Genomic DNA, 72,089 nt, shown 5'->3' with positions numbered 1-72,089 from the left:
GCGGGAATACTCCCGCCCAAATGAGCCAGTCCGTATGCTTCTGGAAGATCTTTTGTACTATACCTGCCAAGGTATGGACAAAATAGACAAGATCTGACTAAAGCAGCCCATGAACCAATCACAGGGTGACAGCTCACCGACAACAGTACGAGGAGGAGCATGCTCTAGTACTGTTTGTCACTATTAGCCGCTGCCTACTCACCAACCCTTGTCGTGGCACGCACATAGCCTGGAGTTGGTGGAAAGGGAACAGTACACAGCCGGCCTTGTCACTATCAGCCGCTGCCTACCCACCAACCAGCATGGCACGTGCGTAGCCCATAGTTGGTAGAACAAAAATATTATACAGCTGGCTGTACCTGCTTGGAAACCTACCTTCGGCTATAAATACTCCAACACCTTGGAACGGTATGATCATCTTGTATCTTACCTTCATTAGCTATTTCTCTCAATATACACTTATATTCAGAGCAATCTAGTCTGATTCTCACGCCGGAGGGTGGTCACAAGGAGGAACCCCCCCTTCTCAGTGACAAGCTCACGGTGTCTGTTTTGCAGGTCATCTGAAGAACATCCTTCTTTGCCGGACCTAACCCTCGTGGGAAACATTACTTAACCCCCAGATTATCCATAATCTGCCCGGGGTCACTTAGTGTTTCTTCATATATGTATTTTAACTTTGAATTCTTTAAGTAGCTAGAACTAGGTTGTTTCGGTTTTACAATCCATAGTTATTTACTCTAGTTATGACTACATTTAATATTCATGGGTGTGTGTGAGTATTATTTTTGTTTGGTTGTTTTACAAAATGAGCACTTGTTTATTTGTGTATTACATGCCTGGGTAAATATATACCGATATAGACATAGATGCACTTAGACAAAATTTTACGAGACAATTCTTTTAAAATAAGAATACACATGGTTGAACATAAATATACTATTTTTTTTATTCAATCTCGTAAACGAATACATAATATACAAATTTTATGTATTATTATCTCTTTTGTTTAATACCTTTCTTGTATTAAATATTTTTATCACCAATGTTCATATTCGTTGTATATATCCGAAAATTCGTGTAAAATAAATTACGTAGATATAATGTATCGTGCACGTGTGGGCTTATGCTAGGCTCTTTTGTAATTAAAGCAAACCGTATTTAATCTAAAGAGAATTAATGTAAAGAAATCAGGTTAAATATTCATACGAAAGATTACTAGTTTAACGGCGTGTCACATTCACCCCTTGTTAATAGAATTTCGTCCCGAAATTCAATTGGGGTTATATATTGAATCGAGTTATTAGGATGACCTTTGAAAAGACGAGTCATTAAAACATTTTTGTAAGGTCCTACACGTTTATTAGAAACTAGGTTATTAACCCGTGTACGACACGGGTGAAAATATAGAAATCTTCAAGAGAAACATATATAATTTCAGACGGCAACATAATTTTTAATTGCAATTCATATTTATATGAAAACAATTATAAATTTGATTATATTGATGAAGCAATTAAATTTCCACAGTTTAACTTTCCTTAAATTGGTTGAGTTTTTTTTTTAGTTCATATATAGTTGTTTGGTGTATGGGCTAGCCCAATTTTTGTTGTATTAGGTTAAATGTCCTGTGTTTAAGAGTCAAAAATGACAAGGAAAGCAAACAATCATAAAAGACATTTGTTTATTGTAATGATATCAAAGCAAACCAAAACACAAAATTCCAACAAAAACTCTAAACCTATGACCACAAACAAATCAAAAGGAAAATCAGCAAAAAATGTCTAAGAAACAAAAAAAAAAACACACTCAAAACATAAATTTAAAACAATTATTGTCTTGAAAGCATCCCTTTGTTATCATCCTTTAGAAAACAGTTAAAAACGATCACTTCCCAAGCTTTGGGGTAATAAGAATAACCCCTTCATCACCATCAAACTTGTCCTTTCCGTCTTCACTATTGCTTTTTGTAGCCGACATACTATTTAAGGATCAACATCATACGCATCAACTGACTTTTGTTTGAGCTTTGCGTCTTTAATAGGCGCGAATTCAATTCAACCTTTTCGTTAGTCAATGGAACATCCACAGAAACATCTTGAGAAATGAAAATAGGAGTGACCTAGTTACAAGCAGGAGTTAGAGAATCCTATAAATAAGATAACAAAGAACATATAATTAATAAATATATAAATTAATATCATACACATTAAAAGTTGTATATTAAAAAAGAATTCAATTAATGAGTAATTTAATGTTTGTAAAAGTAAAACAATTAATGAGTCAAAGATGGAAATGCATGATGTATATTTTGATTTTATTTTTGAATTATTTTATTAATAAAAAATTCTATAATTACTTGTTATTTTTGGAATATAGTGAATTAACCAATAAGAATAAGATAAAATGAATTTTTTTAATAGATATATAGATGGTTTGTGGCATTTATTTGTCATAAATGACTGTCAGAAGGAGTTTTGATGTTCGTTAGGCTGAGGGGTGTGGAGCGCGAGAGGGGGCGCGTGAGCCCTTCCGCTCGCGCCCCGGGGCGCGAGCACCACATCACCGAGGCACGAGAGGGGCGCGAGAGGGGCGCGAGCACGCAGACCAAGGCAGGCGCAAGGGGGATCACGGCTGAAAATGGGCGTAAAGTGGCTTGGGAATGCGTGCATAGCCGTTGGGGCTTTAATAAATAGAGTCGTTGGCTCTTTAAGTTTATTAAAAAAAAATTTTTTTTCCTCTATATAAACCAATATCAACCCAATATCACATACCACACCCAAAATCACATAAAATACTTACCACAACCTCAAAAAAACCCAAAATCACCCCATCTTCCAAACCTTTTTTTAAAAACATGGCTGGAAATTGGTACCCAAACCTAGATTCAGATTACAGTTACGACGATTTATGGTCGGCACCGGACCAACCGATGTTTTATTCGGGGTCGCAACAATCATCCGGCTTTCAACCATCCAACATACAACCGTCTCCTAACTTTGTTGTTCCGGAGACACAAGAACCAGAAGGTGAAGCTGCGGGACAAAGAAGACGCGTCCACCGGAAAAAACAAGTTGCAACGGACGGGTCGGGTTCGGCTTCGACTGGAAGGACGAAACGGAAAACCACTCCGTGGTCATCGGATGAGAAGGAAGCCCTGTGTCGGGCTTGGATAGTCATTTCTGAGGATCGGCGTTGCGGTAATTGTTTTAACGTCTTCACCGCCGAGGAGGCGGCCATTGGGAAGGGACGCCAGGGGGGAAAAACCGGCTGAAGGGGAAGCCGTAAACATCACCGATCTTGTTGAATCCCTCAATAAATTCAACAAAACCATGGAGGCGGTCTCTAATGACAAAAAGGAAAAAAAAAAGAATGAGAGATTTGGACTTCCTTACAAGAGACTTCAGTAACCTAAATCCGGTCGACCAAATGCTGATGGAAAAACAAAAGGAACGTATCCAGAAGAGGTTGATCGAAGAAGACCAAGCCGAAGAATAAGAATAATGTTTTTTTTAGTACTTTAATTTTTTTTTTAGATATTAATGTGTTTTTTTAATTAATGTGTGTTTTTTTAAATAATTTATGAGTTTTTTTGATAATACATTTTTTAATACATTTATAAAAAAATAAAAAAAAAACCGCTCGCGCCCCCTCTCGCGCCCCTCCACACCAGGGCCCGGGGCGCGAGCACCACTACCAACACCCATCTTATCAAGTTTCTCTCTCTGCCACACGTCACAATATTATTGGCTGGAGCCCCCACTCGCGCCCCCTCTCGCGCCCCCCCACACCCCTCAGCCTTACAAAATCATAAAACAATACTTTGTTAAATGCGGGCTTGTCGTATTTCAAAGTTCTGTGAACGAGATTTATGTAAACAAAGAACTAATCATGAACTGTGGTAAAATCTAAAATAGTCTTATGATTTGGACAAGGAAAGATAGATTGTATGGGAATAAAGTCATATTAAAACTTTCAAAAGCGTACGATAATATATTTATTTCAACACTCAAACATAATATCAACTACAGTATAATTATTTTCAAATAATTATATAATCTCAATTTAGAAAATAAATTCATAAAATTCATGTATGCATTACCCAATATACATGTCACTAGATTTTATCACCCGTATTACGGTGGTTGTTTTACATTATTCGTTTTTAATATTTATATATGCATATTTGGATTTTAATTTTATTTATTGTAAGAAAGTTAATAATTAATATACTTCAGGTTTGATGATGAAATAGTTTCACAAATAAATGATATGTTATAATCCGGTTTAAAAGCTATCCGGGTTTGGTGATACCCATTACTCGTTTATTTTCTTTATTATAAAATTATTTCTTAATTATAGATAATATCTTTTTTAAAATAAAATAGGATATTAATTTTTAGTATATTTCTATTTTATATGATTTTCATATCAAATATTTGATGAGATTATTTTTTAATATAATGAGATGTTATAACCCGTTTAAGAGCTATCTGGGTTTTGTGAGACCTTTACCTGTGAATTCGGGTCAAATGCGTGAGAAGCCTTCATTTATAAATAAAGTAATTTGATGGCTTGAGAGAATGGTTATTTTATATTTTTCGTTTTTTAATATTTATTTTTTGGATTTTAATTTTCTTTATTGTAATAAAGTTAATAATATACTTAGGGTTCAAAGATAAAAGGGTTTCATAAATAAATAATATGTTATATAACTCGTTTAAAAGCTATCTGGATTTGGTGACCCATCACCCGCTTATGTTTTTTACTATAAAATTGTTTATTAATTATAAATAATATCTTTTTCTTTTTAAATTGGATATTAAATTTTAGTATATTCCTATTTTGTAGGATTTTCATATCAAATAATTGGTAAGATTAATTTTTAATTTAATGAGATGTTCTAACTCGTTTAAGAGCTATATGGTTTTGGTAAGATCCATACCCATTAATATGGGTTAAATCAATAAGAGACCTCCATTTAAAAATCAAGAAAAGAAATCTGGTGGCTTCCATAAAAGAGGGGAGCGACCACATTGTGACACGTATGATTTTTGGGTTTTCGTTTATATATATTACTAGTTTTAGAGCCCGTGTCACACACGGGATAATTCAAATTATAAATTATAAGTAAAACAAATATTTACATAGCGTATATAAAAAAATGTATTACATGTATACTTGTATCTATACAATTTGTACATAAATTAATTTTTTTATATCACAAAATGAATTTTTTAAATAAACTTAATAAAAAAACTGCCCATAGCAAAATCGTACCCGAGAATGCTTCTTTCTATTGAAAAATTCATTATCGGTGTCATATATGTATAATTGAAAAACATTTGGTTATGAACCAATTTTAAAAATAAGACTTCTCATACGATAGTAGTTCTAACCACTCAGCCTAAATACAAAAGAGGCGTTACCTTTATTGATATATTTATCAATTTACCACCCATCAAAGGAAAGTAGGATATTAAATTGTAGCAATAGATGTTCTTCAAGAACTATGTTTTTCTGAGCTACACCATAAAAAAGATTTTGATAAGTTTCAGATGGTTTCTTGACTTTGTCATAATGATAACATAAAAAATAACATGTTAGCCCATTCAATTTTGTGAATATTTTGTTTCATTTGAGCATAGTTTTGAATGAGATGCCTCCCATACAACGTTCTGATCACCATTGATAAGCATGGGGGTGGCATGTCGAAAGTGTTCGCAATGTTTTCTTAAATTTTAATAGTTGAGGGAAAAATAGTCAATTTGCCAAATCCTGAACCTTTTGATTATTTCAAAAAAATGCTCTTAAAAATAAATTTGAAACCCAAATCATGTTTAATATTCTAACTTTCATACTTTTGACATTTTAAAGTCAACACTTTGAACCCACATCAAATTTGACGATAAATCTATTTTGCATTCTCAAACTTTTAAAAATACTCAAAATTTTTATTTTTGACCCGTAACAAATTTTGACCTAAATGTAGTAAACTTGTACAAAACAATCAATTTACCAACTTTTGACCCATAAAATCAAATTTAACTTACACAAAAAACCCGAAACAATTTTCATTTGAGAAACATGATTTGTTGTTAATTTTTGGAATTCACCAAGTATTTTGAAATATATAGTAAAATAATATGTTAATATTTATATTTATAAAAATATATAGATATTATATAAATATAGTGTAAAAGGAAAGTGAATAATTAATTATTTATTACATATATTAGGGTATATTAGTTTTGGAGGGAAAAAATTATAAGAAGTAACCAAAACATGACAAGTGTCCCCATTTATTTTACTTTATTAGAATAGGTAGATAGATGTTTTTGAAAAAGATAGTTATTGTGGAAACTCATAAATATTTTCAACAACTTCAAAATAGCTTGTAAGTGTTATAAAAAAATTATTTTTATAAATATGGTGTGAGATTTTTGAAAATCCATGTTAAAAGAACGACACTTAGGTGGTTTTGAATAATTTGATTTGGGATTTTTTTTTCTAATCCAAAAATGGTGTAGGATGCAGATTTTTACAAAAAAAAAATCGAGAAATTAGGTGCGTTTTTTTTTTTTTTTCATGAGTGTAATCACGAAGTTTGGTTTAGGAAATTATTTGTACTAATATAATTGAAAAAAAAATAAAAATATAAATGGTTGTTAGGAAGGAATTAACTATATTCTAACTCATATAGTGTAGGCCGAAGGAAAAAAAAAATAACACGATTGTATTGAGGTGGTCTGATAACTAATAGAAATCCAATGAGGGCATATACACTAGCCACTAGGATGGTTAGAAATATAATAAGGTTATGCCAAAAATATGGGCAATGATTATAAGTAGTTACTACCACACTTCCAAGAAGTGTAGGTAATTAGTTTAGTTTGAGGGGGCACAATCCCATTAAGGAGAGGCGTGAGACACCTTTCGTTGTGGTACAACATGCAACTTGATTAGCGTATACATGTTAATTCACTCCAAATCCAATAGGATTACTATTTGCAAGAACAATATAATAGGTAGATGAAAAAAATGACGATGTCACCAAATGACTCAAGTTAAACAGAAAGCAAATCAATCAATATTGATATGAGTTCTGAATGAAGGATTTTAAGGTCGTTACCATATTGGGATGAGGTAGAATACCACATTTGTCTAAGTATTATCTTAGGTACTGAGACCTAAAAGCTAATGAGTCATCTTAACAGAGTACTCCTACGGCTTTGTTACGGATGGTATCGTGTTTTGACATGTTAAGCCAACTGAGTGAAACGGCAGGTCGATGAATCATAAGGTGTGGTTCTGGCTACCCTTGATGTTCGCTATGTTATAGAGATTGATTTTTAAGTGACTAACTGATGAATTAGGATTGTATTAAACTTGGCTCGAATCATTGAGTTTACTAGGACTCTCATGCATCGCCTATTATGATTGTATTGCGTGTGCACCCGCAATGATAATCAGCCCTGGATGCTCATCTCAGTATCGTCTCAGTTCAAGCTTTGAAAACGTATTACGACTAAGGACAATTAGGACTTTAGCAAATAATCTTTGGCTTGACTGTAATCTTAACCGATTTAGATGGACGAGAGGGTCCAGTCTGAATTCCCATTCTTGAATCCGCTTACCTTGGAGGTATGATGAGGTTGCTAATTCACTCACGATATACTCAGGTATAAGTTCCACTGCTTGCTGGAATCAGAAATGCACGGTTCGAGTGGATGACGAGGATGATATTCTAATCACAACAATCACGCAGACAAATATGTGTCAAGAAATGCCTATATGAATGAAAACGTTTTAGCGAGTCCAATGTGGAAACTAGCTCAAGTTCCCTTGTTTCATCTCTAAATAAACCTAGTGCTGAGTGAGCATCTACAACCTTCTATCTAACTATCTTTACGCATATATATATATATATATATATGATATATAAAGATTAATTGCTTATGTTAAATGATCACCCAAATAATAGATCTAGATAATTCATGATTAGCGGGAAACAATCATGCCAATAGACTTATTTTTTTTGAAAAACTTGATACTAGTTATAAAACTTACAAGCTGTTGTTGATAAGATATATAAATACATGTATGTTGTTGAACGAGTAGAAAATATATTTAAAATGTGGGGATTTTAGTGCAAGTAAAAAGAAATGTTATGGAACTTATTTTGATTACTTTAGATAGTAAATACTTGAATTAATATTTCTAAAAATATACTTTTACATGTTAAAATTATATTATTTTACATGGATACAAGTCAAATTTAAAAGGTGTTCTTTAAAGTAGACAAAATAATTGAATTTATTTATTTATCAAAGACTACATATGTTTGGTAAGAAATAATTATTCATCTATAAAACCGAGACATTTTTCATACAAGATAATCACAATATGTTGTATCGCTTATACTATATTTCAAGAAAACATATCACCAACGGATCGTAAAGGTCAAACGTTTGTAACATAAAACACATTTCAAAGAATCAAACTAGTTGGGTGAACGACTTGCATAAACCAACTTACATATTGAAAATATTCAGTTAAACTTAAGGTGTCATTACACATTATAGGAGACGAGTGGGTCGACGTACAAATTTGGGCTTTTCTTAAACTAGGATTCTATCTCAGTGCATTACAGGTGAGTCTCACGGCCCCATTTTTATTGTTTTATAATTCTTTTGGGGGGAAACATACTAGTCCTAATTATCTAGCAATATGAAAACAAGGCTCGATCGTACGTGTTCTATTTGAGAATAACAAACTAGTTCTATTTTATATGATAATGCGAAAACAAGACTCTATTTTATGTGTCCATGAGGTGTTTGGTTCAAGAGCTCGAAAAGTCCCCTGTCTAAGTATAACCATTAGCTATGAATTTAGCCGTGGATATATCGTATAGTACTATTGGGTTGACACCCCCTATCATGGTTAGTCGCACTAACCACCGATCTGGAGGATCAAATGATAGCAATATCGTCCAAATTGTAACCCGCCTAGCGAGAAGTGGGGCAAGGATCTCAGGTCAAGGTTTGGTTATAGTCTCATGGAGTTACATAGTATTCGTATTCCCTGCAGGTCTACAGTTATTTTATTTTTGCTTGTTTTGGTTATCATAGGCTCATATAAATATTATCAATGTTTTCGAAGGAAAACGGTCGACTATTATGAATATATACATTTATGTACTATCAATGTTTTCGAAGGAAAACGGTCAAATAAAACGAATATATACATTTATACATCATCAATGTTTTTGAGAAAAACTGTCAAATATTATGAATATATACATTTATATATTATCAATGTTTTAAGGAAAAACGGTCGAATATTTTAAATAATTTACAAATCACTATAATTTTTGTGTAAAGCTATGAAACATTTCGAACTAATCATATAGTTTTTGAGGATAGCTATGAAACATTATAAAACACAAATACATATAACTGCTTTCAAAAGCAACTATTACACTTATTTCACTACAAAAAAGATTAATATTCGAGACTAAAAAGTTAGTCTCTAATACTCTTTAATCAGTACCTAATGGTTATCAGGGACTGATTTGCCAGTCCCCTGTTAGTAACAGATACCTAGTCCTAGATAGTGGTTTTAGTAACTAAAAATCAGTCCTCATTGCATGAAACCAACAAGGACTAACATTTAGTCTCCGATACATAAAAATTCAGTCCTAAATTTCTCACGTGGTACGATGCCATTTCAGTCCCTAATACTTTATTTTGTAACTAAAAGTTAGTGGTAGATACCATGATTTTTCAGTCTCTGTAGGCTTTCATTAGAGTGAAAAACAGTACTTTAAACCGTTTATATTTGTCCCTAACACGTTCCATAATGCTCACGATTAGTTTCTGATTCAGTCTTTAATAAGATGTTCTCAAAGACTATAAATTAGTCCTTGATACCGCATCATGTTAGTCATTGATATGTTCTTTTTACATACAAAAGATCTTAAACACCATGTTATTTTATACACGATAATTACTCAATCCAAAAAGTATACATATATAAATATGCAAAAAAAAGTTATTCCGATATAATGCAATATTATCCTTTGGTGCTTACAAATACAACCATCGACTTTTTTCTCCGGTTTTCATTCAATAAACAAAATCTCTCCAACCCAGCACGTAGTCTTTTGCCCTTTATATTTGTTGCTTCCCTTAATTACCTGGACATAGTTATGTTTTAAGTTTTTGTAGCTCTGCAAAATGCAAATACTATATTCATTAGAATAAATAAAGGCATATAAATAAACAATTAATACTGATTCTTCTGGGGCCACCCATTTTTAACTATCTATATCCATTTTCGTCTACCATTTAGCAAAATAATGCCCAGGGCCTTCACGTTTGCAATACCAACGATACCAACGTCTGATGTTAAAAAATAAAAAATCATGAAGTTGATACTATGAAAATATTACAATAAAATTATTAAAAAACAAAATCAAGATAAATTTTTATTGAATCGCCTATTTATTAGAATAAAAACCAAGAAATTTATAAACCTAACCCAATATATAATTTATAAAATTAGAAATTCAAGTAAACAGGAAGTGTTAACCCAAACTAAAACACAAATGCTATGAGAGGCTACGGTGGTGACAGAGGTAGTGCGATGGTGGCTGATACGATGCGATGGTTCGTAAGGGTGTAAAGGTTTCACTCGAGCAGATGAATCATGGAGGTTCGCAAGGGTGTAGTGGAGGAATTTTAGGGTTGAGAAAATAAAACTGAAAATTTGGGGGAACTGGGGAAGGGGAATTAGGGGTCGGGAAATAGTGGGGGGGGGATAATTTCTATTGACTTTTCAACTAATCCAAATAAGTTGTATATAAAAAAAAAACTTATATATACATAATGTATATAACATGAAGATGTATAAAAAATATATAAATTGTTTTTTAACTCTTACAAACTTCATACTAGAAGATGATGGACAAAAATAGATCAAGCATATCTTAAAGAGACTGTATTATCTCATATTATGTCAAAATATTAGATTGGGTTGTAGCAAGTCGTTGTATATCAAACGGGTCAATAATAGTTCATACATATTTTAATAACTCTAACTGACCATCAATGATCCAAATTGAACATTATTAGCCCCAACTAACAAGATTTTCTAGAATAATTTTCAACATCCAATATTTTTTAAAAAATAGCCGAATTTGCGTCAATAATTGAAGATTAAAGATTAGTCCATGATTCATTCATATACAAAAGGCGTTTTATATGTGAAACACTTCTAGACTACATATCCGTCCCTAACTACTTAATATACAAAACAGCTAATATGATGAATTAACTGTTTAGAATAGTTTTCATTCTCTAATATATTATCTTGAAATGGTTGCATAAGAATCGATTATTTGAGATTGGGCATTTGTCTCTACTTTTTCGTTTACAAAACTTTTTTGAGACTAAATATCAGTTTTGAAAAAGATTCCTTATATGACTTGAGATTGATTTTCAGCCTAAAATACCTTTTTTTTATAAAATGGTGAAATATGTGACAAATACTTAGAGATTGAAATTTAGTCATCGATCCTTTTATACAAAAAGGCATTCAGGATAGAATATCAGTCTCAAATTTGATCTGCCTAAGAACATTAAGGACTGATTTTCAGTCTCTAATACGTTTTTCCAGATCAGTCGCCTTACATTTACGCCATTTTTCATTACGTATCAAGAACTGAAATTTAGTCGCTATTAAGATTCCCTTAAATACTTTATATTGTCTAGACATATTTGTTACTAAAATTTAGTCTCAAATAATGTTGCACAATATCAAAGACTGATTATTAGTCACTAACAATGGCCACATAAAAAATCAGTCCCTAATAATATTGGCGACTGATAAGTCGGTCCCTAATACTATGTATTCGAGACTGATATATCAGCCCCGAATAGTTTATTTTCTAATGGTCACTTTTTTTTGTAGTGTTTACTATTGAGGCTTTCATATATATGTCACACCCCAACCTAAGGCGGAAATGCTGGAGCGTGAGCATGATTGCTTATAGTTCGAGATAACTATCATCCAATAATTGTGACAATATCTAATAATTAATTCATTCCAAAAATAACCAAACAATATCCAAAAATAGTAATTTAATTTCCAAACAATAATCCATGACAAAATAGAAATAATCCAAATTATAACTTAAATAAAGTGTTTCTTGAAATGGCCTAAGGTCTCAATCTAGCATTCCAATACTCCAAGTCTTCAGTTTAAACGATAACCTGCATATACATAGAAAATACAATAGTTTTGTCAACAAAAAATGTTGAGTGAGCATGCCATTAATTTTGCAATGATATATATAATATGAAAAGTAGTAAAACGCAAGTAAAGCGGTAAATAAACCAAACCAATGAGCAAATAAGTATCAAGTGAACCATTGCCAAGCGAATCGGGCACCGGTTAAAACTAGACGGTCGTATGATCATACTATATTGAGAATATGGTGGACCTCTCCGAATGCGCAAATTAAACAAGTAATCAATTTAGCAACTAGGTCTAGCAATTCACACACAATACCATGTTTGCTAATGTTAAGATATGTATAATATGAAATATTATAAGTACGTATACGCCCCCAAAACTTTTGAAAATATGTGAAAACGGGGGAATGACAAAACTCACTTATGGTGCCTCTAGAACTCGTGACTCTTTTGGGTGAATGTCAGGTCGTTTCTGGGCATCAAATGCACATGGGAATTTAACCAAACTAAACATTAATGAAATCCTTGGAAGTGGGAAAAAGAATCAACGAAATCGGAGTTCGTTTGATACCTTAAACAGGATGACAAAGTAAAAGTATCACTGCAGTGTCGGTTCTTGCGCAGTATTGACTTTAAGTGGATTTGAAGGTCGAAAACTTGCTAAAATGAAGTGAGGTCGGTGTTAATATTTCAGGAGGATATTGAAGGTTAATATAGAAGAAGAATGGAGTCATTTAGTTGAATTTGGAGTGAGATATGGGTCTTCAAAGTTGACTTTCAGCTGCTGGTAGAATCTAGGATAGAGATAGTGAAAGATTTGGTAGATTTTGTAGGTGTTGGAGTGGAGTGTAAGGTTGTCCAAGATATTGAAGAGTCCAAGAAGTTGACTTCTGGATATCTTTGCAAGATTTGAAATATCTTTGCTAAGTCAACTATCATCTAGAAGGTAAATAGATAAAGAAAAAGAAATGTAGGAAGGAAATGGTTTTGTAACTTTAAAATGTTATGACTAGATACTTGGAATTGCATATGTTATTTAGTAGAGAATCCAAGGGGTTATATTTTTAGGAGAGTTGGAAGTTATCTCAAGAATTGAATTTTAAATCTTTTTGTAAAAAAAATGTATGACTTATATGTGTGTGCATATCTCGACAGATTAAGGAAAAATGAAGCATGTGTATTGTGTTTTAATATATCTATAATTATGTCACACAAATATGATTTAATTTTGTTAGCTTTTAAAAATATATGGATTTTACTAGGTTATACATGCACTTTTGTAAAATAAAGAATAAACATTAAATAAATCATGGAGAGCTGAAAGTGAACATAAGGAAACTTGATAACTTATAATTGCAAAATTTTATTGAAGATTAGGATCCGAAAGATGTTCGTACAATGAAAAAATGAAAACAAACGAATATGGTAAAAACCCGAAATGTTACAATATATATATATATATATATATATATATATCATTTACATCGTGTCAATAAACCTGTGAACTCACCAACTTTATGTTGACGTTTTTAAGTATGTTTTTCAGGGAGCTAACTTGGAATCACATGCGTCATTAGAAGTGCTTTCGCATAAACAAAGGTTACCAGGACCATGACCGTCGCATCCCGCGTTTCCGCCTTGGCGGGATGTGACATAAGGTGGATGTGTGGGCACACAAGGTTAGACTGAATCAGAAACGAGGCTTTTCGGGAAAGACTAGGGGTGGCTAGTATATCAGATAAGATAAGAGAGGTCATATTGAGATGGTTTGGACATGTAAGAAGAAGACAACGGCTCCCGTTAGATCAAAGGAAACCCTCATTACAAAGGGGATGAGGGGTAGAAGTAGACCCAAATTGACTTGGGATGAGAGGATTATACATGATTTGTTAGATTTACTCATTTAAACATCTCTGAGGACATGGTTGAGGATAGTACCTACTAGAGACGTAGAAATAAGTTTAAGGACCTTTAGAAGGAGGGGTTATCTCTTGTTATAACTTTTTATTATGTTCATTATTATTATTTTTATTTTCTATTTATTATCATAATCATTTTTATTTTCTTATTATTATTATCATTACATTTTCTCTTTTCTGCACTGATAATAATTTTCAAAAATATAAAAAGTTTAAGAGGATGAACAATGTCTTACCATTTACCAAATTTACTTATAAACAGTAAAGCTTAATTTCTTCTCTACTCACAATCACTATGCAATATGAAGAACATGCATACGTAATATGAATGATCATGCTCTGACGCATGTATATATCAACAAATTATTTCATGTGATTTGTGTCCCTACCCTTCCAAAAAAATAAAAATAAGAATGAAGTTGCTATTAAGTTCGCTTTTATTTTTAATTTTTTGCTCATTTAGTGATAGATGAATCGAGCTGGGGGTCTCACCGGAAGCAGCCTCTCTATTCTTATGGGGTAGAGGTAAGGCTATCTACATCTTACCCTCCTCAGATCCTACCATAGGTTTGCTATTGGTGGGATTTACTGAGTACGATTATTTAGTGATAGATGACACTGTGCTCGGATCCATCTGATCAAAGTCTTTAGGGAGTGGGCTAGTGGCCCAAATAATCTTTTAGGCCCAAACTAACATTTAAGTGTAGCCGTGTAGCCAGCCAGACATGTACAAATCGGGTTCGGGTTATGAAACGACCCGGTTTGAAATCCCAATGGGCCAGACTGGTTCAGGTTACAACTGGTTTTGAAAGACGAAACTCCAAACCTATCCAAATGATTCGGGCCGGGTTAGAAACTGGTTTTGAAGAAAAAAATATATGGTTTTAACCAGTTTTTAACTACCGGTTAGGGTTATAAATCAATTTAAGAGAACGATAATACGAACTGGTGCCAGACCTACGGTTTAGGTACCAGTTTACTTGGCCCAAACCGTTTTTCTACACCTCTGCGTGTAGCTTCAACCGCCAAATAGCAACTAGACCTTCGAACTTCAGTATCTTTTTTTTTCTTTTGTTTTTGAACATTTAAATATAGTTAAGGCCCTTAAGGGGCAATTTTATAGAATAGTAGCCAAGTTTAAAAAATGTTCCAATTATATCAATTAACTTTAAAAGGTGTTCTAATTAAGTCACTTAACTTTCATATTTTATTAAACTAAATGTTGTAACATGTTTTTTTAGCCTTTTTTTTGTTTCACATAGGAAATGTTTTTATCTTTTTTTTTATGTTAACGTTGAGTGGCGACGTGGATTTTATTTTTTATTTTTTAATTTTAATATAATTAACATTTTTTAAATTATTTAAATTTAATTACGCATATTTCAAATTTCGACTCCCACATCTTATCATCCATTTCTTTCTTGAAGCACAAAAAAATAGGTGATACTTGATTTGAAGATTTAGTGACCCGATTTAGGGAAAAATTGCATGAGTGACATAATTAGAAAACTTTTGAAACTTTGTTACTATTCTATGAGATTTTTCTTAAATATATTGAGCATCATGAGAATTGAACCATTGTTCATCAAATTTACACTCAAACAATCTTACCATCACATCAAAGCGGGAATGAAAACTTCAGCATCTTTTACTTGTTATTCTAGAAACGCTCATTTATTCAGGGTTGTACTAGGGACACCCCCCTATACGGCCCGCATAAGACTACATGAAGGCCTATACGGACGGGGTGTAACCCCTGTATAAACCAATACAGAGTATAAGGAGGTGTTTTGTGTCCCTAAAAAAACCCCTTTATTTATGTATATACTAACTAGGACCCCCCTAAATGTATGGCAATTATGTCATTCAATTTACTTTCCTACCTATGCCATATGTCTCTGTTACAACCAAATCTATATATCTATTTAAAAAATATGTTTTGTCCATTTTCTATTGGTTCATTTGATTAATTTCTATAAATACAAAGCATTATTAGAATTTCTTGATAATATAATAATTCAAAAATAAATTTAAAAATCACCAATATCATTTTGAAACTTAATTTGCATTTATGTCTATTAACCATATGTTACTTTGTAATTTTGAATTCATTTCGAAACCTAATTTGCATTTATGTCTATTAACCATATATTACTTTGTAATTTTGAATAAACGAAAAGAAAGGACAACATGGATTTCTATCTATTTAACTTTAATTTTTAAATGTCCTTCAATCAACAAAAAATTTTCAAACGGATTAATCCCAACAAGTAGGTTATATATTTCTTTTTATGTGTGTCTGATTTCATTAACTTAACTCACATAAATTATTTGCTGTCTTTTTCTTTTACCAGGTTCAAGACATCTATATCTATATATCTATTAAAACAACATGTTTTGCATTTTTTCTATTGGTTCATTTGATTAATTTCCATAAATACAAAGCATTCTTAGAATTTCTTGATAATATAATAATTAAAAAATAAATTTGAAAATCACCAATATCATTTTGAAACTTAATTTGCATTTATGTCTATTAACCATATGTTACTTTGTAATTTTGAATTCATTTTGAAACCTAATTTGCATTTTTGTCTATTAACCATATATTACTTTGTAATTTTGAATAAATGAAAAGAAAGGATAACATGGATTTCTATCTATTTAACTTTAATTTTTAAATGTCCTTCAATCAACAGAAAATTTTCAAACAGATTAATCCCAACAAGTAGGCTATATATTTCTTTTCATGTGTGTCTAATTTCATTAACTTAACTCGTAGAAATTATTTGCTGTTTTTTTCCTTTACCAGGTTCAAGGCATTAAATAAACAACTAAGAAAGCTACACGTCTTCTTTCCTCTCATACACAATATACACCAATTCAAACTTTCTTTATTTTATTTTGGCTTTGTTTTCATTTATATTTCTATCATGACTATCTACTAAAAGTTCAACTTTGTATACATATATTTCTAAAAGAATAAAGATGTCTTTCAACTATAATTAGTTAATTTTCTTCAATCTAGATGGAATTTTATAGATAATCTTAATATAAAATTCAACACTTTATTACATAGTATATTAATTTTTTAATTATTGGTATATGGTTAAATGCTTTCTAATACGCCAACAATCAAGCAATATCAGAGAAGATGAGGACAGAGTCAAAAATTAAAAATCTTGGTTATTATTTCCAAAATTAAGAAACTAAACAAAAAGGTTGGATTATATACATCATGTATATTTCTTTTGATCTTTTTTCTTTTTTAAAATTATTCAACCACATTATAACTTACTATTTTCCCTTTCTTATTTTTATAGTAAAATTTGCATTATAACACTAAATATTAGTTTCAAACTTTTCTTGAAACTTGATTTGTGAGTAGCGGCAATGTATATTGAATGCCATTTAAAAGTTCTTTATAAGCATTCTACTATGTAATGTAATCTTTTATAGTCTATATCTTTCAATTTTATGTTTCTGTTTGAATGACTTGTATTTATACATCATGTTTCGGTCCCAACAAACAAATAAAAAATATGTTGTTGTTTGAAATTATATATGTTTAATTGTTTGTGATTTATATGGTTCGTTATCTTGAATGTATTGCTTCCATAAGCAGGATCACTATACATTTCTTGTAAATCTAAGAAAATTATTTTTATTATTATTTATTGATTTGTAAATTGTATTTTAAAGACCCAACAAGTTAGAGGGTTGACAACGAGAGATGGATACCCTCCACCTATATTTGAGGTTGAGTGTGTGTCGGTTGAGTTCTAGAGGCACTAATGACCGATTTTTGGTATTATTTCATGGTGAAGAAATCGAGTACCTAAGTTCTGATAGTGTTAGTGATAATTTCGATCCAACTTTATAGTTCTCAAAATTTCTAAACTGTTTAAAAATGTCTGGAATACCTAACCATAGATTGGTTTTTAAAGTAAGTGTGCCAATAATGTTACTAAGGAATATTGATCAAAAGAATGACATATGCAATGGAACTAGACTTCAAGTTATTCATTTGGGTAGGCGTGATATCGAAGTCAAAGTAATTTCATGTACTAATATTGGTTATCGTACTTATATTACTCGTAGTGGTCTAACGCCTTTAGATAAGAAACTTCCATTTAAGTTGAAGAGAAGACAGATATTGTTTCAATTTGGCTTTCAATGACCATTAATAAATTTCAAAGGCAGTCTCTAGCAAGAGTTGAAATATATTTGAGAGATCTAGTTTTTACCCATGTTCTAATATATATATAGCTTTATCAAGAATGAATAGTAGATGTGATATTAAAATGCTTATTTTAGATAAGCAAGGTAAAGTTACAAACAAAACAATAAATATGATTTTATTGAAAATATTTAATAGTTTACGAATTTACAATTTTTAAAGTTTTAGATTATGTTTCCAAACAATGTACTATGACTTTTTTTTTCCTGTAACTTTATATTTTTAAGTACTATGTTTACATACAAGTTTGAATTGCAAGTATATTAAACAATCCTCCCAATAAACATATAACTAAAACTTTTGTCATCTTAAATAATATGTGTTTAGTTGTCGATTTCTATATTTCCAACCGTGTCGTACACGGGTTAATAACCTAGTAACTACCTATTAAAATTCTACCCAACTTCATTTTTCAATACTTCTTTTCTCATTTATTACTTACTTTTCTTTCAACCAAACAACAAATGACACTCGGTTATCCGAAGTAACCCAATAACAAAACATGATGCCATATGTCTACAATCGCAGATAGCACTAAATAACTCAAGCCCACAGTCTCATGTTTCACGAAAAACCCGTCGCTCAAAAGCCTACTGTGGTAAAACCCGGTTAGAATCGAAATCGAATTTGAGACATTGCAGTCTCCAACCCAAATCGGATTCACTTCATTTGCTTCAGCTAAACATTAGAGCATTCTCATCCTATCCCTCAAAATCTTGTGAGGGGAGTTTGTAAATTTTAGGATGGGGTTTTAAGTGGTTGTAGTGTAAATTATAGGGTGGATAGAGAAAGTGTGGTGATTTTTTTGTAAATTTGGAGAAAATGTAGTGATTTTTTGTAAATTATAAGGTGAAGAGAAAACTGTAATGATAAAATGATAAAAAAAATATTATTTAATTGAACAGGAGATATAAATATAATGTTTTTTAATGTAATTATAGAGATTGAAATTAGGGATAGGTTAAGAATGCTCTTACTAATCTAGAAAAACAAGATTCAAGAAAATGATTCATTTTAAACATAACCTTTACATTAGTAAAAGTGTAAGAATGCGATTGCATATGCATGCGTCGGTAATGGTTTTTTGAGCTAAAGGTCTCATTAGGAACGATCTATTTATTTCTAGGGATAGAGGTGATAGTTACTCTCACCCACTCTTCTCAAACGATACCAATAATTATGCTATAGGTGAGATTTTATAATATGTATGTTTCTCTGTTTTTATTGCATATAAACAAATTTCATAATTTCAAATCAAAATCATAGAAACTAATAGCGATAATGGTTCATTAGTAAAGGTTAAGCCTTTAAAACACATGGATTTAAAGGTTTTGAATTCAAGTCTCACGTGCTATGAAGATTAAAATAAATTCGTCATTCCAAGTAATTGAAGATGAATAGATCACTGTTTCAAGAAAAGTTTAGAAAAACTAAGATTTATATTTTATTTCGGATATAGATAATTGACATTTTATAGAGTTATAAATAAACTAACTGTACTACAAGAATCGATGGATCAAATAATCATGCTTTAGGTAGTGTTTGGTACTTAGAAATTACATACATCACTGAATTAATCATTGTATAAGAATGAAAAATTGGTGTTTGGTTGGTCAGTGGAATAGTTACGACGATTACATAAGGAATCTCATTTCATCAAAACCATTCATTCGAACTTCTGTTTTTTTTTTCTTTTTCGTTTCGTTCTCCTTCACCCTACTTTCTCAACACACCACTTGACCACTGTCGCCACCAGCACCATCACTACTGCCGCCGCCGCAATTGCACTTTTTTATTTTGGTAAATTTTCTTAATTTTGAGGTAAGAGTATTTTTGTCATTTGCATTTCATTCTCACGTTTTTTAGCCTACCAAACAACGTAATGTAATGATTCATGTCATTTCAGTAGGTTAACCAAACAATATAACGGAATGGCACTGCATTTCCTTTACACTCTATTATCCCATACCAAGCCGACTCTTATTAAGCTTAGAATGAATAATCTATGTAACCACAAATATTTAAAGATAAACTTACTAGATTGAGAAACTTGTTTTAACTTTATGCATATATGAGAATTTTGTGACCGTATGTCCCGTATTGTACTTTAATAAAAATGCATTTAATTTTATTTTAGTGGTCAACATTGCGGTTTGATGTGCACAGTGTTATAGTTGTTGATGTGTTAAAGAGTCTAGTACTAGTTATTTAATTTCATTTAATTTCTTAGTAAATTACATTTTACATTTCTATGTTTGGGCAGTTCAAATTTTATTCTATTTTTCTTATAGTTTTGTGTTTACTATTCTGAGAAATTTAAGGTAATCAATTGGTATTAATATTTAGACAAACTTTATTGTTTCAGTTTTGTGATAAATAATATTTACAAATAATCTTTATTTATAAACCTACAAATTCTAGTTTAATAACAGTCTTTACAAGACTAAACTAGGAAAAAATTAACTAAAAGCTCAATCTCTATCAAGTTGGTCTTGGGATTGAGTTCATTAATCTATCTAAGTTGACCTCGTGATTGAGTTCGTCAATTTCTCTTCCGAATTGATAGCTTGTTACTTAAATCTCGCCTAATTTTGTTGATTTTACTTTATGACTGTCAAAGTATATTAGGTTTTCTTTTTTTTTTTTGAGTTTTTTACCAAATAGTGTACTTGGTAAAATTATTTACCAATATAGCGTAGTTTTAAACATATTTACCAAAATAGGTATTTTTAATAGGGCCCACACCCATTTCATCTTCTTCCCTCTAACCATACTTTCTCTCTCTCTCCCTCCCTCTCTCTCTCTCTCTCTCTCTCTCCACACTTTTAGCTTCTTGTTGTTGTTGACGTCTAAAGTGTGGAGGTCTCTGAGCTCTGATAATGACGCCGAAATAGTGTCTGTGAGGGGTTGTTGGTGGTGATGGCCGATTTGCGACGGGATGAATCCGGTGACGAGTGCAGGGTAAGAATATCTGAGTCAACTCGGTGAGTTGGTAGAGTCCGGTCACCTCTATAATTTTATAATGTTTTTTAAAGTGGTTGTGAGTGAAGGGGAGAGAAAAGGTAATGATAAAAGTATAAAATATATTATTTAATTGAAAATGAAAGTGAAAATATAGTGTTTTTAATGAGGAGGAAGAGAGACGTGACTCTTAAGTGATGACTTACGACGGGGCATGTGATGTAGGAAAAGTAATGGCAAGGGTTTGAAATGAAGTTCGACATGGAGAAGAATATTCCTCGGTGGTTTACGTCGGTGAGGGTGTACTTGTACTTGATTTGGTGAAGTGCGTTGAGATCGATGACGGAGAGTTGTTGTTGTGATGCGGGAGATATGGAGAGAAGTGTTAGCGGCAGAGGGAGATGCCGGAGGAGGAGGACTAGCGGCAGATGGTGACTGAACACAGAGTTGACCGGAGACCATTGACGATGTGAGTTGATCGTGGTGGAACAAGAAGATGATAATGATAGATTAGGGTTAGGGTTTGTTTTTTATTAATCTTTCCACCATGGCATCATGTATTTCCGGCGGAGGTATCGGTGGCCGTTGGAGATGATTGATGGTCTATATAGAGTGTAGAGAGAGAGAAAATATTGTTAGAAGGAAGAAGATGAAGTGGGTGTGGGTTCTATTAAAAATACTCATTTTGGTAAATATGTTTAAAACTACACTATATTGGTAAAAAATTTATCAAGTATACTAATTTGGTAAAAAACTCTTTTTTTTTTTTCTGCAAAATCACAATTTTCAATCGTATTATTCTCCTGTAGTTCAATCATGATGTTTGTTTGCAAACACAAAGTTGGGATCCATCGAGATACCAGTGTTTAGGCTCGGAACCATGGTTGATTACGCTCCATTAGCAATGATAAGATATGTGCTTCTTGTGCCAATGATCATGATAAAGATAAACCCCATAACTTGTTAATTTTAATATTGTGCATCATATTTAATTGGTTCATATTCCGTTCCTTGTTCCAAAAGCAGTAATCGGTGTTTGGTTTCGTTTGCAGATTGATGTTCAATCCATATAAAAATACAATTTTCGACTATGTAGGAGGAATCAAGGATATTAAAAAACAGCCAAAGTATGCATTCATCATTTAAACATAAGTGTATTCTTTAATTGACGTGCAACATTCTCTTATTAATATAATTTTGTTTCATCCTGCCGGGTTCTCATTCGTCGAAAGGATTGCGGTGAGTTTTTTTTTTAATTTTGATTTAATTTAATTTTTAATAATAATTTTTACTGATCCTGCATCCTAAACCTTTAATTTTTAATTTATTTATTTTTTTAATTTTTGATTTAATTTAATTTTTAATAACGCTATGTTCCCGAGTTCATTTAGTGAGAGAGAAGAAAGGAAAGAAAATTAAAAGAGAAAAGAAAGAAAAAGATGTGATTTTATTTTGTGTTCCCGAGTTTAATGAAAAGAAAAGAAGAGAAAAGAAAATTAAACATTTTATGTATTCCTGAGTTTGGAAGGAAAGAAAAGAAAGTTAAAGTTTTACTATTATACCATTTAAGTTAAATTATAATAAAAAAATACATGTTATAACATTACGTGCATACCGTTTCCAACCATGATCCATGAACTCAAAAGTGATCAGATTACTTTTGTATCCGAACCAATATTTCAATTCAAGTTTGACTATCAAAAAGTCAACACATCTCTTATGGCCACAATTGATCGATCATCTTCCAGTTAATAATTACCAATCTGTATATAACTGTATTGAAGGATACTTTGTAACCATCAAAGCCTGTCTAAAAACTACCAATTAATAAATATAAATATATAAAAATCAATTAATAAATAGTAAACAAGCGGAGCTCGAGCTTAAAAATCTACTCACGAGCCGGGCTTGAGCTTTTAAAATAGAGCTCGAAACGAGCCGAGCTTGAGCTCGAGCTCTGTGTAAGTTAAACGAGCCGAGCTCAAGGACTCAGCTTGGCTCGTTTGCACTCCTACCCTTAACCCGTTATCAAAACTCAAAGTGCCTAAACTACTATAAATAATTTATAGAAGTACAACATCCAACACGAAAACCTAAATCAAATGCTAGTCTAGTGGCTGCATAAAGTTATACAAACTTACTTGCAGAACAACTAATGAAGGACACCTCAGCTTTCCTAGCTACAGCCGCCGCCAGCAGATGTTATTTATCCCAAAACCGTTAATTGCCCTTGACATCACAGTTGACTAAATCCTAGTCAAACTACCGAATCACAACTTAAATTAGTAAAAATATCAATTTTATGCAGCAATATTGGTAAAAATCGCTATAAAATATGATATTCAAATGCAACAAATATGGTAAAAATCCGATCTGTTGACTATGTTTTAGTCAAGCTGCATAAACTTTGTGCGCAAAACTAAACCCAATTACAAACAGCTGATGCATATATTCCATTTATGCTCCTAGTTGCAAATCAAATTGAGGTCACAGAATGAATAAACAACATCATGCTCAATAACACGCCTCAGGCAAACATAACGTCATTTCAGTTAACATAATAATAATTTAAACGAGACTTAACATTAGAATTATACACCAACGCTGAAAACTTGAGGCCTGACTTACACCGGCCCGATTAAACCTGATGCAATAAACCAAAGAAACATTTAAATCGAATGTAGAATCGTTCGGTTAGCGTTCAAACCCCCAAAAACCCGACCCGTTAACCGAAACTCGATTAAGTAACCTAATTACTAACAAAAATTAACATTCTCAGTCTCATATTACAGTACTGAATTAATAAACATCTATTAGTAACAAAACATAACAGAATTAAAGCTAAAACACACTATGCACCTGAGAATCACCATATCTGTAACAAATAATAACCAATAACAGTAGCTGAAAACACAAATTCATAAAAAAAAAACAAAAATAACAAAACAACAAGCTCTTTTCTATAATTCGAGCTCGACTCATAAGTTGTTTGTTCAAGATCAGCAACGAAATAGTCACTGAAACAACATCTACGCACATGTGAACTTTAGTGATAAAAAACACACATGTGGAAGCTGTGAATCGCAGGCTCAACAACGGTGGAAGCAAGAGAAAGGGATAACTGCGACATATGGGAGAGTTAATGGAAGTTCAGTTGAAGATATGGCGGGCTGTGGGAAATAATCCCACCATTTTGTTGAAGAGGGTAAAAATGGAATTGATAAATGAATGTGATCTTACAACTTTTTCTTTCTCTACAAGTGGAAAGAAAGAAATCAAAGCAATTATTATTATGATTGTAACGGATGAAAGTGCGAACCAGAGTCGATTGAGAAGAGGTTAGGTTATGAGGAAGCAATCAACCACGAAACAGATATTTGCGATGGTCGGCTAGCGGTGGACTTGCTTTCGATGATCGACGAGTAGAGTCCCCCTTAACAAATGCTTAAGCGGATTCGGTCGGTATCAATCATGTTCATAACGTTATGCAAAAGTCGGTTGGTATCGGGTTACGGAACCAGAACTAAACAAAAATATAACTTCGTCAAGCTCAAACACAACAAACTAAATATATTTAAATAAAACTTGCGTTGCGACGGTGAACCAACATGAAATCAGTATGTATTAGCACTGAATCGCAAACATAAGTTAGTAGGCTCCAACAAAAAAAATAACATAAAAGTTAGTATTTAAAAAGAAAAAAACGATTGAGGTGGCAACACCACATCACAGCCACATGGTCCAATTGATTTTTTACGATACCGACCATATCTTTTAATAAAAAAATATAATTTAACAACAAAGAATGCATTTTATATCGTTATAAAACAAAAAAGATAGTAGTAGGGCGAAGCTAAACAAACACGCGATATCAAATCAAGTTCGCACATGAGAGCTTGTCACGTCATATGGGCCATGGGCAAAAAATGGTCATTGGGTCGTATGACTTTGTAAGCGGTCACATTCATCATTCTTTGTCGGTCGAACTCATGAGTGAATTGCAAATTTTGACTGTTGCGTGCACGGCATGAAATATCCAATCATAAGTGATATACATTCTTACTCTTCTAATATGGACTCTGTTTCTCTCACACATAAATTGGATCATAAGGTCTTTCTCTTTGTGTGCATGTGAGACGAGGCTAACGGGTGCAAACTTAATCATACATCTAAGTCGAATATCCCAATCAACGTTTGCTTATTCACCGTCGTTACAAAAAGCCTCAAGTGTTACTCGTAGACTTCGTATCAACATTATTGTTAAGTCAGAACTCACAATACGAGAATAGTTTTTTTTTATGTATCTACAATTTAGCATGTGCTAAGGGGCAAAGTGCCCACGCAACCTATATGAAATTATGAACTATGAAGAAAATCTAAACTTACGGGACCACCTTACATGATGTTAGAAGTTAATGGGCTAATGGGCACGGTTAAGTCTGTTAATATATTACAATTATACATTACATGGTATTCATATAAGTCCTATAACTTCTATGTTGTAATGCAATTTTAGAGATTGTTTTTGGAAGAAATAATGTTGTTAATACTGATTTAATCGTTTTTAATAATAATAATAAAAAAGTTATTGTAGGTCCCGAAACCGAATCCGACAACGAACGGCTTTGTTTTTGATAAACTCTCGAGACGGGTGCGGTAAATCAAACGACCGAACATAAATAATATAAAGATAAAATAAATGAACGATCTCGTTGTCGGTTAAAGATTTGATATATTAAACACGAACCGATCCACCCAAGGTGAGCTCCCCTTGGGTGGATGACTTACACCATACAAACACACACATAATAAAAACATTGAAGTCCTATTTATAGCTAAACAAACATTCTAACATTCTAGAAGCTTTCTCGTTAAACTTGAATGCGTGTCAAAGTTCTCGTCTTGTGTCCGGATTTCTCGCCCACTTTAATTATTATCTTGACCGTAAATATATAACGGGTTTCATACTTTGATATCGCAAGTCATATTTTTTTGGCCTTACAATCACCCCTTTGACTTGTGATCTCAAAACATCATCGAATCCGTGTCTCTCATTTTTCGTAAATCAACCCGATAACCGAAACTTCTTCAATCACCCCCTCAAGGTATGATCCACCTAATTCATTCATGAAGACGTTCTCGCTTCTTTATCCATCTCGGATCTTAAGCAATATAGGTTCAGAAGAGCTTGACGAAATATCAGGAACAACGATCAAATGACAAAGCTTATTATTTCCGTGAATGAAATTATTTAAGTAACTCACCCCTAATAAATAAGTACCCCAGATACTCGTATCCCACATTTTCAGGGTGAGAGCTTAAACAATTTAATTACCTGTTAAATCCAACTTTTTCAAAAATTATCACCTTAATAAATAAGCATCTCGGATGCTCGTAGCCCACGTTTTCAGGATCCAATTCTCAAACGCCTTGAAACTAATATATAAATAATATGCTTTGAACACAGTTCAATAATGACGAAAACCCAATCAAGTTTGACTTTCTCCAGTTTGTTCAACCCGATCTATAATTTTTCTTTTTTTTTTTCGGCCCAACACAAATTCCACTAAAACTAATTCATATCGGTAGACATAAAAAAAATATAGGTTACTAGCCCAAAGCATGATTTTAGAAACCATACCAGCCCATAATAACCCACACCAAAATTTGTGAACATGAGAATTCTCATCCAGAACCCTAGCCGTAACCTCACATCTACCATACATCATCATCTACATCATCATCATCATCATATAATCAATAAACTTTCTTTCACCATAGCTGGTCGTCGCCACCTTACTCCATCATCCAGAAAACACCGCAACCGTATGCCGCCGCTGCCGGAAGTATGGCAGCGGCTCCAGCTCTTTGTTCTTCGCCGGAAAATATGAGTGTTATGAAAAGGGGTTACCGGAATCGAGGGTAGTGGTAGAGAAGATTGTGATGATGGAATGGTGAAGCTTATGTAGGGACGTAGTTGGGCTCAAAACCGGTGGTGGCGACGGAAACCCGGATTTCACCGGAAGCTATACCAGGTTGACGGAGTTTGGTTGTACAGAACCCGATCCACAATGGGACTGCATCTTCTTTCTTCTAAACTTGTGACCACCTTCGCTGTTAGAACCAGAAACCGTTGGACTTCATCGGAGACCGGCCGGAAGTGGTGGTCGGCCCCACCTTCTTTCTCACCAAATTTCTCTCAACAATCACTTACACACACAACTGTGTGTATCAAGAACAACCAAAGAAAAACATCCCCAGATCTTAAACAAAACTCATCCAAATCTTCAAAAAAAAAATTTTAACTTCATAAAAATCACCAAGCGAACCTTTAAACAGGGCTGAAAATCCAGATCTACGAACCCGAGACGAACTTCAAACACATTTATTTTCTCAGATCTTTAAACTTTATTTCCAAACTTCTAACTTTATTTTTAAAACTTCAACGGAATTAACATCTCGGTTCGGGTAATAGCGGAAATAGAACCCCGAATATCAAGAACAAAGTTGAATCATAAGATTTGACCCGCTCTGATACCAATTGTAGGTCCCGAAACCGTCGGATCCGACAACGAACGGCTTTGTTCTTGATAAACTCTCGAGACGGGTGCGGTAAATCAAACGACCGAACATAAATAATATAAAGATAAAATAAATGAACGATCTCGTTGTCGGTTAAAAATTTGATATATTAAACACGAACCGACCCACCCAAGGTGAGCTCCCCTTGGGTGGATGACTTACACCATACAAACACACACATAATAAAAACATTGAAGTCCTATTTATAGCTAAACAAACATTCTCACATTCTGGAAGCTTTCTCGTTAAACTTGAACGCGTGTCGAAGTTCTCGTCTTGTGTCCGGATTTTTCGTCCACTTTAATTATTATCTTGACCGTAAATATATAACGGGTTTTATACTTTAATATCGCAAGTCATATTTTTTTTGGCCTTACAGTTATATTTTATGAGTTCTTAAAAATTAGAAGGCCCACTATACAATTATAAGCTGAATTGCTAAAGATTATTAAGTAAATATATGAAATGGTTATAAAATCATGCATTGGCATGAATACTATATCTCTATGACTCTTTAAACAAAAGTCTGTATTAAGTTTTCTAAAAACGTTAAGCATGTGCGAATCATTTTTGTTGTATGAATCGAATATGTGAACTTTTGGAATGAGAGACTTGGTTGTATCCTTTTTAAATGGCGAGGGAATAGAGTTTAATTCGGATCCCCACTCGTATCCTTTGGAATGAGAAACTTAGTTGTGATCTCCACATTTATCACATTTAAAAGTAAAAGTTGTAATCGTCCATCGCATTAGTTGAATTTATGGTAACCCGTCTAGGGCAACAGAACTATCAAACGTGACGAATTTGAGAAAGAGCATGCACCTTATACACCTTATGTAAGATTGTTATAAAGGTTAAAGCTATTAATAAATGGTCACTGATATAGCTGATATTATAAAATTTAGTTACATATATGATCACATTAATAAAGTTTAAAAAAATGTGTATGAATTCTCCCTTTAGTTTTTCTTGTCACTTTCAAGTTTAATGCCAAACAATAATTAAAGAGTTGCTTTCAATATACATTATTGTAAAGACCATTTTCGATCAACTAACATTTTTAGATATAAATAACTTATAAGTCATAATTTACTCTAAAACTAAGGGTTTATTAAGTTATGTATCAAAACCAAAACACATACATATGTTCATGAAAAGATTGCTTTAAACTTTATTATCTTTAATATACAGATCAAGTAGTTAACGATGCAGCATTAGTGTGGCACAACTAAAACAATTATAAAAATATAATTCTCTAACAAAAACAGATAAATCATATCCCTATTCATACAGTCTCTACGAAAATTTATACACTAAACAAATACTTTTTCCAGTTTATAATATTGTTAATTGTAGGGGTATGGTACTAAACCCGGCTTACGACTTTAATTTATTATGTTTGGCTTATTTTATTATATGGACTAATACAATATTATTGGGCTGAGGGGGTTTTGTGGAGGTAACCCTAACTGGGCTAGGCCCATTAGGGTACCATGATGGTGGCCATGAGGCTCCCTATATAAGGAGGTCTCCACCTCCTTATTAAAGGGGGTTCTCAATAAGAGCCACCACCATAACCATTTTTGTGTCTGTAAACAAGAGATCCTCGAGATTTCTTAGCAGTCACCTCCACACCCCCAAAAACCATTGCAGATCTGAGCGGAGGAGAGCGAGATTTGGTTACATCATCCCGTAGAAGACGATCCGAGCTATACCCGGTGCGTTTCGTGTTTCTTCATTGGCGTCATCCGTGGGACATGAAAACGAACCTCATCTTTGACTCTCTCTTTTTGACTTCTAGATCTGTTTTTGGAAGAACAAGAGGGTGAAATAAATTTGAAAACCTTTTCAGATCTGATAATTTTTCAGATACCATCCGAATCTAGTAGTTTTTCTGAACTAGATCTGTGACGGTTTTAACTAGATCTCACAATAACGTCCAGATCTACTTTATTTTGGTGGCCTAAAATTCTCACGGTGCGAGATCTGCATTTTTTCCGGCAATACAGCCAAGATCCGGCTCAGAAATCTTCATATAAGAGTTCATCCGGCAAAAAATCGAAGCTTGTAGATCTGCTACGTTTTTTATAAAAAAAAAAAATTTGATGAAAAAATGGGTGGTTCACGTTTGACAGTGTACAATAGTACATAAAAGATGATGACATTGTCTTTTGTCCAGCATGAGGAGGCATTAATATTAATGTCACAGGTGGGTCCAGTTTCCAATTTTCTTATCATCATCCAAAAATTTCATTGAAAAACCAATCACCAGAAAAAACAAAACATGGCGGGCAATTAGAGTCCACGCCGCCTCCTGCTCCGGCAAGCAAGCCACAAGTTGTGATGATCACCGTGGCACAACGCTCCGCCACCGCGCATGCGCTCGCCGTGGTTCAATACAATGCCAACATTCATGCGCGCCACGACAAGTGAACCTCGCCACCGCGTAATGTCATTGCGCCACCACGCGTACACGCCACCGCGGATAACCATCTGGCCACCATGGTGCATGCCACCATGCATGAGTTCCACCGCTATGAAGCAGCAGCGCGCCATCACGCATGCGCGCTGGCGCCGAGCACCGCACCACCGCGATCCAACACCTCGCCACCGTGCATGCGCATCGCTAAACAACACACAGCCATCATACTTGCGGATCACCACTACGCAATCACGTCACAAAAGAACACTGCGCCACATGCGTGGGCGCCGTCACGGAACAACACCGCGTCATTATGGATGGGCGCCTCCAAAAATTTGGTTTCTTGCATCCGCATCACTCTTCAAGTGGGAAGACATGAAGGCCGCTATCACGAAGACCACCATGCTTGTTATTTGTAATCCGTTCACGGCGTGTCAACCGCTTTCTCATGCGCGTAGGCGGACAAAAACAGGCACGACGGATTAACACCCGCCACCGCGGATCACATACACACTAGCATACCAACAGCGCCACTGTAACGCAACAACGCCACTATAGCAGGGTGGAATACAAGCCACGTCGCATGCGCGCCACCGCGGATCAACATTCTGCCACCGCAGTCGCAGATCAACCCTTCCGCCATTCTACATGCGCACCGCCATGATGCTTTGCGCGCAGTCGCGTATCACATTCCACCAACTTGATCCGGTGGGTAAAACTCCGCCGTCACGGAACGCATGCGACCTTCTTGAAGTTCAACGCTAACTCCGGCAATTACGAACTCCATGCAACCATCCCAAATGTTCAAAATGGTGACAGGAACGTGCAGAGGCAAAAAGATTTAAAAGAGGAAGGAATTATTTCCAATTTTTCATAACAGCCCCTCATCCGCCCATGTGATTAAAACTTTATTAACAAGTTTATTATTACAAGTTTAATGCTCCTAACATTATTTAGTAGCAATGAATTGGGGGACTATCGTGGTATACCATCACTACATTATCGCGATGGAAGACATCCGAATCTTAGGTCGGGAGCCTAATAATATCCCACATGGCCACGCGCCAAACATAAAGGTCGGGAGCCTAATAATATCCCAAACGGCCACGCGCCAAACATAAAGGTCGGGAGCCTAATAATATCCCACATGGCCACGCGCCAAACATAAAGGTCGGGAGCCTAATAATATCCCACATGGCCACGCGCCAAACATAAAGGTCGGGAGCCTAATAATATCCCACATGGCCACGCGCCAAACATAAAGATCGGGAGCCTAATAATATCCCAAACGGCCACGCGCCAACGTAGGTTGGGCACACCTCATAATTTGCCCGAGGATGGGAACCTTGTAATACATCCACTTTTAGTTGATATGTTTTTGCAGGTTCGGCTACGAGTCGCACAAGTACCTATGACATTATTATTATTATCTGGCCGTTTGTGCCTCCATTATTATTTTGAAGACAAGCCGGGATAGTCATCCTGCGTAGAAGAGACCCTTGTGGGCCAGTCATTATCATCATATTATAGCTCATAAGCCGCAACTCGCGCATGCTTCATTATTTTATAGCTCGTAAGTCGCCTCGCGCGCAAGCTTCATTATTTTTATAGCTCGTAAGCTGCCTCGCGCGCAAGTTGCATTACATTATTATCGAGATGCGCACTCTATCTTTTATCAGGCCCCGCGCCACTATTGTTATGATGCGTGCTATATCTTATTCATGCCAGTGCACCATTATTATCATAAGGATCACAACATGTCACCATCATGGAGAAAACCTCTCAAAACTCAAAGACAATAAAGACAAGGCCGAAGAAAGGGGAAAAAACCGCCTCATATCCTAACACACCTTATGAAGTCCAGCGCTCCACCTAAACGCTTGCACGCCTAGGAGCAACACTGGACTTGGGGGGCTTGTAGGGGTATGGTACTAAACCCGGCTTACGACCTTAATTTATTATGTTTGGCTTATTTTATTATATGGACTAATACAATATTATTGGGCTGAGGGGGTTTGTGGAGGTAACCCTAACTGGGCTAGGCCCATTAGGGTACCATGATGGTGGCCATGAGGCTCCCTATATAAGGAGGTCTCCACCTCCTTATTAAAGGGGGTTCTCAATAAGAGCCACCACCATAACCATTTTTGTGTCTGTAAACAAGAGATCCTCGAGATTTCTTAGCAGTCACCTCCACACCCCCAAAAACCATTGCAGATCTGAGCGGAGGAGAGCGAGATTTGGTTACATCATCCCGTAGAAGACGATCCGAGCTATACCCGGTACGTTTCGTGTTTCTTCATTAATAATATTTATTGAGAATGGTTATTATTGTATGCGTGAAAGTGCATGTGCCTTTGAATGCACACTCAAGATTCAGTATTAATAATCTCGTTCACTACTCACCTTTGACACATACTATTTTCTTTCTTTGAATCTCTCAAGAAGGAAGAACATGGGGTTGATAATCTGTTTAGCTCTCATTCTTGCTTTTCTTACCCCTATTTCCACCTTATCTTCACATGTACAAGATCCTAAGCTTGTAGTGCATCATTTTCATAGGTAAACCTTGGATAACTTAAGCTACTTCTTTTTATATTTAGCTTGTGTTCATGTTTTTAGTTTTCATCAAAGAATGTTTATTTAAATAATGTACGAACCATGGGAGGGTCATGAGGGTCCATCGACCATGTGTTGGCTAAAATTTGTTTATTTGATGTGAAAATTGTTGGTTTTTTAGGAAAATGTGAGTTTGATTCTTCAAATTGTAAAAACTTAATTTTTGTAGAAAAAAAATGTTATTTTTAGTGAACGAATATTGATTTTTTAGATGAAAACATTAACATTTTAATTAGTGACACCTATACTCATAAATATTTGTTTGTGGCAATGCAGGAGTATAAACGAATCTAGGAGAAATATGGGATTTTTCTTATGTGGGACAGGAAATCCGATTGATGATTGTTGGCGACGTGACAAGAATTGGGAAAACCACCGTCAACGGTTAGCCGACTGTGCAATTGGATTTGGCAAGCAGACGATTGGAGGATGTGATGGTAAAATATATGTTGTGACGGATTCTAAAAATGATGATCCGGTTAACCCTAAACAAGGAACATTAAGATATGGTGTGATCCAAGAAGAACCATTATGGATCATATTTGCACATGACATGACTATTAAACTTAAACAAGAATTCATGATGAACTCATTCAAGACCATCGATGGTCGTGGTGCCAATGTTCATATAGCCGGTGGACCATGCATCACCATCCAATATTCAACAAACATCATCATACATGGAGTCAACATACATGATTGTAAGCAAGGTGGGAATGCCGATGTTCGTGACTCGCCTGACCACTATGGGCGGCGAACAATATCAGACGGTGATGGGATCTCTATTTTCGGTGGAAGTCATATATGGGTGGATCATTGTTCATTGTCTAATTGTCATGACGGCTTGATTGATGCCACATATGGATCTACAGTCATCACAATATCCAATAATTACATGACACATCATGATAAGGTCATGCTATTAGGGCATAGTGATAGTTTAACTCAAGACAAAAACATGCAAGTCACCACTGCATTTAACCATTTTGGTGAAGGTCTTGTTCAAAGGATGCTAAGGCAAGTCCCACATACATACATACATAGTAGGGTGACGACTCATTACTCGAGATAAGAAAATAATTAGTTTTTGGGTTGTCTATACAGAGTTCACATCATTAAAAGGTTGATGCATCTAACCCGTTTATTAAACGAGTTATGTTTGGATTGGGTTATATATAAACAAGTCAATTTGACAACCCCTTCAAGTTAAGAGTCAACAAATAAAAAATCTATAATTTACAAACCTGTTCTTTTTATGAATATAGATGTAGGCATGGATATTTCCATGTGGTGAACAATGACTATACTCATTGGGAAATGTATGCAATTGGAGGAAGTGCTTCACCAACCATCAATAGTCTAAGGGAATAGATTTCTAGCTCTTAATTCTCATGATGTCAAAGAGGTGAGAGTTGGTACATATGTATAAGAAGAAGTTACAATCATCTTATATGGTTCTAAATTTGTTATGTTGTGTCTAGGTGAAAAAGCGGAAGGAAGCATCTGAGGATGAGTGGAAAAGCTGGAATTGGCGTTCGGAAGGCGACGTCATGTTAATTGGTGCATACTTCACGCCATCTGGTAAAGGAGATTCCAAGAGTTATGCAAGAGCATCGAGCCTGAGCGTAAGATCATCTTCCCTCGTGGGCTCAATCACAGCTAATGCAGGTGTGCTCCGATGCAAGCGAGGCTTTAGGTGTTATTAGTCCAAATGTTATTTTGATTTATTTTTTTCAAGTCACACAAGATGAAAAAAGAGAATATATATTCTAGTTAGCATATTTCTTTATATTCACATGAAGAAATTGCTATTAGGGAGTTCATTTATTTGTTAACATTACTTTTCACATTTTTAGATGGTATAATTATTTAATGCATATAGTATACATACTCTATGGGTTTGGTTAAGGGTGTTTGAGATTGTTTTTTAAAATCTGATTATTTCTATGTATCATGTAATATAAAATGCTAGTTTTTGAACTCGTGTATTACACTGTTTACACATAATTTGTCAAATGATAAAAATAAATAAGATCCGTTATTATAATTGTGATTCTTAAAATATCTACGAATTAATTTAATGTACAAAGTAAAACTTATGGCGGGCTCGAAATGAAGTTGTTTTTCAAATAGAAGTTAGTAGAAAAGACCTTAGTTTCGACAATCTTCTTGTTTATTCGTTTTCATGGATTACAAATAGAGATAGTAAAAATACTATTAGTTTGACCGAGTGACTTAAAAATCCCCTTCTTATAATGTAACTTTTTTGTTTTTGTTCTAGCTTTTGCTAATTTTGGTTTAATAAAAGTTGTTCCTAAAAAAAATAAGTAAAACTTATGAATTATATATATTTTTTTAGTTCATGACTTATGAAACGTATCTTTTTCATGTTTCACCATATGTACTACACATGATATAAAATATGAATTTAAAGGTAGTTCGGTTAGTTTATTTTTTTTTGTTAAGAAAAGTGTTTCGGTTCGGTTCGTTTATTTTTGCTAAAAAAATGGCTCGGATCATTTATTTTTGTTAAAAAAAGTGGTTTGATTTGTTTGTTTTTTAAGCAGTTCGGTTCGTTTATTTTTGTTAAAAAATGTGGTTCGGTTCTTTTATTTTTGTTAAAAAAGTAGTTCGGTTTGCTTATTTTTGTTAAAAAAACTAGTTCAAATCGTTTAATTTTGTTAAAAAAAGTAGTTTGGTTCGTTTACTTTTATTAAAAACTAGTTTGACTCATTTAGTTTTTGACCTACGGGTTAAGTACATGAGAAATAAAAAAAATTACTATGTTATCCCTTAGTTAATGGAAAAACAAACTGAAAATGATTTTGAAAACGTTATGTGTTTGATTTGTAAGAAATAAAAAAAAAATAAAAAAAATACTTAAAAAAACACATAACATTACATAATCCAGTCACTTAAAACGTTAGATTTGTTGCGAACTTTCACAGCTTACAATGAAGTTCATCGTTCAACGAAACCCTCAAATTTCATCTGTCAGACACCAATTCCACTCAATTACTCATCAGGTCCGTACGCCATCACTCTCATTCTATCCGATTAACCTCCAAACTCACAACTAACGAGCTTATGCTGCTTTATAGGTCACCTGTAGTAGTGAAGACTTTATGCTTAAAATATTAAACAGGAGATGGGCATTAATGAATCCAGATACCAAAATCCACCAAATTAGGGTTTCTAATATGCAAACTCAACATCATTTAGGGCAATTTGGTAAAACCACATTTTCCAACAATCCACATCCTTGTTTGGGGGAGAATGTAAGGAAATGGGATAATGACGAGTCGTCGTCGTTTTATATCATTCGTGATGATTTGTTGCATCCGCTGGTGAACGGTAACAAGGCGAGGAAACTTGATGCATTGCTTCCGCTTGTAGAAGATTGTTCAGGAACCGATGTGGTAGAATAAGTCGATAACTATAGCGTTCTTTGTCAGGGCGTCGCTGTGAAAATTTTTTAGGCCGAAGGCAAAGAAAAAAATAAATTTGGGCCATAAATTAGTTGAGTAACTGGGATTAAACATTAAGAATACATTTTTTTTTCAAAAAAAAAAAAATATATATTTTTTTTAAATCGGGCCTATTGGGGTTGAAGATTATTCAGGAACCGATGACGTACGATAAGTCGATAACTATAACGTTCTTTGTCAAGGCCGTCTTCGATAATCGTTAAAATTTTTTAGGCCGAAGGCGAAAAAAAATTTGGGCCATAAGTTAGTTAAGTAACTGGGTTTATACATTAAGAAATAAGAATACATATTTTTTTTTCCAAAAAAAAAATATATAATTTTCTTTTTTTTTTAAATCGGGCCTATTGGGGTGTTGGGCCGGTGTCCATCGACCATCCGACCCTGCCTCATAGCCGGCTCTGTTCTTCGTTCAATTGCTTGTACGGGTGCGTACGTTGTGTATGTGTAATGTGTGTAAAATGTTATTAGGAATGATGACTTGAGGTTCCAATTACACCGTTTTTATAGGTTACATGTGGAGGTTGCCAAAGTGCACACGCTGCAGCTGTTGGTATGCATACATATATTACTTGAGGCTTTTTAGAGTAGGGGTGCAAACGTGCTAAGCTGCTCACGAGCTACTCAAGCTCGGACGGATAAAAAGCTCAAAACGAGCCGAGCTTTTTCAAGCTGAAGCGGAGCAGAGTGTCAAATAAAGCTCGTTTAGTTATCGAGCCTGAGCTTGAGCCTTGTGTATTTTTAAGTTTTACCTGTTTTGGACTTCTATGTATTAAATTAACACTTAACAGGCTAGCTTTGGCTCTTTTTAGGTGCTAAACGAGCTTGAGCTGAGCTTAGGCTCGTTTAAGGTTTTTCTCAAAATATATAAAAATAATAAAAAATGTATATAAATTAATTAATAAATAGTAAATGAACCGAGCCAGATCTTGAAATAAAGCGCATGAGCCGAACTCGAGTTATAGAAAAAGAGCTTCAAATGAGCGTGAGCCTAGTCGAGTTCCGGCTCAGCTCGTTTACATCCCTAAATTTTAGAGCCGGGGGGGGGGGGGGGGGTTTGGATTACGCCTATCTTAAAGGCCAGTTCATGATATTCTGTTTGTGTGTTTGTCAGCTGTTTCATGTGCAGAAAGGGGACTGAAGGCGCATTTGCTTTTACGTGGAGAACAACCTCAAATTCTAACAGGGTACAATTTAATCTCCAAGTTATATGGAAATGTGACATATGTTCCAAGATCTATATATGCTAACAGGGAAGAAATGTTATCATCACATGCCAATTCAATAGGCGGTGGTGTACACCTTGATGACTTACTTAAAGCTTCTTCAAATCACAACTCTATGAGGTCAAATTTTCTAGATATAGACGATGAACGGTCTTCAAATTCAAAAAAGACAGTAATCGTTAATGAAGGTGCAGGCGATGCCATTGCATTGCCAGGTAAGCTTCAAGCCCACTAGTTATTTATAAAATGAATATAAAAAATGGCTTGATTTGGTTTTATAGGTTTCGACTGACTATATTAATCTTTATAGGCTTGATTCGCCTTGTACAATACTTGTCACAAGATCATATACTTGGAAAAGACCAGCATCTGAAAATTATTGTGGATGCGGGAACTGGCACGACAGCTGTTGGTTTAGGAATCGGGGCCTTATGTTTAGGGTATGTGCTCATTACGCAAAATGTTTATATAATTATTGTAAAGAATTAATTGGAATATTAACAAATGCTTCTGTTTTGTACTAGACTCCCCTGGGAAGTAACTGCGGTGATGCTGGCTGACACCGTTGAAGGGTACAAAAAAAAGGAACAAAGTTTAATGTCCGAGTTATGCCAATGTTTTGACTTGCCTATGATGCATAATGGACTCGTAAATTGGGTAGAACGTCAGCATCCAAGAAAGTAAGTCTTTATTGTATCTGATTATCGAAAGCATAATTAGATCATAAGCTCTTAATAATGTTAATAAAGGTGACATTTTTTCTCATAAAGTTGGAATCTTTTCTATGGCTTAAAATACAGATTTGGGAATGTGTTGAAAGGGGAAATAGAAGCATGCCAACAAGTAGCTCAAGAAACAGGTGTGTTAGTGGATCCGATATATACTTTGGCTGGATGGGAGTTAGCGTGTCGACTTAGTCAACAGGAAAGAAAAGGTGGTGCAAAAGTAGTGATGCTGCACACCGGCGGTACACTTGGCATGTTCGGTTTAGCTCAGCGATACATGTCTTACTTTTAAAATTGTGGTCTTCAAACATGTATGTCACATTAACAACAATTATTTTCTTTTTTATGACATATATAACATTTTGATTATGTATTTATTATTAACAGTGCTTCAAATTATACTTCTCATAATGGTGTAGTTAGCATATCATAAACAAAAAATACACGATCGCATTCGAGATTTGTTGTTTGATTTGAAGATGGGATGCTCAAATTGGGAATGCTCGAGAGAGTCGGATGGTGATGATGAAATAGTTGGGGTTTTGTGCATCATGAATATGGACATGAAGCAAACTATAGTTATGGAAGATGGTTTTGCAACAGATCAAAACTATAAGTGATATTGGAGGTAGGGTTTGTGATATTGGTTAGATTCACTATTGAAGATCTTGGAGGTATGGTGTCTCTATATCCTATCATCTCGAGACCCTGCCAATATATTATATAGAGTGAGATTCTACTGAGCATGGTTGTTGTATATTGGGTGTTTGAAAGAGTTTTATATAATATAACGTAGTAAGAAAATACGTAGCTTCTAGTTAAAATTATACGGGTAACTTTATCATCAAAGTGCATGTGCCAAATTGACAACAAAACATAATGGTCATATGTTTTCTTCTAGGCTTCTAACCACCATGTTATAGACGCAACATATATAAAACTTAAATCAAAAAACATGTTAGGGTATGTTTGGTTAGAGGTAATGGAATGAAGAGAGAATGGAATGGGAGAAGGAATAGAATGGACAAGGGAATGAAATAGATCATTACCACTCCTTTTCCTTGTTTAATTAACCTGTGGAAATGAAATCAATTATTAATGTTTGTTATTTGGTATCCCAAAAAATTGTAGAAATGAAATAGAAATAATAAAAACACTTCAATCTCAAAATACTCTTTAACCAAAAAAAAAAAACAAAACAAAAGAACAACCAACAATGGCAACGGTGGTAGCTCCGGCGATGAAAATGGTGGTGGCGGTGGTGGCGTCGGCGGAGTTAGTGGTGGTGCCGATGGTGGTGGTGGTGGTGGTGTTGAGAAAGTAGGATGAATGAGGAATAGAATGAAAAAAAAGAATGGAGGTGGGAAGGAATGATTTTGATGGAATGGAGTTCCATATGTAATGGATGATTCCAATCCGGTGAGCAACAAAACACCATGTTTTTCATTCTCACGTAATAAATCATTCCATTTCTACTGTTATTCCTGCATACCAAAAGCTACCTTAGGGAGTTATTGGTTCAAATTTCAAAGTTAAACATGACATGTCAATACAAGAGCCACTCCACACTGCCACTACAAATGTGCCCACCACCGCCACCTTTATCCATCAACTCATTTTAACCTGACTCTAATTTAGGACGTTTTAACCCAACCTATATTGATCTTTTTAATAACGACCTTTTTATGCGAGCTTAGTTTGCTATCATCCGAACCCACCAGCCAACCTTGTTTCTAGACTTAGCTTGTAAGTTTTATAAAGGAGAGTACTTTTATGTTGATAACGTGATATAAAGGTAGAAAAATTCATTGATTCTCATCAAACATCTAGCATATACATACATAAATATTTACTAATAAACATTAAAACCACATTGAGATATATCTAAAAAAAAGCTATGTATTTGTATTGTAACCATCATATATATTTTTACAATATTTAAATAACATATATTTATTTTGTATAATCATCTTATACCAAGAGGTGAACATCCAAACCGGTTAATCGGTCACTAAACGGTTTCTAACTGATTCTCTGACCGGTTAGTAACTGGTTTTTACCCGGGAAAAAACCCGCGGTTAATAACCGCGCTTTCATTTTGGTCAAGAACCGGTTAAAAAACCGGCTAACCGAAACCAGCTTTAGGTTTTTAAATTATTTTTTAAGACGTTTTTTTCCCGGTTAACCGAAACCACTTTTAGGTTTTTAAATTATTTTTTGTTAAACCGGTTTTTCCCAGTTAATCCGTTTAGCCGGTTCGGTTATACCCGAAACCAGTTATACAGGTTTGGATTTTTGTTCTTGAAAATCGTTTACTAACCGAACCGATTAACCGGTCTAACTGGTTAATTGACCATTGACCAATAACCCACTATTAAATTAACCGGTTTGTGCATGTCTGTTTACTTATACAGTTATACTTACACAAGACCTCAAGCCCAAAAAAAATTGGAAGCCAGGCCCAAATAGTCAATAAGCCCGTTTTTTCACAGTCAAACCACATTGCAACGGCTAATAGGCAACATTAGGGTTTATCACCCCTATAAAAACCAGATCTGTCATCCATCCATCAACCTCTCATCACCGCCGCTGCATTCCGACGGTGTTCTCCGGCAACAACCTCCACCGGCTTTCTATTTTCGATTCATAGTTAGTTAATTACCGAATTTATTTATATAATTCCGTTATAGTAATATCAATTATGTTGCTTCATAATGGTGAACTCTCTCACAATCGAATGAGAGTGATTCAAGTTTCCGGAGCATAGATTAATATTAATATCCGATCGCCAGTATTTAACAGCTCCATGTGTATTCAATCGCATTGATGTTACCAGTCTCCAGGCACATTTGTTCATATTTTTATATACTTAAACCCTAAGTCAGTTTTTTATTACTAATTGCTGTGTATATGTTATCAGTTTTTGTTGATTTACTTAGAAAAATGTTATCATCACTTTGATAGTAATAAGCACTCTCTAGTGTGTTATATAGGCGATAAACGCGCCAAGCTTTGTTTAAAGGTTGACACGTTTTTACTTAAGCTTGAGCTCGGCTTGTTTTTATTTACCGGAGCTTGTGCTTGGCTTTATTTGACTTAAGAGTACTTGTGCTAGGCTTTTAGTTTTTTATGCTTGAGTTTGGACGGTGAGTTTTTTTTTGTTAAGCTTGGACTTGACTTTTTATATATATATATTAATTAAATATTTTATGTGACTTCAATTATTTTTATTTTCATACGTATTTAAGAATATTTTTAAATGAGAGTCTTAAGGAGAACTTTCTTTTTTTTGTTTTTTTGTTTTTGTTTTAGTTTTATTTTTGCTGGTTGAATTTTACTTTAGTTAAAAGATGAATGGAGAATGGATGTAACACCCCGGCTAAAGCGGAAACGCCTGAGTGTGACGTACAGATTGCTCAAACACACGTGACACTATTAGGTGACCATAATAACATTATTTTATTTAAATCATCATGTAACACAAGTTTATCAAATAATACAAGTTGTAACAAATAAATAAACAAAAATGATAAGTTTCTTTGAATATCCTATAAGCATACTATGTGTCTTCTAAGTTTCATCCTTGTATCTCTACACCTGTAACATATGTATAAAATAAAGTCAGCTACGAACATAGTTGGTGAGATTCCCACAGTTTGATATAATACGTAAAAATCATACAATTCCTTGAAACTTGTGATATGAGCACATAAGGGTTCTTTACACTCGATGCAATGGAGCTGAGTGTAAAGAACAAACGAAGGTCCTTTCCAGTTGGGGCTACCAACGTACAAATGGATCTGAGTGCAAAGGGGGTCGTATGATCATACTTATTGAGACAACCACTGAGCAAGTAATCAAGTAAACACACAAGTCCATGTAATGAATTGTAGTTTGTATATGACTCTATAAATCATTGAGTAAATAGGATACATATGTTACCCCCAAAAATAAAAACGTTAAAAAGGGGGTGTGAGAAAACTCACCTCGAAATCGAAGATAAACTTTGCAATGAAAACCGAAGGCATGATAACGAAACCGAAGCGGTCAAACGCCATGAACTATAATGAAAATGCAAAGAAACAAGGCTAGCTATCGGGATTTAATTAACTTTGATTTAAGATATGTTGCACTATCTTAATATGTATTTTAATATCTTAAAGCACTAATATAACTTTAAGTTTTTAACGTATTCTTAACGGCACTTTTTAACGAACTAAATATGATGTTTGCATATTATGGATTTTAAACGATAGTTTTAACTCGAATTATAATGGTTGACGAAAACGAATAAAGTTATCTTTTATGGTTTAACGTATTGTTATTACTGAATTAAAGTTTAATGGAATCAAAGCTACGAAAACTAATATTAAAGTTGCAACGAACTATATTATTTAAAATATTATTTTGACTAATAAGTTATTTTTAATATAAGAATTTAATTATTTACGAAGCATGAATTTTATCTTAATACGTCTATTTTAGCGTTTATATTTATTAAAAACAAAAAGAATTATAAAGTATACGAAATGGAAATAAATAATATAATATTATTACGGGTTTTGGAGAAACGAAAACAAAAAAAAAGTTGTAGGTTCGAATTAATATTAAAAGAAATTTAGTTTATATAAATTTTATGATTTTATTTAATTTATATTCATAATTGTCCTCTTGTTAGTCATCATAAATATCATAGTCGTCATCGAAATCAACTCCATATGTTACTTTGCGTGGCATTTCCTGGTTCAAAATAAAACCAATAAACATTAGTCTGAAACTTTACAAACACAAGTCACCCATTCTATGCAGATTAAATAATAAATCTAAACCAGGAATAAACTTCTATAAGAATTACCTTAATTTTGCTGTAAACAGTATATGGAGTCAAAATAATAAAATCATCCAACTCTTCGCATATGACAAAAGAGAGCAACACAATCCTATATGCCAAAAGAACTGACATCACAACCTGCCAAAGAAGTGCTTTCCTACTTCATGCCCGTTTTCTCATCCGGTAAGATTAATTTCTGATATAAAAAAAAGAGAAGAGAATAAATATTAGTATAAAAAAGACTGCAACATCTAGAGAGTTAGTTGTTCAACTAAAAAGCCTAAATTGAAACAAAACGTACATTGCTAATGGATTTATAGCCTCTTAACCATTAGAACTAAATAAACAGTTAACTAAATAAAACACAGACTTGCGACATATATAGCTAAACAAATATTATCCAGGGTATCTTGTCTTTCTTTTTTTCTCTCTATTATCATAGTGATAACAAGAAGATTACATATTGCTAAGCAGTGACCACACAAAAAGCTTGCAGCAAGCATTCAATGTTCACATTTTGATTGACATTCTTCACATGAACACTTGTAATCATGTAGAATTTAAGCTACTACCAAAGAAAGTATGCTCATTGCCTCATTAAAACCTATTAGTTTACACACTCTTGGGAAAATAGTATTGATTTTGTTTGTACAAATGTAACAGCATAGGGGTGTTCATGGTTCGGTTTAAAACCATGAAAACGTCCAAACCGGTCATTGGTTTAGTTTCACGGTCGGTTTCTTCTTTAATTTTCGCTTGGTCGGTTTCAAAATCTTCAAACCATAGCGAATGGTTTGGTTTGCGGTTTATACCAAAAACTGACCGTATAAAACCAGACCGGACTATAAACTTTTGTTATTTAGAGATCTTTTTAGCGTGTGCATGTGTGTGTGTTATTGAGCTTAATAAGTTAGCTCCTAAGCCCAAATTGATTATTCAAAGAGTCTAGTTGATCTAGAATATAGACCTACTAGTTAAATCCATTGGACAAATCCTTTATTATTGAGATGCACATTCTATCAAGACTGTGAAACTAACCGGAACCAAACCGTTGGTAATGCTATGGTTAGTTTTCCAACGTTAGGTTTCGGTTTCTGGTGATAAAAAACCGTTACTAACTGTTCGGATCACGGTTTGACCTACAAACCGTCAAAACCGACTAATGTTACTTTTCATGAAGTTCAGTTCCAACTACCAATAAAGCACAAATAAAATCAACCATACCAAACACTACACTCAAACATCACATCAAAGTACACAAAACACAAATTAGGGTTTCAGTATACTAGCTAATATTTCTAAAATTCAACATCATATTCCAATCTAAGTATATAACACTAGGGTTTGTTTTTTCTAGAGAAACTGCACGCGCTATAAACTCTCGGTTCTTCTGCTTGACAAGGTATTTAATTATTTATTTTCTAATTCTAATCAAATCTTTTAATCTTTTGATTGATACTTAAAAAAGAACAAATTGGATATTAATCTTTTAATCATATGTTTGAAAGGGAGGCTTCTTATGGAAATGAATTACATGCTAGCGTATGGTTCTGCCAAACCGTCATTGAGGGTATTATGGAGATCCGGTCTCTTAGAATTACTCTTACCGATTCAGGTAAAAAAGTTATATTCCTTACACTATTTAAAAATTACTTACACTATTGCCCACTCGTCTTTAGCCATATATATTCTTTTTTTTTTTTAATTTCATTTTAAACCTATTTTCCCTGGAATTTAAACGGTCCTAACTTTTCATATGCTAATATATTTTTTTAAAATTTACCCCATAAAAACGTGTTTTTTATTTTTTAATTTGAGTGTGGCATCATATTTAATTAAAAAAAGGTTACCGTGTTACATGATCACCAACTTTTGTGTTGCTGCATCGCACAGACGCCTTTCTAGTACATGATTAGCGTTATTTGTGCAGGTGTTCATTTCTCTACACATGTACTTAAAGGCAGTGAAGATATTTGAATGCGTGAATCAAGGCAAGGAAGCCAGGTTTGTGCCGAAGCAAGGAGGGAAGATTAATTATGAGATGCTGGCGATCGGAAGCATGCAGGAAGTGCGACATGTGTTTGCTAGGATTGTATTCGATACCGTATTTCCTTTAGACCTTGGTTAAGTTTAAAGAATGATGTAAGGGGGAGTCATTATTAGAAAACAGTCTTTTTAGAAAGTTGTATTTTTGTTATTTTGCTTGTATACAAAACCCAGCCAAGTTGTATTGCGGTGGAATTATAGAACAATACTATTATCTTTTAATTATATTACGCTATTTTAAACGTCTTAATTTTTGCTTTTGTTTATCATGGTTGGAGGTAATTGGTGAACGGGAATATAATTACTTGCATATTTGAAATTTAGGGGTGAGCAGGAAATGGGTTGGGTAAGACCCGTGATACATGTGTATCATTAATTGGTTCCCGGGTCTAGCATGTATATTTAATCGGGTCTTATCACTAATAGTTTCCCGGTCTAGCATATAGATAAAATCGGGTCCAGGGTCAAATTAGATTCTAGAAGTGAGTTTGAAGACCCGTGAAACCCGATTATAATTCAAATAAAAAGTAAGTTAAGTACAAATATTTATCAATAGTAAATGGAAGTTCTCTATTTTAACTTTTCTTTTTGTACATAAAACTGCAAATCCATTAATTTGCAAAAGTTATTAATTTTTAAGATTAGCCGTAACATATATTAAGCCAATCAGAAGGCTTGTATTGGATTAATAATTTAGCCACAAATACGAGAAGAAAAAAAAAGTGAATGCTTTCTGCATAAACTGTGTTGAGTTCTGCTCAAAACACACATCATGAACTATTAACATCAATGGTAGTTTGACCAGATGATAGTCAATGCTACAGATTTTGTCTCAATTTGCTAACCATAGAACCAGACCTGTTAGGGGTTCAAACAAGCCGGGTTGCTCGTGAGCTACTCGAGATCAGCTCGTGAAAAAGCTCGATCGAGCCCGAGCTGGCTCGTGAGCCTAAACGAGCCTGCCATTAAAAATAATTTTTATAATACATATTTATTAATTATTAATCAATCTATTTAATATTATGAAAAAATAACTAAATTATAAATATTATTCTTATATATAAAATTATTATAATTGAAAAAATATATATAAAAAAAATAATTATAAATATATAAAAATAAATTAAGAAACAGTAAACAAGCCGAGCTCGAGTTTTAGAAATAGAGAATGGGCCGAGCTCGAGCTCTTTGTAAGTTAAACGAGCCGAGCTCAAGCCTAGTCGAGCTCGGGCTTAGCTCGGCTCGTTTGCATCTTTACGTTAGACCCTGTTAAGACACGAACCATATTTTCTTTTAGTCGGTTCCAGATCCGAGTCTGCAAGAGATGAGTTATTGGTTCGGGTCTAAACGGGTCTGAAGAAAAAAAATCCATTTTTGCACACCCTAAATTTGAATATTTGGTTAGGCCAATGTTCCATCCAACAATCAAAGAAGTTGAACTTTCTCATTTATCATCTTTACAACGAGACTCGCGTTTTGTTTCGAAAGCAAAACAAGTTGACACTAAAGAAAGCTTTTTGAAAAACCTGTGCATACCACATATGGTTTCTTGAAATATATATGCAGTACGCCTCATTAAAGGATGCCCAAAATGAAGGGAGATGAACCCTGTAAATGTTTCGCTTAACAGTCGTGGTAAACCAAACCCGAGACCAAACCCCTACTGTTAACCTAATGTTATTTACTCATCAAAAAAAAAAAAAAACAAAAAAAAAAATAAATAAATAAAACCTTCTCAATGCCCTTAAAAATCACTTAACTTTGTCAATCACTTTTCCTTTTTGAAGTCAGCGCCCCACCGCCACTAGTAGGCCTAAAAAAAGTTTACCGTTTAGCATCCTCTTTCGAGCCAACATATATAATAGTCATTGTTTTATAATATATAAAGGGTGCAAGAACTTACAGCCCAACAGCTACTTTAAAAGCATCATAAATCCCCCATTGTGCCCCAGTAAGTGTTCCAATCATTAAAATACGAAGAGGAAGACCGCGAGTAAATAAACCCAACAAACCGAGCGTCTGAACAGCCTGAAACAAAAAGAATAAACACTACAAATAGAGAAACTAAGGATAAACATACGCAGATAAAATGACATGAATATGACTCACATTGCTGACAGTAGCCCCTTGAGAATTATTGAGGAAAGAAACTAAATTATCAGCAGGGTGAGAAACAATAGCACATAGTACACCCGCTACATACCCGCCAGCAAAGCTAACTCCAAGCTGCAAACTTTTGCTACATTCATCCTTTGGTATGGGGATGGCATGTTTGTATATCATCTCCACTATTGTCTCAAAACATGCAAACTTCATCATTGTGTCTGAAAACATGTGCATAACAATAAATGATTAATATAAATGGCAATATGCATAACTTCATGTAAGAATGATACAAAAACTTTTGACACGGTATAATCTAAACTTACATGGAATCTGTCGCCCCCATAGAGGTCCTAGCCCCTTGTACAACCTGTATAAAAAATAAGCAATTTTATTTAGAAAAAAAATAACAGTATAACACTATAATATTAATAAATCTGCATCTGATATGAAATTACCCAGCAGTGCCTTCAGCATTAATGAACTTTAGGAAGCTATCTGATATACCTGTGGCAAATCCAGGATTTGTTTGGACACGAACCTTAACTGCTTCGAAAGGGCAAAGAGCAATTCCGGCAATAAGTTCTGCAGATGCAGAACCTGCAAGATAGATGAATGTTTTGTATTTGGCTGCATTCTCTGGACCAGCAATGTCAGCATATGCTTTTTTGAAGAATTCATAAAACCCAAATTTGCAAGCACCCTGTACACTGTAACCTAGCAAGGTTGGCACTCAGCCTGTGAAAAATCCTTTAAATCCATGCTCTTTCAGTAATGTTCCAAAACCAGAAGCAATGTTCTTGTATTTTGCAGGGTTGATCTGAAGGTTTTTCGGATATACATGAAATGTTTGTTAAGCAATGTAACTAACACAACACGGATTTAAATTAAAAGTGACATGGCTGTAATATTAAAGAAAGGAGGCCAATCATTACATTGATCAAGAAATTACAATACTTCAAGTTCCTGTAACTTTTTCATGAACCTATTAATTAATTGCAAGTTGAGGTCATCATGAACTTTAATAAATACTCTAAAGCTTTTGTATAAGGGTATGTATTATGGTAGTGTGTAAGTGGTGCCAATAGACCTAGCACCAAAAGATGCGAAAGGTGCACGAGGGCAGCATTGCCATCAAGGTAGCGAGCCTGAAGGCGCACTTCGCATCAACGCGAGCCGCATAAGGGCCGTTTTAATATTTTTCAAAAATGGAAGTATAACCAAGAAGTGACAAGTTATTAAAGACAAGGGACCAAAAGTGGAAATGTGATCTCAGGAACCCATCGCGCTACGCGATGAGCCCAGGAACAAGACCACATTTTTGGAAAACGGAAGTATGACCAAGAAGTGACACGTTATCAAAGACAAGGGACCAAAAGTGAAAATATGATCTCAGGAACCCATCGTACACGATGAGCCCAGGAACAAGACCATTGCGCTACGCGATGGCGTTGGATGAATCACCAGACACGTGTCGCGACGGGGGACACGTGGCAAACGCTAGGGCTGAGTCAGCAGCCACGCGTCATTCCCTTGACGTCACGCTACGTGATCCCCTAAGTGAAGGGACCATCGCGCTACGCGATGGTACCCAACTTCGGGTATAAAAGGGGGGGGGGGGTCACGACATTCCAATCTCACACCAAAATCACACACTTTCACACATAGTTAGCCTCGGTTTGCATGCCGACCTTGTGGAACGTGCCAAACTCCGAAGCTCTGACAGTCTAAGCCCTAGTACACGATATAAAGTTGAAGTGCCGCTCGATCAGTCATATGCATTTAACTCCAAATACATGCGTAAGGTAGGGGTTCTGCCTAAATATTATTATTTTATTTTATTATTATTATTATATTATATGACTTAGACCATAGTCGGAGGTATAGCCAGACCTTGATCATATTTAAACAATAATATATTTTTTCATAAATAGAAGGTATGATCAAATTAATGTTTTTTTCATGCTTAAGAAACGTAAGCATTCACATACAAAGGATATAGTCAAAAATAATATTTATTTATGATTAAAAAATATAACATTCACAGGTTATAGTTAAAATAATGTTTCTTCATAATTAAGAAACATAAGCTTTTACATACAAGAAGATATAAGTCAAAAATAGTTTCTTCACAATTAAGAAACATTATATGCAAAAGATATAGTTAAAATTTATGTTTCTTCGTGACTAAGAAACATAAAATTTTACATACCCGGGTTATAGTCATTCAATGTTTCTTATTGAAGAAGAAACCTATCAATAGATGCTTCTTCATGAAGAAGAAACTCAACACATGATTTGTAAACAAATGAATAGACTACGGGTCTAAATATTTTATTCAAACAAATGATCAATCAAGGTTTAAAGCTATCAAAACCAAACTAAAGGTCTGTAGCTGGATCAAGAGACGGTCTAGGTATTTATATAAACGTATTTTATGATAGGTCAATCATCATTCATTCATAAATGTTTTCAAACGAGATCACCACATCATTCAGACAGATAATCACATTCACAGGTGAATACGTTCAATCTTTTTATATAACGTGAATACGTTAAACCTTTACAATCAGTCAAAACAGATTTATATACTCTATACGATAGACATGTTGTTGGTCTTATAGAGTTAATCAAATATTTACATGAGATTACATGATCTCTAAAACGTTATACAAATTAGAGAATTAAAAGAACTCAGACCGAATACACATGTGTCTGGATCCAAACATAACTGTTCAGCCTAAACAATCAAAGGCTACGTGGCCGCGGGCTAACGGTCATATCTTGTACTCCGGAATAGGCTACGTGGCTCGGAGACTTGTATGTGTGTAGGGCAGTGTTACAAATACCGGGTATAGCATTATATCTGCTGGGATATGTTGAGAAATCTATATTTGTATTATAATTGTTATTTAAATGCTTTTAGAGTCAACGATTCACCAGCATATCGCTGAAGTATTTTTCCCCACATTACAGGAAAGCAAGCATAGTACAGCGGGCAAGGTATAAGAGTCATTTATGGAGTTAGATGCTCGCAGATGGTGATGGATCAGTTTTAAATAAATAAAATATTGTAACAAGAATAAACAAGGTTTGTAAACCAAATACTTGGATATTTATTATCCAAGAGATTTCAAAATAAATTATTATTTTATTATAATCAAAGACTTCCTCTAATAAACCGCAACTCTGATATAATTACAAAACAGGTATCAACTATTGGTCACACACCTAGACCTTAAATCGGGATGTGACAGGTTGGTATCAGAGCCATCGATCTTAGCGAATTAGGTATTTAATTATACCTAGGCTTTGATCAAAAAGATAAATACTGCCTTATTACATAATCATTGGTTTTAATTAGGTATTAATATGTTAGTACCTAAGCTTTAATCACTTGTTTAATAAGTAGGGATAAGCAATGAATAGCAGATTATGTATCTCTAAGTATAATTATGCAGATGTTTTATATGAACTATTTTGGGCATAAAACCGAGTAGTTATACGTTCAAACCCTGCACCTGAATTCAAGCCATCAGATATGGCCAGTCTTAAAGATTGTTACACAAACTTTTTCGGTCAAGAAAAGCTGATATTTTCAGTATGGAATCCAACCGGTGTATGAACCAAGCAGTCAGCAGATGCCAATCAAATTATCAGACAATACACTTGTAAACATTCACCCATCGAAGATTTCATTATCCTTCGGAAAAAAATAAATGTCCATGGTAAGTTTAAACAGGAGACCAGTACAGATTCATTCAGTCAGATAAAACTACCATTCTAATCAAGGTTAGTGACACTTCAGGTCGCCACCACCTAATTATCGGACTCCACAAGTAACGGAAGAACCAAGTTTTAAACTGAACATGAGAGTTGATATACTATTCTAAATACCAACCAACTTTCTATCTGAACCAAAGGAAAATAAGAAAGGAAATTAATCTCTTTACTTTTCCACCATGTCTTGATCATGTACCAACAATCTATGAACAGACAAACGAAATTCAGAAAAGGTCCGATTTGTCGAATATTTTTTATACAAACAAGCATCCTAGATAAAAAAAAAATACAAGCTTATGTGGAGAATCCACATTTGTACCTAAAGAGAAACAGTCTACCTTTTTCCAGTAGTGCCCACACCTGTATGGTACCTAAATCAATAATGCCAGAAGAAAAAGAAACAATAAATCATCACAGATGTTCTAACATCATTCTAGTCAAGGATCAATAAAACTTCCATTCGATAAAGATAAAGGATATATAGAAACAAATATATTCCCAATTCCTATATCTAGTAATGGGAATTCCTATCAGACAATAATGAAGGAAAATTTAGACTCATCCGACATCAAGACCCCGCTAGTCCCAAAGAGTATAAAACCAGAATATGCATGGATTAGGATCAAGTGGATCCAAGAAGCCAACAATATCAAAAGGAAAAGAAGTAATGACATATACAGAAAATTATCCTCAGGTACTGGAATATTTAATCTGGCAATTCAAGATCTATACTTGGTTACACGCAAAAAGTGATGCTTCATTAAGGAATGAATGCCAAAGAAAGGCAAAAAGAGAAAGAGATAGACAAAGCATAACAAGGTTAAGAAATTTATCATTAACTGGAAGAAATAAGAATATCAGCGGTTATAAGTAATCTTGTGCAACATAAATATAAGATATGTTTTATTTCTTTGAAATATTAAACTTATCTTTAAAAGATTTATGTCAAGAAAAGATGGTATAAATTCCCAAAGTAATTCTTCTGGCAAATCTGGAAATAAGAAAATACTAACAATAAGATGAAGGAAAGGTCCAGGTGGATAGATTTCAAAGAAAGATTAACATCGAGTCAACACTAGACAAACAAATATTTAAGGGGAAACAGGATAGACCCAGAAAGAGAATTAGGGAAATTCTCATGGTCTATTGTACACAAGGTATGTACTAGCCACTTCAAGAGTACATTACAAAGGTGTTAGGGCACGAATTTCAGTATCCTCAGCAAAGATTATACTCAGGACGAATCCAGGATGCGGTATCCTCTAAGGTAACTTGTATCCTAATTACATTATATAAATAACGCGATGTTTGCTACCTTCCATGATTACCAGGTCAAAGTCCGTTGCTTGATCTCCTAAGAACTCGCACTTACTGTTATTGGAGTGTGGCAACTAAGGAAACGTGCTGATTAGAAGGATTAACGGCTAATTAGACTCTTTCTAAAGTTTCCTTAAATATATGGCATATTGTTAGACCTTTTTTTTTATTATAAATAGAGCTCTAAACAAATGATCAAACACACACTCTAGCACTCGAGAACTTACTAGTACTCGCTTTCTTTGTAATCACGATCAAGTTTGAGCTCCACAATTGTAATTACCTTTGTTATTAATAAACCGGTGGTGATAGTTTTCACTACCCGGGGTTTTTTGCTTGGTATCCTAAGTATAACGGGTTTTTTCTTTGCAACAAATCCTTGTGTTCAAGTACTTTTACATTCATTTCATATAAGCACCTAGTCCCAATTACTAATTTGGTTACGAAATCATTGTGTTAATTTTTGACCAAAACAATTTGGAGCCCACCGTGGGGCTAACGGTGCTTTAATCCATTAAATTCGTTTATTTCATCTACCTTCATTCTATTTACAATGGCCTCACAACCAAAAACCAGTTCAGTCTTTGCTGCAGTGGTCACTACTGCTTCAAGTGTCAACCCAGGACCTCCACCACTGCCGAAGAAAAATACTCAGCCCAGAGGAGAACTTCCGACATTCGCAGGATCCTCTACACAGGTAGACCCAGTTATTTCTAACAATGATATTTTTGCTTTGATGAAACAGGTCAAAACGCACATGGAGCAGCAAGAGAAGACCAACTCAAGGCTATTCAAGGAGATTGAAGGAATCAAAAGGAAACCAGGACAGGAGGCCACTCCAATCATGCCCAGGGTCCTTGATTTTGATTCTCCAGGATCTTCTATCCTTCAGAATCCCGGATCCTTGGGGACACAATCAGCAAGGATTCCATCGCAGCAACAGTCAGGATACTGGGGAGCTTTTCCTTCGGTATCCTCGGAGTTACCCGGACCAACGAGGCCAGGGTCCATCAACATGCAGCCTCGCTCAACCATGCTAGCCGACATATTCTCATCAGGATCCCCTATGGTGTCCTCGGAAGTGCATGTTGGAGATGACATCCCTATGCAGGCACCACCTTATCCTAGGGATATCATCAATGGAGGAATTAACCACCTAAGCGCAGGATACCAGAGACCTAACGAAGATCTTGGTAACAGTTTACTTAATTCTAATTTATACACTAACCGTGGATCTGTGCAGGACAAGGGGATATCCCCCGATATAGCCAAGAAATTACAGAAAATGAAGGATATGATTTCCAGTATCCCCGGGATAATTCGTCCCATAGCTGAAGTTCCGGTGGGTAGCCACAAACTTTCCAGGTTCACTTGGCCCATATGCGACGTGGAGATCCCCAGGAAATTCCAGACGCCTAACATGAAACTTTATGACGGCACTACGGATCCTGAGGAGGATGTAGCTCAATACAGAGAAAGGATGGAGGTCAACCCTATCCCCGCAGAAATCAAAGAAGCCTGTCTATGTAAAGGGTTTGGTTCAACACTAACACGGCCGACCCTCAAATGGTTATTAAGTATTCCTTCCAATACTATCAATTCCTTTGCTCATTTAGTTAACTTGTTTACTAATAAATTTTCTTGTAGTAGATCTTTTGGGAAAATGACAGGTGACTTATATAGAATTGTTCAACATAACAATGAATCCCTAAGGGATTACATAATCAGATTTAGTAGGGAAGCTTTGGAAATCCCCAACCTTGATATGGCAGCAGCTGTTGAAGCCTTCAAAATGGGACTTAGGAAGGATTCTCCTTTCTACGACGACCTCGTCATGACTCCATGCAGGAATCTAGATGAAGTCAGAAACAGGGCGTTGAGATACATTCGGCTGGAAGATGATAAGAAGGCTCATGGAGGTTTGGTTATCCCAAAGTACGAGTCTACCAACAGGAAATCAAACTCTCCCCAAAAGTTCTTTAGGCCAAAGCCTTATTCCAAGCAGGATAATCCCAAGATCAACGCTGTGGAAGAAGACGAAGATGACAAAGAATATCTTAAAATATCCGAATATTGCTTTAACCTTGATATTGGTGGTGTAATTTGTGCCATACAGGATTTAGGTGACAAGGCTAGATGGCCTAAAAAGAATGAGAAGCCCAGATCAAACAAAGACAAGTCAAAATGGTGTGCGTTCCATGAAGACTTTGGCCATCGGACAGACGATTGTATAGCACTCCGGAAAGAGATAGGATACCTTCTCAGTAAGGGGCACCTAAAGGAACTATTTGGAAGAAATAAGAACAGGAGTCAAGATCCTGTCAAGATACCTGAAAGGGCACCTTCTCCATCACCCGGAGCTAAGGTGGTATCCTTTATCTCGGGAGGATCTGACATCTGTGGGACCTCGTATTCAGCAGCCAAGAAACGTTCTAGAGAGACGAAGATGGACAACGGAGAAAGACCTCTCCGTACTTCCACATTGACAACTCAAAGAATCATATCCTTCGATGAAGAAGATAGATGTGACCTTGTGGATCCCAACCACGACGGTTTGGTAATCACTTTGTGTATAGCTAACTGTTTTGTGCACAGGATACTCGTTGATGGAGGAAGCTCTGTAAACATTATCCAGATGGATGCATTGAAGAAAATGGATCTCCCAGAAACATAGATTATCCCGAAATCCTCAGTTCTTGTCGGATTCAGTGGCAAAACCAAGAACACCTTGGGAGAAATCAAACTTCCAATATATATTGAGGGAACTAACTCCCTACAAAAGTTTTGCGTTATTGACTCTTTATCTTGTTGTAATATGATTTTAGGCAGGCCCTGGATCCACAGCATGAAGGCAATACCCTCAACCTACCATCAATGTGTGAAACTCCCAAGTCCTTAGGGAGTCATCAAAATTAAGAGTGATCAACAAGATGCCAAGGAATGTTATGCTTCATCAATGAAGTGGACTACAAAACCTACTCAAGCATAGCAATTACAGCAAAAACCAGGGAAGGTCCTGCAAGAAAGAGAGCGGGATGTAAAGGAAGTATCTTTGGATCCTCAGGATACTGAAGTCAAAGTATTGTTAGGATCAAGTATTCATGAGGATATTGAGATGGAATTGATATCCTTTCTAAAGAAAAGAGGTTCTACCTTCGCCTGGAAACATGAAGATCTGACAGGTATATCTAAATCTATAATCACTCATAAACTTGGTATAGACAAATCTTTCAGGCCAGTACATCAAAAGCGACGGAAGTTTGCTCCTGAGAGAAACGCTATCATACAAGAAGAGGTGCAGAAGCTGCTCAAAACCAAGATGATAAGAAAAGTCCAATATCCTAGATGGTTGGCCAATCTAGTTGTTGTCCAGAAGAAAAATGGGAAATGGAGAGTGTGTGTGGACTTCACAGACCTGAATAAGGCTTGTCCAAAAGACCCATTCCCACTCCCGCACATTGACTCAATGGTGGATGCAACTGCAGGCCACGAACTGCTAACATTCATGGACGCATCCTCAGGATTTCAACAGATTCAAATGGAGCCTTCAGATCAAGAAGACACGGCCTTCATGACTCCCACAGGTATATACTGTTACACTGCAATGCCTTTTGGACTTAAAAATGCAGGTGCGACTTACCAAAGGCTCGTCAACATGATGTTCAAAGACCAACTGGGGGACACAATGGAAGTCTACATAGATGACATGGTGGTAAAGTCGAAGAAGGCTGAGGATCATCTCAAAGACTTGGCAACAGCATTTGATATCCTGGATGAATACAACATGAAGTTAAATCCGGCCAAGTGTCATTTTGGGGTCAAATCAGGAAAATTCCTGGGATACATGGTCACCAAAAGAGGAATAGAAGCAAGCCCAGAGCAGATTAAGGCTATCTTGGATATCAAATCACCAAGGAATGTCACAGATGTCCAAAGTTGACCGGAATAATAGCTGCTCTCAACAGATTCATCTCAAGATCTTCAGAGAAGTGTAAAGACTTCTATGATATCCTGAGGAAGAATCAAAAGTTCGAATGGGGAGAGAAGTAAGAAAGGGCATTGGAATCCCTGAAGGAATACTTATCCTCAGCCCCACTTCTAATGAAGCCAGTCGATGGTGAGCCTTTATCCCTATACTTAGCCGTTTCTAGGAATGCAATCAGTGCCGTTTTGGTCAAGGATCATGAAGGTCAACAACATCCAATATATTATGTAAGTAAAAGTCTGCTAGATGCTGAATCCAGGTATTCTTATCTTGAAAAGTTAATTTTAGCACTTATAATGGCTTCCACTAAACTAAGACATTACTTTGAAACTCATGCTATACATGTAAAAACTAACAATCCTATTAAAGCTATTTTGAGAAAACAAGAAATGTCAGGTAGGATGGCAAAATGGGCTGTGAAACTTAGTGCATACGATATCTTGTATGAGCCAAGAACAGCCATCAAATCTCAGGCACTTGTCGACTTTGTGGCTGATTTTAGCCAGGATAAACTTGAAGAAGTTGAAAAGGAAGTTCAACAATTGAACGTCAAGGAAAGTTGGACTTTGCATACCGATGGTGCCTCCAACAAAAGAGGAACGAGTCTAGGTATCCTGCTAAAATCGCCACAGGGGGACATAATACCTCTATCTATATCTTGTGAATTTCAGGCTACTAATAATGAGGCTGAATATGAGGCCTTAATAGCTGGTTTGCAATTAGCTAAGGATATGAAGGTCAGGTATCTTCAAGTTTATGTTGATTCTTTGTTATTAGCTAACCATTTCAATGGCTCTTATGCAGTGAATGCATAAAACCTAGCGAAATATTTAGAAATAGTTAAGCAATTAGCTATGTGTTTCGAAACATTTGACATAGTGCAAATACCAAGGGAAGAGAACACTGAAGCAGATGCCTTAGCAAACTTGGCATCAGCTCTCAAAATACCAGGAGATGTCAAGATACCTATCGTGCATATCTTGACTCCAGCAACAAAAGAGAACCTCAAAGTCTTAGAAACTTCAAATTCTAAGGATAATCCAGCATCTTGGACCAATCCCATAATACTTCAGGATAACGAGATCCCGTAAGGGGAAAATCCCAGAGCTTTCCGAATGAAGGTAACCCAATAAGTTGTCTTAAATAATGTTTTGTATAGAAAATCACTTGCAGGTCCATACTTGAGATGCTTGGAAAATCAAGAAGCACAAGAAGTTCTCAAGGATATACATGAAGGTGATTGTGGAAACCACACTGGGGGCGGAGCCTTTGCATCCAAGATACTAAGGACAGGTTACTTCTGGCCAACAATGAAGAGAGATGCAATGGATTTCTCCAAGAAATGTGATGCTTGCCAAAGACATAGCAACATATTGCATCAACCAGCTGAACCATTATATCCTATCATATCCCCATGGCCATTTATGAAATGCGGAATGGATATTGTGGGCTAGTATTCATGTATTATGAATCATCTAGGCATATGGGTTCTTATGCTAGCCATGACAGATTACTTCTCCAAGTGGATCGAAGCAGAGGCATTCGCTCAAGTTAAAGAAAAGGATGTGATCTCATTCATCAAACGCAATATCCTGACAAGATTTGGTATCCCGGCGGAGATTGTTTGTGACAATGGCTCACAGTTCATCGGTAGCAGAACAACCAACTTTTGTGAAAGTTGGGGAATCAAGATGATAACTTCAACTCCAGTACATCCTCAAGCTAACGGTCAAGCAGAATCCAGTAACAAGATCATCATCAACAATCTAAAGAAGAAATTGGGATCCAAGAAAGGAAAATGGGCCGAAGAACTACCATTTGTTCTTTGGGCTGATAGAACCACTTCAAAAAACGCAACGGGACAAACACCTTTCTCCTTGGTGTTTGGGGCCGAAGCTGTTATCCCTACAGAGATGGTGATCCCCACAGCAAGAACCAGCATCCAAGATATTGAGTCCAACAACTGAAGCCTTGCTGAAGACTTGGATACCATTGATGAACTCAGAGATCTCGCCAGGATCAGGATGGTGGCATACCAACAAAGAATAGCCAAGTTCTACAACAAGAATATCATAATTCGAGGATTCCAAATAGGAGACATGGTGCTAAGAAAAGCATTTCAGAATACCACTAACCCAGCAGATGGAAAGCTAGCTCCGAAGTGGGAAGGTCCTTACCTGATAGATTCGGAGCCAGGATAAACTTGAAGAAGTTGAAAAGGAAGTTCAACAATTGAGGCTGAGTTCTTAGTAAGGGTTTATGAGGCTATGGAGGGGGCAAAAAAGTCTGCTGCTATTTCCATATTTCAATCCCGGCTCAAGATGGCTAAAGAGGCGAATGATGTTGGTCTGGATACTCCCTTCTGGGATGTAGCTGGTTGGGAGAAGATACTGGCTGAGCTGAATGGGGAAGCGGTAGAGGAGGCTGGCCCGAGCGGAGCGGAGAAGGTTGCTTAGGAGGCAATGGATGTGGCGATCAAGGGAGCGGTGAAAGGCTGTTGGTGATGATGTGCAATTGGGCAGTGATAGCAGTAAAGAAAAATCTTGAGCCCAATTTTTTAAGGTTTATGTGGTTTGATGTTGGGTTGTAATGGTTGTTGAACAATTTTTATTTTCCTGTCTTGAATAAGTAAGCTTAGGATAATAGGATACATGGGTGGAGGGATCTTGACTTTCCAAGACAAAGCCCATGTTATCTTGACTTTTAAACATATGGCAATATTCGGGTGGAGGGATCTTGGCTTTTCAAGTTGAAACCCGGGTATTGCCTTTCTAATTTCCTGCACTTATGGTCAGTAATGACATAATCTTTTGGCTTTAAGTATCAGTAACTTGTAAATTTTAGTTGGAATATCGTTTTAGTTTTCCGAAATAAGTTACTTCGAGGATAACGTATCCTAAAAACATGCTTCCCGAATATTTTGAGAATTATAATTTCAGAGGTATTTGTCAAGATCTTGTATTGAAATGTCCTGAGGACCATATATCCTGAAGATAAAATACTCTTATTTTTTTAGAAAACACAATTTAAAAGACTTATTAAGAATTGGTATGAAATAACTTCACGATAACATATCCTTCTGTCTTGCGTGAATTATCACAATCAAACCAAAAGATTATACCTTGAAGTATAAATCGAGTGATAAAACCAAGTGTAAAGAGTACCTTTGTGGATATCATTCATAAATCTAATAGGCTTACATGTGATGTCCCCAACCATTGATCTTTCTAAGTATCAAGCTCCTGGGATTTTGCTAAGTTAAAAAAAACTTAGTAACCTTCTTAGCAATCTGTCGAAACAAAGTTAGATAATTATGGCGACAAAGCCCATTAGCTGGCGATAAAGCCTTTTTACTAGCGACTAGGCCTTTACTTTAGAGACATGAAAATGTCTAAACTTGAGATAAAACTGGGGAAGGTCCCAAGCGCATGGGCATGATTATGCCAAGACTTTAGATAACACGGACGTGTTATAAACCTTAGATAACATGAAAATGTTATAAACCATTTATGTGACACGTCTGCCACTTATCATAAGGATTCGGTATATAGCCAATAACAAACGGATTGTCAGCTGGTCTGGTCAGCCTGCCTCGAACTATACCCGAATCATCGTGCGCTCCAGGCGTCGTTAGAAAGGTGAAGACCATTAAACCTGTTAAGATATCCGGGATATCATATTCGTGCGCCCCTGGCGTTCGTTGGAAAGGTGAAGACCTTTAAACCTTAGGGGATATCAGGGATATCATATTCGTGTGGGAGGTGATCAGCCTCTGACTTTTGTCGAGATAACGTATCCATAGGATAACTGCAAAACACTAAGCTCTTGCTGAGGGATGGGTGTTAGCCTGGCTAACACCTGTTCGATGCTTAAGTCAGTAAACTTGATTTAGGGATAATAAACTTAAAAAATGTAAAAATAGATAAGATAACATACCTTCATTTTGAGGATACCAACATACCGGTTAAGTATACTAACAAAAATACGCCTTGAGATGGATAGCATTCCAAGCTCTTGGTATAGAAACACCTTCCATAGTGATTAACATGTAGGCCCCTTTTCCTGCCTCTGAAACTATCAGGTAAGGACCTTCCCACTTCGGAGCTAGCTTTCCATCTGCTGGGTTAGTGGTATTCTGAAATGCTTTTCTTAGCACCATGTCTCCTATTTGGAATCCTCGAATTATGATATTCTTGTTGTAGGACTTGGCTATTCTTTGTTGGTATGCCACCATCCTGATCCTGGCGAGATCTCTGAGTTCATCAATGGTATCCAAGTCTTCAGCAAGGCTTCAGTTGTTGGACTCAATATCTTGGATGCTGGTTCTTGCTGTGGGGATCACCATCTCTGTAGGGATAACAGCTTCGGCCCCAAACACCAAGGAGAAAGGTGTTTGTCCCGTTGCGTTTTTTGAAGTGGTTCTATCAGCCCAAAGAACAAATGGTAGTTCTTCGGCCCATTTTCCTTTCTTGGATCCCAATTTCTTCTTTAGATTGTTGATGATGATCTTGTTACTGGATTCTGCTTGACCGTTAGCTTGAGGATGTACTGGAGTTGAAGTTATCATCTTGATTCCCCAACTTTCACAAAAGTTGGTTGTTCTGCTACCGATGAACTGTGAGCCATTGTCACAAACAATCTCCGCCGGGATACCAAATCTTGTCAGGATATTGCGTTTGATGAATGAGATCACATCCTTTTCTTTAACTTGAGCGAATGCCTCTGCTTCGATCCACTTGGAGAAGTAATCTGTCATGGCTAGCATAAGAACCCATATGCCTAGATGATTCATAATACATGAATACTAGCCCACAATATCCATTCCGCATTTCATAAATGGCCATGGGGATATGATAGGATATAATGGTTCAGCTGGTTGATGCAATATGTTGCTATGTCTTTGGCAAGCATCACATTTCTTGGAGAAATCCATTGCATCTCTCTTCATTGTTGGCCAGAAGTAACCTGTCCTTAGTATCTTGGATGCAAAGGCTCCGCCCCCAGTGTGGTTTCCACAATCACCTTCATGTATATCCTTGAGAACTTCTTGTGCTTCTTGATTTTCCAAGCATCTCAAGTATGGACCTGCAAGTGATTTTCTATACAAAACATTATTTAAGACAACTTATTGGGTTACCTTCATTCGGAAAGCTCTGGGATTTTCCCCTTACGGGATCTCGTTATCCTGAAGTATTATGGGATTGGTCCAAGATGCTGGATTATCCTTAGAATTTGAAGTTTCTAAGACTTTGAGGTTCTCTTTTGTTGCTGGAGTCAAGATATGCACGATAGGTATCTTGACATCTCCTGGTATTTTGAGAGCTGATGCCAAGTTTGCTAGGGCATCTGCTTCAGTGTTCTCTTCCCTTGGTATTTGCACTATGTCAAATGTTTCGAAACACATAGCTAATTGCTTAACTATTTCTAAATATTTCGCTAGGTTTTCTGCATTCACTGCATAAGAGCCATTGAAATGGTTAGCTAATAACAAAGAATCAACATAAACTTGAAGATACCTGACCTTCATATCCTTAGCTAATTGCAAACCAGCTATTAAGGCCTCATATTCAGCCTCATTATTAGTAGCCTGAAATTCATAAGATATAGATAGAGGTATTATGTCCCCCTGTGGCGATTTTAGCAGGATACCTAGACCCGTTCCTCTTATGTTGGAGGCACCATCGGTATGCAAAGTCCAACTTTCCTTGACGTTCAATTGTTGAACTTCCTTTTCAACTTCTTCAAGTTTATCCTGGCTCCGAATCTATCAGGTAAGGACCTTCCCACTTCGGAGCTAGCTTTCCATCTGCTGGGTTAGTGGTATTCTGAAATGCTTTTCTTAGCACCATGTCTCCTATTTGGAATCCTCGAATTATGATATTCTTGTTGTAGGACTTGGCTATTCTTTGTTGGTATGCCACCATCCTGATCCTGGCGAGATCTCTGAGTTCATCAATGGTATCCAAGTCTTCAGCAAGGCTTCAGTTGTTGGACTCAATATCTTGGATGCTGGTTCTTGTTGTGGGGATCACCATCTCTGTAGGGATAACAGCTTCGGCCCCAAACACCAAGGAGAAAGGTGTTTGTCCCGTTGCATTTTTTGAAGTGGTTCTATCAGTCCAAAGAACAAATGGTAGTTCTTCGGCCCATTTTCCTTTCTTGGATCCCAATTTCTTCTTTAGATTGTTGATGATGATCTTGTTACTAGATTATGCTTAACCGTTAGCTTGAGGATGTACTGGAGTTGAAGTTATCATCTTGATTCCCCAACTTTCACAAAAGTTGGTTGTTCTGCTACCGATTAACTGTGAGCCATTGTCACAAACATCTCCGCCGGGATACCAAATCTTGTCAGGATATTGCGTTTGATGAATGAGATCACATCCTTTTCTTTAACTTGAGCGAATGCCTCTGCTTCGATCCACTTGGAGAAGTAATCTGTCATGGCTAGCATAAAGACCTTTCTGCCAGGATATAATGAATACTATCATTCAAATCCACGCCTAGATGATTCATAATACAACAAAGTTATTCAATACATATATGGGCTACCCGAGAGTAAGAACCCATATGCCACCAACTATCTCTTTGGTCATGAGATTAGTCGAATACTTGATCAATAATATGTCAAAGGACACAGAAGTTATAGAGGAAAATAATGCAAAGAAGAAATAAATAGCAACAATAAAACAAATGAAAACAAACAAGAAAAGACCAGCTTGTGAAAATTGTGGTAAGCAACACTTTGGAAAATGTCAAAAACAAAACAAAAGCAATGCATCAGTCATATGTACCTACTGTAATAAAGTTGGTCATTTTGAGGAAGACTGCAGAAAGAAAACCGTTACATGTTTAAGTTGTGGTGAAAAGGGACATTTCAGCACAGAATGTCAGAAGAAGACGAGTCACGCAAGTTGAAGTGGTATTAAGAAAAGAATGGTAGAGTAATTATGAATATGGCAATCAAGAATAAAGGAAGATAAGAGTATGCCAAAGGAATGTTTGAGATTCCAAGGCATTAGAAATAGCTAAAAGTTTAGTTATCTCTTACAAACTGTTCGTAAACTCGTTTAAAAAAATGAGAAATTTTGTAACCATAATAGGGTTTTTTTTTAAATCCCTAATGTAAATAAAGAAAGATATTAGCATACAGATCGTTGTAATACACAAGAATGCTCATATTCATTATCCCTAAAGGAAGATAATCAAATGGAAAGTTTTCTGACACTCAAACAGATACCATGTTGATATAATTCATCATCTCGAAAAATAATGAGAAAGGAAAAGATAAATTAAATGTCATGAGACAATATGTCAGGACAGTATCTCATTGAAATAAACTAAAATACAGCTGATAGGATATCAGCTATGGTTGATCAAAAAGTCAAAAATATTCAAGGAATTTAAAATTTTAAATCAACGCAACAGCACTGTGAGAATACAAGAAAATCAATGATCAGGATCAAAGATGGAGTAGATTCAACAGACTGAATCCAAGGAACAAACAGAGTTAACATCAGAAAATATTTAGAATACAAAAAATAAGATAAATAATTAAATACAATTGGCCACTGTGTTTGGCAATTTATAATTACTTATGATATTCTGAATCATTGACTGATAATATCAATTAAGATGCAATGATTCAAGGGTCCCAACTATTCATCAACTCGGAGTTAAATACGAGAATAAGATTAGAGAGAATCTAATCATCCAAACCTAAGTCAGCGAATCTCAAGGACGAGATTCATTCCAAGATGGGGAGGATGTAACATCCTAGAAAATCCCATAATCATTTTGGACTAAAAATGTCAACATTGAAAGTTGAAGGATTAAAAATATTCTTATAACAAGTAAAGAGAAAGAAAAGAGATAAGAAAAACAAAGCATCTTATGTTAAGGAAGTAGGTAATTCCACCCCACATGGAAAAATGGAAGAAAATGGAATCATTCTATATGGGTATAAATACGGAACATAACTTTCATCCCACATGGAAACAAGAAAAGAAATGGGAGCTCTATATAATGAAGCAAGTTTCCATAATAATGTTTTAATGTAGTTAACCACTCTCCATAGTCCTAGCGGAGGGTGCGAAGCACCCGACGCGCACCCGCACGGACACGGACTCGGGCGATGGGCGTAATGTGACGTTTTGATGGTGCACTTTGCACGTCGTATCACCGCGAGCCGCATAAGGGCCGCTTTAGTATTTTTGGAAAACGGTAGTATGACCAAGAAGTGACAAGTTATCAAAGACAAGGGACCAAAAGTGAAAATGTGATCTCAGGAACCCATTGCTCTACACGATGAGCCTAGTAACAAGACCATCGCACAACGCGATGGTGTTGGATGAATCACCAGACACGTGTCGCGACGGGGGGACACGTTGTAGACGCTAGGGCTAAGTCAGTAGCCACGCGTCATTCCCTTGACGTCGCGCTACGCGATGCCCTAAGTGAAGGGACCATCGCGCTACACGATGGTACCCAATTTCAGCTATAAAAGGGGGAGGGGGGTTCACGGCATTCCAATCTCACACCAAAATCACACACTTTCACACATAGTTAGCCTCGGTTTGCATGCTGACCTCGTAGAACGTGCCAAACTCCGAAGCTCTGACAGTCTAAGCCCTAGTACGCGATATAAAGTAGCAGTGTCGCTCGATCAGTCATAGGCATTTAACTCCAAATACCCGCGTAAAGTAGGGGTTCTGGCTAAATATTATTATTTTATTTTATTATTATTATATTATATGGCTTAGACCATAGTCGGAGGTATAGCCAAACCTTGATCATATTTAAGCAATAATATAATTTTTCAGAAATAGAAATGATCAAATTAATGTTTCTTCATGCTTAAGAAACGTAAGCATTCACATACAAAGGATATAGTCAAAAGTAATATTTCTTTATGATTAAGAAATATAACATTCACATGTTATAGTTAAAATAATGTTTCTTCATAATTAATAAACATAAGCTTTTACATACAAGAAGATATAAGTCAGAAATAGTTTCTTCATAATTAAGAAACATTATATGCAAAAGATATAGTTAAAATTTATGTTTCTTCGTGACTAAGAAACGTAAGATTTTACATACCAGGGTTATAGTCATTCAATGTTTCTTATTAAAGAAGAAACCTATCAATAGATGCTTTTTCATGAGGAAGAAACTCAACACATGATTTGTAAACAAATGAAAAGACTACGGGTCTAAATATTTTATTCAAACAAATGATCAGTCAAGGTTTAATCTATCAAAATCAAACTAAAGGTCTGTAGCTGGATCAAGAGACGGTTTAGGTATTTGTATAAACCTATTTTATGATAGGTCAATCATCATTCATTCATAAAGGTTTTCAAACGAGATCATCACATCATTCAGACAGACAATCACAATCACAGGTGAATACGTTCAATCTTTTTATATAACGTGAATACGTTAAACCTTATAATCAGTCAGAACAGATTTATATACTCTATACGATAGACGGGTTGTTTGTCTTATAGAGTCAGTCAAATGTTTACATGAGATTACGTGATCTCTAAAACGTTGTAATACAAATTAGAGAATAAAAAGAACTCAGACCGAATACACATGTGTCTGGATCCAAACATAACTATTCAGCCTAAAAAATCAAAGGCTACGTGGTTGCGGGCTAACGGTCATATCTTGTCCTCTGGAATAGGCTACGTGGCTCGGAGACTTGTATGTGTGTAGGGTAATGTTACAAATACCGGGTATAGCAATATATCTGCTGGGATATGTTGAGAAATCTATATTTGTATTATAATTGTTATTTAAATGATTTTAGAGTCAACAATTCACCAGCATATCGCTGAAGTATTTTTCCCCACATTACAGGAAAGTAAGCATAGTACAGAGAGCAAGGCATAAGAGTCATTTATGGAGTTAGATGCTCGCAGATGGAGATGGCTCAGTTTTAAATAAATAAAATATTGTAACAAGAATAAACAAGGCTTGTAAACCAAATACTTGGATATTTATTATCCAAGAGATTTCAAAATAAATTATTATTTTATTTAAATCAAAGACTTCCGCTAATAAACCGCAACTCTGATATAATTACAAAACAGATACAGCTATTGATCACACGCCTAGGCCCTAAATCGGAGTGTGAGAATAACAAAATCCATATTGATAATTAATAAAATTATCAACAAATAATCGGTCATTGTTACGAAAGCAATAGTCCTAAAACAGTATCATGAGCATAATGCCAATCCATCAACATATAACAATAGCATGTATCACATGTAAGCATACAAACACTAGAAATCGAGACTAAAAGGCTCGGTAAACAGTATCATGAATATAATGCCAATCCATCAACATATACCAATAGCATGTAAGCATGCAAACACTAGAAGTCAAGTCTAAAAGGCTCGATTACAAACACTAGAAATCAAGAAGCAAAAACAAAGTCACTTGACGTCCAATTACACCATCTATCCATATCAACAACCTGTTCTTTATTTTCTAACAATATAATCCAAAAACTCACCTCAAACCTGTTTTCACTGTTCTTTCTTTTTGAACACAAAGGTGTACATTAATCTGTTACAGATAGTGTGACTTGCATTCTTCTCGTGACCCTTTTTATTTTCATAAAAAGGGTATTCCCAAAGCGGGAATCTTATCTTTTTAAACAAGTACAGTCCTACTGACTCTGCAATGTCCTCAACCTTCCACAGGCTATATGGCCAGTTTGTTTTGATAGAAACATGGATCTCGCCATGGTCATTCAGCAGCTTGATGGCACCACTAAGAAAACCTTCAACCAACTTCTGATTTTTCATATATAAAATATAATGTTATTAATATCTGTTGATTATAAGTAAAAGTTAAAAATAAACAACAAATTAAACTCAAGTTACCATATTACCCCCGGCTTGTCTTTATGGTAAACACCACAATGTGGTCGATTAAAGACAATTATGTCAAACCTCTCGTTCTAAATGTGAGCATGCTCAAGTAGTTTTGTCGCATCAACGTAGGAAGACTCGGGCCCCAAACTTGATGACATGAAGCATATTGTTTTCCGCGTCAACGTAGTTATTCCTTAAAAAAAGCTTTCAACAAAGAAATTTTTATTAAGTGACATCTTCTTAGATCTACACCTTTATTAGCTAAAGAAAAGAAAACTTGAATTGTTATGCTCTACTTGTAACTTGTAAGGCCCTTCTTGAACTCAAATACCCCTTCTTGTGATTATGCGATGAGGAAACTTGTTTAAAGTTTAGAATGTGTCTAGGATGATGAATAAAGTTATGTTTGGCTTTAAAGAATGAGAATGATGAGTGATGGGTGTGTTATACAAAACCGCGAGGTAAAGAAGGTGGTGAGACAAAAGTGCGTAGCTAGTAGTACTATTGACGTGCTCGTTTTCCTTTGTCACAAATGTTTTAAAATGTAAAATGTATATATTGATACATCATGCCATAAAAGTATTAAATAACCACTTGTGGTCTAGTGGCAGGAACGCTTAGGTTTTCTAATGGAGATTCAAGTTTGATCCTCACTTGTGTCACTTTTGGTTGATTAGATTATGCCAATGAAGGATTTGAGCTAGGCCTTATTAGGTTGTCATTTCGAATTCTGAGTCCTCCCAGGTTTTCGTCTTACCGTGTGTTACGTCAAAGCGGTCAAACTCTTGTGGCGGCACAACGACTGTTAAGTGGCAGCCGAAGGTATGCTTTCCCGTGGAAACGCTCTGAAGCTAGCATGGGTTTAGTTAAGACAACATAGTCTGGTCATAGTGGGGCAACGAGACTCTGCAATTTGGAGAGTGCGGTGGCATAAACACACAAAAAGGTCGTTGTTCTAAAAATATATCATAAAAATTGAATTACTTTAGACATTACGTTAGGAGTTATGTACGGTTATAGTTCCTTTGATATGTTATATTGAGTCAATAATATAGTGGGGGATGAATAATAGTTTTTTATATATAAAAAGTTGGTGTAACATCTTTTTATAATTTAGGATTAGGGTAGAGAAAGTGTAGATGAAATTTTATGGTGTTTCTTTTAAATTTATAGGCAAGGAAGAGAATGATGGATGAAATAGGAATGCTTTTAATTCTCATCCATCACTTCTCCAACCCACCCCATATATGAAAAGCTAATATTTAGCTTACATCAAATTGTTGTGGGTGTATAAAACGAAAAATATAATAAAATAAGTGTTATGAGTAGGATAAAATAAAAATGTTAGTTTATCAAATTGTTATGAAAAGCTAATATAGTGTTATGAAAAACTAACATTAAGCTTACATCAAATTGTTGTGGGTGTATAAAAAAGAAAAATGTAATAAAATAAGTGTTATGAGTAGGATAAAATAAAAATTGTGGATGGAACGTGGAAGATTTGGTAAAATGAGAGATAATATTGAAAAATATGTTTTTTATTTTTAAATTATAGGATTGAAAGTGGCGTAAGGGATGTGAGTGCTCCAACATTGTCATCTTCTTCAAATAAGTTTTGTTTTCTTTTTCTTTATATTATCGTAAAAAAAATGGGTTTTAGTACTTCACTTCACAAAAGGTATGCGTAAATATAATATTATATAAGTGTTCATTTTGTTTACTTTGGTATGACAACATAGAAGATCTGAGATTGTCGCTGGAAAATCTGGTCTCATGTAAAAATTGTGGCTGGAGAATGGTTAAAGTCACCAAAAAACCTGCATAACGGAGGAGGGAGCCCTAATGAAGGTCGGGAGAGAGAGAGAGAGGATGGTGGTGAATATAGTGAGACAATACCAAGTCTTTATTATGAAGATAAAGATGTCTAAGTTAATGTTGACCGGACATAGTTTATTCATGTCATGTTGCTGTTAAGTACTTTTATACTAGAAGACAAATACAAAGTGTTATGTTGGGTGTGTCGATGTTTTTTGAAATGTGTCATGTTTGGTGTTTTAATGTTCATGAAACTTTTTTATTTTCAAATTATAAATTTAAAATAAATATCTTTATCATCAAATGAATATATTCTCGTTTTTATGGTATATGTGTCATGTTTGGTGTTTTAATGTTCATGAAACTTATTTTCAACTTATAAATTTAAAATAAATATCTTTATCATCAAATGAATGTATTCTCGTTTTTATGGTACACTTTTGTAGATAATTTGATTATTTTTTTGGTGCTTGGAATGATTAGCAACTTGCTGCATCTTTTGGTGGTAATGGAAACCTTTTTAGTTGGTTGTTCAAATAAAAATGATTTTTTTAATTCAAAAATGATTTTTTAACTAGTTAATCGGCCGGTTATTAATATAACCGGTTACACAGAGAATAGATTCGTGTTTCGGACTCAGTAACTGGTTATTGACTTTAACAGGTTTTGAGCGTTTGACCAAAATCCATTACGGTTTGTAACCATTATTTGAAAAGACGATTAACCGGTATTTGTTACACCCCGACCGCTGGTGAAAATATGCCGGGGCGGAACACGTTGAGGCGGTACTTAGAGATTATTCACAAGCTCGTAACACTATTTAAGTGGCAATAAATATATTACTTTTATTTCATAACGAAGCAAATACACGATAGTTTTGATAACAAAAAGGAGTTAATTGCATTTATGGTTCTTACGATGAAACCCAAAACCAGCTTTCAACCCTGTTATCACCATTTAGCAGATAAAGCCCCGTTGTGGCCATTCAGCAAATACACCCACCCTTTATCATCCATGGCTAGGGTGCAAACGAGCAGAGCTGCTCGAGATTGACTCGTTAAAAAGCTCGATCGAGCCGAGCTTAATCGAGCCTAAAAGTAAGTTCGTTTAATAATCGAGCCCGAGCTTCACTTATCGAGCTCGAGCCGGCTAGCGAGCCTGAACGAGCATGTCATTTATATATCTATATTACATTATAATGCATATAGGCACTTTTTCAACTTTCACATTCTCTCTCCTTAAGACACCATAAAATTAAATGTACATTAACGCTCCGACAAAGACCTAATGCATGTTACCGATCTAACTCCCGCGACCATCAATTTCACTTTGGTTACGTAATGTAAGAAGATGGTCTAAGTAATCAATTCTGTTCTTTAGTCGTGTCAAGATGAATGCGAACCACCAGTGTCACTTTATAAGCCTACCTTCCATTTCAATCCCTACATCTTTCAGGTCGCAACCCCTATTTCACCTCCTAATTGTAGTTCAATTGACCTCTAATCGCTTTAGTCCACAACCGCCATTATCCGGGTATTCAATTTCGCATCAAATTTACGTTCCAAATTACCAAATTGTATCAATTGTAAACATGATTTCATGGTTCGTAATTTCAGCAATTAATTGTAATGTTTTTTTAAAATTTTTTTAGCGACTTAATTTGGATAGCGGTGGTAAATTGCTAACTTGATAACTGAATGCATTCATTTGCTATGATTATGATGCGGAGCTTTAGCCTAAAGAGTGTAGGCGGGTAAAGGTTGGCAAATTGCGGTAATGAGGCCATGGATGGAGAAACAAATGTAATATAAATATTATTTGCTTTGTGAATGTATATGTAAGTTCATTATTTTGAAGTTTTCATTTTTTTTTTTTGCCAGGGTCATCACCACATGCCCGAGACTAGATGACTATGTCTTTATGAGGAAAAAAGTGTTAGCAAGTTAAGGACTTCTATAAACAAGATATCGGTTTATTCGGCTTCTTGTTTCATTTGATTAGATTTATTCGGTTCATTTTCCGCTTAAACCGGTTATAATTTGGTTATTTAATTAAACTGGACACAAAGATTTGTGAAACCAGTCACCGAACATAACTGAATTCACAATATGGATACGATTAGAAATTGACCAGATAACCTAATTTACCATTTGGTTCGTTTTTTAGGTTCGATTTTCGCATTTTTTTGGTGTTTTTGCACAACTCTACGTTACTCGCGATCTTAGCTCGATAATTAATAAATAACACAATATATTATTTTTACTTATTACCACAATTTTATATACAATAATAACGTATCATAACGAACCAAGCCCCTAACGACCCCCGTTGCGACCCTAAATATCTATGATCTTATATGAATTTTGTTCAAAACCAAGTTACCGCCGCTAGGTGAACTCTATACTAGGACTTTTTAGTTATTTAATCTCTTGCCATTTTAAAGAAAACTCAGATCGACGTGCCACAAACCGAATCCCCATTGTATCCCCGTTGCAACACGCGACCGTCTTAAAAATGTATCAATTTAACTTAGGGTCAAAACATGTTATATATAGTTGGTTGAAATGGGTTGTTTTTTATGTACCATAATAGACCGTTATATTTTTCTTGTAATTCTAAGCATTGGTTGATATATTTATTTTAGAAACAACCTATCATAGTTTACTTTTTTCTTTTAACTTTCACTTCTTTAGTATAGTGGAATTGGTTGCAATTGTTGACCTTTTGATGATTAAAACAAGTTAAATAATCAATAGTGGTAAAAAGTTTCGGAATAACATAAATATTAGTGAATGCATTATTTGAATATTAATTAAATTAGTTCATGTTTATAAATATTTAGATTTCTGTTGTTGTTTTAATTAGAATTTATTTATAATAT

At 35.1% G+C, this 72,089-nt stretch overlaps 1 protein-coding gene, 1 non-coding gene and 2 pseudogenes across 2 annotated transcripts; 3 read left to right on the top strand and 1 right to left on the bottom strand.

Annotated features, from left to right (window-relative positions):
* The first annotated feature begins 32,800 nt into the window (after window positions 1-32,800).
* LOC143550516 (putative pectate lyase 5) lies at window positions 32,801-34,706 on the top strand (annotated as a pseudogene).
* A 1,410-nt stretch (window positions 34,707-36,116) lies between these two features.
* LOC143551543 (D-cysteine desulfhydrase 2, mitochondrial-like) lies at window positions 36,117-38,761 on the top strand. The gene is made up of 6 exons (XM_077041951.1): window positions 36,117-36,419; window positions 36,996-37,038; window positions 37,600-37,926; window positions 38,022-38,151; window positions 38,236-38,391; window positions 38,512-38,761. The coding sequence occupies exons 1-6, from the start codon at window positions 36,126-36,128 to the stop codon at window positions 38,726-38,728; spliced, it is 1,167 nt and encodes a 388-aa protein (XP_076898066.1). The 5' UTR covers window positions 36,117-36,125; the 3' UTR covers window positions 38,729-38,761.
* Window positions 38,762-41,139: 2,378 nt separating this feature from the next.
* Window positions 41,140-41,287, top strand: LOC143552440 (small nucleolar RNA snoR137). The gene has a single exon (XR_013138657.1). It is a non-coding gene; the product is annotated as a small nucleolar RNA snoR137 (small nucleolar RNA).
* A 5,584-nt stretch (window positions 41,288-46,871) lies between these two features.
* On the bottom strand, window positions 46,872-48,254 carry LOC143550506 (mitochondrial phosphate carrier protein 3, mitochondrial-like; annotated as a pseudogene).
* Window positions 48,255-72,089: the final 23,835 nt, after the last annotated feature.

The sequence above is a fragment of the Bidens hawaiensis genome, unplaced genomic scaffold, assembly GCF_021521415.1.
Source record: "Bidens hawaiensis isolate Kalapana, Puna unplaced genomic scaffold, B.hawaiensis_p1.1 tig00001016_1, whole genome shotgun sequence".
In the NCBI taxonomy this organism is placed as follows: domain Eukaryota; kingdom Viridiplantae; phylum Streptophyta; class Magnoliopsida; order Asterales; family Asteraceae; genus Bidens; species Bidens hawaiensis.
Note: the sequence above shows the minus strand (reverse complement) of the source record. Positions and strands in the feature narration are given on the sequence as shown.

Excerpts from the sequence above, each read along its gene's own strand:
- LOC143551543 (XM_077041951.1), top strand. The coding sequence starts at position 36,126 with ATGCTTAAAATATTAAACAGGAGATGGGCATTAATGAATCCAGATACC. Across the intron at positions 36,420-36,995 it reads ATTGTTCAGGAACCGATGTG|GTTACATGTGGAGGTTGCCA; the intron begins GTAGAATAAGTC and ends CCGTTTTTATAG. Across the intron at positions 38,152-38,235 it reads ATCGGGGCCTTATGTTTAGG|ACTCCCCTGGGAAGTAACTG; the intron begins GTATGTGCTCAT and ends GTTTTGTACTAG.